At 42.8% G+C, this 72,089-nt stretch overlaps 1 protein-coding gene across 1 annotated transcript; it reads right to left on the reverse strand.

Moving 5' to 3' along the window:
• Positions 1-22,191: 22,191 nt before the first annotated feature.
• On the reverse strand, positions 22,192-47,941 carry PFN2 (profilin 2). The gene is made up of 3 exons (XM_072143045.1): positions 47,572-47,941; positions 28,273-28,465; positions 22,192-25,503 (listed from the first exon to the last, which is right to left on the reverse strand). Exons 1-3 carry the CDS (start codon positions 47,701-47,703, stop codon positions 25,406-25,408), a joined length of 423 nt encoding a protein of 140 aa, XP_071999146.1. The 5' UTR covers positions 47,704-47,941; the 3' UTR covers positions 22,192-25,405.
• Positions 47,942-72,089: the final 24,148 nt, after the last annotated feature.

Genomic DNA, 72,089 nt, shown 5'->3' on the forward strand with positions numbered 1-72,089 from the left:
TGACTCTCTCACAACATAAATAGTTTTTTAGCAGTTCTCCCTTAGTTAGAGACCTAGCTGTTGTAACTTAGCTGCAACTCACAACCCCCTCCCCTTTCCATAGACTTAGGTAGAGACCTAGCTGCTGTAACTTAGCTCCAGCTCTCAACCCCATCCCCTTTCCATAGACTTAGGTAGAGACCTAGCTGCTGTAACTTAGCTCCAGCTCTCAACCCCATCCCCTTTCCATATACTTAGGTAGAGATCTAGCTGCTGTCACTTAGCTCCAGCCCACAACCCCCTCCCCTTTCCATAGACTTAGGTAGAGACCTAACTGCTGTAACTTAGCTCCAGTCCACAACCCCCTCCTCTTTCCATAGACTTAGGTAGAGACCTAGCTGCTGTAACTTAGCTCAAGCTCACAACCCCCTCCCCTTTCCATAGACTTAGGTAGAGACCTAGCTGTTGTAACTTAGCTCAAGCTCACAACCCCCTCCCATTTCCTTAGACTTAGGTAGAGACCTAGCTGCTGTAACTTAGCTCCAGCTCACAAACCCCTCCCCTTTCCTTAGACTTTGGTAGAGACCTAGCTGTACTGTAACTAGCTTCAGCTCTCGCCTTTCCACTCCCTAGATTCCTATGTAATTCAACACCAGTTTTAGCTTCTGTTTGTCTTGTTTGCAAAAGTCATTTAGTATGTAGTATGTCAGTGTGTTTGGCTTAAAATACTTGATCTGGTGATAGATGTCCTTTATGGATTATTTGGAGCAAATTACTTTTATTTTCTTTAAACTTTGTATCCCAGCAACATGAATTTCTAAATCTAGGTAGCCCACTCTAATATCCCATAATATTGCATGTTAAGGGGTCATATATCCCTGCCTACACCTACAGTACCCAATAAAATGAAATATCCAGGAAAACGTATACCCAATCATCTATGTCATGGTAATGAGATTTGGTAATTTAGCCTCAGAAGAAGCAAAAGAGTATTTTCGTATCTATCCAAACCCATATAACGAAGACCTCAGAAAGAAGGGATTTAAAAGTGTTATCTGTAGCCCTGAGCCTACACCTCCTAAAAGTTTATGAATGGTTTATAAAAAGTACATAGAAAATAGTTATTTTCATTATTAATGATATGAAAGAATCGTTCATTTCCTTACATAAATATTCATGAGCGGGCAGGATATAATGGGCCATCCACTGATACAGTCCATAGTCACTAGGATTATATATATATATATATATATATATATATATATATATATATATATATATGAAAGTAATATCTCTCTCTTAGAGGGATATACTTACCCAGCAGGTAAGGTTAAAAGTCCACTCTAAAAAGGTAGTTAGATTGTGAACAATTCCCTCTTGTAGGGACAGGAGGAGGGAGCACAAGGCCTATGATTAATAGAGGCCATGTGTCAGTCCAGCACAATGGCTAACTTCATGTCTTGCTTGCGGTATAAATGCAGTCAGTCTGCTAGAACCAGTTTTGGAAGGCATTTTGCAGATTATTTTGGGCAGGATGTACAAATAAGTATGTATTTCACAATGTTCTTCTGATATCAAATAGACCACTATGACAAAACTCCATGGGGGATTTATATTTTTCGAAGGATTTAACAAAAAACTCTTTACAGTGAACGTTAAAGGAGAAATATTACCAAGATTAGCTGTAAATGTAATGTACATTGTTCTGTTTACTTTATATTCTGTGCAGTTTATTGGCCATAAAATACTTATAACAGTGGCCGGGCCCCATGGCAAGCTTCTGCATGGAGCCCCCTTCCCCTGAAAAATATATATACATATTTGTATAAACATGTTTATACAATTACAGCCCTATACAGTGTATGAAGAGGGGTCAGAGGTCGGGCACGCGGGCCAGCGTTCGGGAAGGTGTCCCCGGGACCTCTCCCCGATGGGCCAGGTTGTTACGTCCCTAACTTATCATTTTATCTGTGATATTTGAGTGATATAGAAAGTCATTTAAGGGGTGTTATAGATTTATGTAGAATGCAACAAGGGTCGGCTCCAGGTTGCAATAGGCCCCTGGGCAACAGAGCCTCAGTTGGCCCTTTTGCAGCAAACTAACATGGCAACATTAAAAATTCGGAAAATCATGTTCCCGAAAATCTTCCATAAATTATCATACCAAACAACCCCGTCATGATTATTTTATATACAGTCCACTGATGGATATTTTATATAAAGCCCCCCCTCACACCCAATGGATTCATTAGATACAGCCCCTCCTCACCCCCCCCCCCCATAGATTCCTTATATACAGTCTTATGTGGGCCCCCTCAGCAGCGCTGGGCCTTGGCACTTGTCTGGGAATGCCCAGTGCTGGCGCCGGAGCTACATGCAACAGAAATAGACTGTAAGCTCTTACAGGTGGGATCCACGTTTCTATTTTTTCATATAATTATATTATTATGTCTTGAGTTTTTGTATATGTACCCCATGATTTGCAATGTTTTGTGAATGTGCTACAGAAAATAAGTTGTTTTTCTTTTATAATAGTGCAATTGCAGTCCTTCCTAAACACACCGTCATATAGTGAGCGCTAGCAGGGCGATGGTGCCAGCAGTTTGTTCAGACAAGAAAGGTTTGTAGATATATGCATTAGCTTTTCAAAACTCTAACCACATGTAGCAGAACAAAATCCATGTGGCTTTTCAAATCTCCGGCATGCCCATTATCTTGCAGAAATGCTTTAGATTTCTATACCGGAAAGACTAAAATCTACAACAAATCCACATTTAACACATGGGAGAATGTGACCTGAACACCTTCTAAAGTTGAGAAGATCAAAGCAGTTTAAAATCTGATGTCTAATGTTTTCACGGTGTCAAAGAACAAGTTACATGGATGGTAACAGCAGGGCCGGCTCCAGGTCTAGGTAGGCCCCTGGGCGACAGAGCCTTGGTGGGCCCTTTTTCTGAAATCTCTTGTCCCGGCGCCACACTGCAACTCCCTCCCCACACATGAGCCACACTGTCCCGCCCCCGTAGCCACACTGTGCCCCCATAAGCCACACTGATGCCCCCATAAGCCATACTGTGACTCCCCTGTACCCACACTGTCTCCCCATAGCAAAACTGTCCCCCTGTAGCCACACTGTCCCATATAAACCACACTGTCCCCACCACCGTACCCATAGCAAAACTGTCCACCCATAAGCCACATCGTTGGCCCCTGTAGCCACATTTTCCCCTATAAGCCCCCCTCCCATAATATGCAGAGGCTTCTCTGCAGCCTCTATGAATAAAAATACAGGACAAAGGCAGCAGCCACCATCATTCAATATGTAGATTAAAATGAGCATAAATCATCTTGTGGCCAGTAAAAAAATAATAAACGCTAACTTACCTCAAGAATTCAGGTCGAAGGCTCCGTCCCGCTCTCATCGTCCAGCACAGACGCATGCGCCGTAAAGTCATCTTGTGGGTCCGGCAAGCGTCCTGCACCAGATGCCGGCAATGGAATTTTTGTGCCCTACGATCTGCCCGCGGTGCCTTCCCTGTCGCCAGAGAACGCCGTACGATCTTTCAATTACATCGGCGATGGCATCCTTGTGCAATAATTCCATTGCCAGCATCTATCACTGTGCAGGACACTTGCACAGGTGAGGAGACGGTACTTGTGCTTCAGGAATCTCCCCCAGCTACACATTCAGGAGCTACCGCTGCCGGGGAGTGAGGGGTGCAAGGCATGTGACAGATTTTTCTGATCCTGGTGGGCCCTGTGGGAGCTCTGGGGCCCCGGCGCTTGCCCCGGTAAGCCGGGTGCTGGCGCCGGCCCTGGGTAACAGGTCTGTTATCTAAAACAAAAGGATATTCCAATTAAAACAAATTCTCTCCTATAACATGAGCGAATCCGACGTTCAACCAGTTAAGGCTAGTTTTTAGGGGCATCCATTTGGCGGACTGGATGTCCAGTAATATCTCATGGTCAGGTGGGCCAAAACCAAATGCTTAACTAGAACTTTAAAGTTGGGTCTGTTCATCACCACTCTTCTATGCACTAGACAACTAAGAATTATGAGAAATGTGATTCACTAGGGCACATTGTGGTGCAGGCATTTTTGCACCTAAAAGAACGTGCAAAGTCCTACAGAAAACTGCTGCATGTCCCTTAGTAAATGTGCCCCGATGTGCAGCTTTTTTAACAGAGCGACAGATAAAGTATGGGAAATGCAGAAACTTCCAGTCCAGTGCTAGGAGATATGCTGCTGAGAAATAAATGGACCTAAAGAGCATATACTCAATCAGTTGCTTCATGCACGTCAAGGTTCATTAGACCCCCCTTTTCATCATTTTTGGGGTATCAGCATGGTGGCATGTCATAGCCGCAAACAGCCTTCTCACGCTTCTGAAGTATATAATACATTTTTTTTTTTTTATTAATGAGATTACATAATCATTAATGCTTTTTTCCCCCACAGATTCACAGGAGGAAGATTTTACATGACTTGGCGCATCATGCTCCAGTCATCATTTTTCACTTTCACAGTGCCCAGGATATACTAAGGGATGAGGATGAATTCTACATTGGGTCTTGTCTCGCATACAATTGCGCTATAGTATAAGCGACAGGTTCCTTTTAAATAAATCCAATTTTTTTCTGTTTGCTAATAACTGAGACTTGCTTCGTTGTACTCTCTCCAACTCTGCGGTATCTTTTTTATGGACTGGAGTCCAGAATTGAACCACATATTCCAGGTGAGGTTATCACTATAGAGTACATACATCTTATAATACAATACAAAATCCTGCTGGCTACAAGGGACTCTCCAAGAAAGACATATGTTGCCTGTGGATTATTATAATAATAATTCTTTATTTATATAGCGCCTACAGATTACGCTGCGCTGCATAAAGCATGACAAACTGTTCCCTGTCCCCATGCGGCTCACAATCTAAACAACCTAACAATATGTTTTTGGAATGTGGGAGGAAACCGGAGGACCCGGAAAAAACCCACGCAAACACGGAGAGAACATACAAACTCTTTGCAGATGTTGACCTGGGTGGGATTTGAACCCAGGACCCCAGCGCTGCAAGGCATAAGTGCTACCCACTCAGCCTCCATGCCACCCTAAGCCCCAGGTGCATAACCTTACATTTATCTACATTGAACCTCATTAGCAAAGCCAATGACTAAACACTGAGTTTGTCCAAGTCACCCTCCAGCCTATGAACATCCTCCATAGACTGTATTACACTACACAGCTTGGTGTCATCTGCAAAAATAGACACAGTGCTATTAATTCCTACCTCTATATCATTAATAAATATATTAAATAGTAGAGGGCCAAGCACAGAACCCTGGGGTACACCAATTAGAACTGGTGACCATTCCGAGTAGGAATTGTTGACCACAACTCTCTGGATATGATCCATCACACAGTTTTTAATCCAATTGCAAATGATTCCCTCCAAAGCACTAGTCCTTATTTTACCCACCAGGCGTCTATGAGGGACAGTGTCAAATGTCTAGTCTGTGTCTATGTGTTATTGCGACTGGTATATTTTAGTACCATAATTGCTCACCCTACCCGTAATGTAATGTGTTCATGTAACCTGGATTGTGCTGTATTGCAATGTCCTGTAACTATGTTTGTATGCAACCAAGGAACTAGCAACATGCAATAATGCACCTCTCGTATTGAAGTAATTGTATTGTTAAACCTGTCTCTAACTGTGTTACAATCGCCAGAACACTATGTACAAAATAATAAATAAAGTAGTATTGTATTGTATTGTATAGAAATAAACTTCCTTTGTAAGTACATTCCATGCAATATTAGTTTTGACCACTAGATGGCAGGGCATTGCCTTTCATTTTTATGTTCATTTTGTAGAGTTAAAGCAAAGTTACAGGTTAAAAGGGACATAAATGGCACAAATGTATTTATTGCATAACACTACAACCGAACACTCAGCCCCTGATATGTTTCATTATGTAAAACCGCATTGAGCATTAACTACTAATATATATTTGTACAACTTTGAAGATACAGGAGAAATTAAAGTGAATTAAAACATCTTCAGCTCAACATTAGTAGTTTATTCAAGTAGTGAAAATATGGCTTTATATGTACAGTGCCTTGCAAAAATATTCAGCCCCTTGAATTTTTCTACCTTTTGTCACATTTCAGGCTTCAAACCATACCATTAATCTTCGGCCTCCTCCTAGTCCCCGGCGTTCTGCGCATGCACAGGCCTTCAGCTGCGCGGCTGCGGCTCCGGGGCCGGAGCTACTGTGCATGCGCAGAAGGCCGCAGATGCCGAGGGACTCGGAATAATTAAATGGTAGGCGGAGTAACTTGGCTAAAGGGGCGTGGAGTAGCCGCAACGGTAGCCTCATGTCCGGCTACTCCACGCCCCAGTAGCCGCATAAAAAATTTTACAAATGCCTGCAATAAAGTTTTCTAAAAGATAGCCGGGACGTGAGGATTAGCCCAAAAAAGGGCTATCCTCATGTCCCATTCATCCACCTACCACCCAATCTACCTTTATAGGTAGAATCGGGGTGTTAGGTTCCCTTTAATACTCTGTAGCGCCACCTTTTGCTGCGATTACAGCTGCACGTTGCTTGGGGTATCAGGTCTCTATCAGTTTTGCACATCGAGAGACTGAGATTCTTGCCCATTCTTCCTTGGAAAACAGCTGGAGGTCAGTGAGGTTGGATGAAGTTTTTGTAAGCAGCAGTTTTCGGCTCTTTCCACAGATTCTCGATTGGATTCAGGTCTGGACTGTGACTTGGCATTTATAACACCTGGATACGTTTATTTGTGAACCTTCCATTGTAGATTTTGCTTTATGTTTGGGATCATTGTCTTGTTGGAAGATAAATCTTCCCTGTCCCTGCTGAAAAAAAGCCCAAACCATGATGCCTCTGCCGCCATGTGTGACAGTGGGGATGGTGCCCCCACCATGTGTGACAGTGGGGATGGTGTGTTCTTTTGGAATTCTGGACAAAACGTTTGATTTTGGTTTCATGTGACCAGAGCACCTTCTTCCACATGTTTGGTGTCTCCCAGGTGTCTTGTGGGAAACTTTAAACAAGACTTTTATGAATATCTATGAGAAATGGCTTTTTCTTCTTGCTACTCTTCCATAAAGGGCAGGTTTGTACAGTGTATGACTGATTGTTGTCCTATGGACAGACTCTTCCACCTCAGCTGTAGATCTCTGCAGTTCATCCAGAGGGATCATGGGCCTCTTGACTGCTCTAATCAGTCTTTTCCTTGTTTGAGATGAAAGTTTAGAGGGACGGCCGGATCTTGGTAGATTTTCAGTGGTCTGATCCTCTTTCCATTACAATATGACTCTTGCACATAGCTCCTTGGGATGTTAAAAGTTTGTGAAATTTTTTTGTATCCAAATCCGGTGTAACGTCTGTGCCTAAACGCGTCACTATCCGCAGTTTGCGGAATAGATGGCGTTTATTTGTGTGTGAACTGTGGCTTATGCTTGTGTTTGGATTAACTGAGCCACACCCTGCTCCTTGCATTTCAGTCCTGCCCAGGAAGGGTTACTAGCCTGATGGACAGTTCTCCAGGGTTGGGGGCGTGTCCGGGATCGGCCTTATATACCTGCCTATTCCCATCATACCTTGCTGGTTATTTTAGTCTTGTCTTATCTGTGTATCTAGTTCAAGTCTTACCTGTGTATCTAGTTCAAGTCTTACCTGTGTATCTAGTTCAAGTCCTACCTGTGTTTCTAGTGCTCTTGCTATCTTGTTTGGTATTCTGTGTTTTGTATCCGATTCTGTACCTTTGCAGCCATCTTGGTTTTGACCTGGTTTGTTTGTCTGCCTGATCTTGACCTGACCTGTGTATACCTGCCTGTAATCCTGTATCTGTTGTTTGTCCCTCAGTATCATTTACCTCCTCGTGTTATCCCGCTTTCCCTGTCTCAGACCTGAGTTAATATTCTGTGCACCAGTGTGAACACTGGTCTATACCTGTATTCCAGTTACCTGTTCAGTCCTGTTTCGGTTTCTGTTACCAGTGTGAACACTGGTCTATATCTGTATTCCGGTTACCTGTTCGGTCTTGTTTTGGTTTCTGTTATCTGTGTGAACACTGGTCTATACCTGTATTCCGGTTACCTGTCCGCTCCACCATCCAGCAGCTGCCAGACGAAGTAAGTTTTCCCTGTCATCTTGTAGGGTCGCTCAGGGACCGTCAGTTGGGTTCCTGATAGAGGGTTCGCCCTTATCAGGGCAGTTTATCTGCTTTAGGCAGGGCCTTAGCCCGCAGGGACGTCGCAGGGTGAGTTCGCCACCACTTACCTAGTCTGACAGCTAGCGCCAAGCCTGGTTGTGGTTGTGCCTGGTGTGTTCCTTGGTCTTCATGCTGCAGAACCCTGAGACTATCACAGAGCAGGTGGATTTATACAGAGACTTCATTACACACAGGTGGATTATATTTATCATCATCAGTAATTTGGGACAACATTGGATCATTCAGAGATCAGAGACTGAATTTCTGGAGTGAGTTTGCGGCACTGAGGGTGCGTTCACACGTTGCAGTTAAAACTGCATCGCAATCAGCTTTGAGGTGGTTTTAGGTGCAGTTTTGTCAATTGAACAGGTGAAAGATCTGAACTGAACGAGTGAATGACATTTGTGGAGCAAGTTTCTCCTTCAAAATCAAATTCACCCATTCAGTTCATGTCTTTCACCTGTTCAATTGACAAAACTGCACCTAAAACCACCTCAAAGCTGATTGCGATGCAGTTTTAACTGCAACGTGTGAACGCACCCTCAAAGTAAAGGGGCAGACTAATATTGCACACCCCATTTTTCAGTTTATTATTTTGTACAAAAGTTTAAAATATCCAATAAATTTCTTTCCACTTCACAATTGTGTCCCACCTGTTGTAGATTCTTCACCAAAAAAATTACAATTTTATATCTTTATGTTTGAAACTGGAAATGTGGCAAAAGGTAGAAAAGTTCAATGTATGTCTTGCTGGTTTCCCTAGGAAACAAACAATGGCTCATCCCCAGCTTGTTGTCAGCTATGTGAGCGACAATAAAACCTCAGGTAAAACTGTGGATTGGATTCATAAATGCAGTTTTGAGACAAGCAATGGATGGAATATGGATGGGAAATATATAGAAAGGATGTTGTTTTCTTAAAGAGAACCTGGTCACTGAAACTACCGGCCCCCCTAGCAAGAGTATGAAATGTCCTTTATAGAATTCCTTTTTTATGTGAAATCTCATCTGTTTGCCTAGAATAAAATCTCCCCCAAAGTCAGGCAAATATGACTCTTCTCACCTGATTTTTACAAGATGAGTCATTTAGTGGTTGCAGAGGTATTGTCACTTCAGAAGCCCCTATCTTGTGTTCTATAGCACCTAGAAACATGCTGCTGGTGTCATATTATTCCTGAAGGTATGGTGTGGTAGAAAGGGAATTTCCTACTCTAGATGTGGGGACAGTAGTTTAGTCGGGTAAATCTTTGTGATCCCAGTGTGCTTTATACAAGCTCAGAAATGTACTTGCCTAGCAAAAGGTGCAATAATTCTGCATAATTTTTTTTTGCAATGTCACCCACCATGAATAAAGAGGTGCTAGAGCAGGCCAAGCAAAAAAGTTGCTAAAAAAACTTGTAGTGGCTGATGCTGCCCCCTATCCTACAGATGAGGCAAGAGGCTCAATGTAAATGTAAAACCGCTACATATAAAAGTTATGACTTCTGGTGTTTGCTCTTGTTAGGGAGGTTTTTCTCTTCCCATATTTCTCTCATAGGTTTTCTATAGGACATATATACACTCACCGGCCACTTTATTAGGTACACCTGTCCAACTGCTCGTTAACACTTAATTTCTAATCAGCCAATCACATGGCGGCAACTCAGTGCATTTAGGCATGTGGACATGGTCAAGACAATCTCCTGCAGTTCAAACCGAGCATCAGTATGGGGAAGAAAGGTGATTTGAGGCCTTTGAACGTGGTATGGTTGTTGGTGCCAGAAGGGCTGGTCTGAGTATTTCAGAAACTGCTGATCTATTGGGATTTCCACACACAACCATCTCTAGGGTTTGCAGAGAATGGTCCGAAAAAGAAAAAACATCCAGTGAGCGGCAGTTCTGTGGGCGGAAATGCCTTGTTGATGCCAGAGGTCAGAGGAGAATGGGCAGACTGGTTTGAGCTGATAGAAAGGCAACAGTGACTCAAATCGCCACCCGTTACAACCAAGGTAGGCAGAAGAGCATCTCTGAATGCACAGTACGTCGAACTTTGAAGCAGATGGGCTACAGCAGCAGAAGACCACACCGGGTGCCACTCCTTTCAGCTAAGAACAGGAAACTGAGGCTACAATTTGCACAAGCTCATCGAAATTGGACAGTAGAAGATTGGAAGAACGTTGCCTGGTCTGATGAGTCTCGATTTCTGCTGCGACATTCGGATGGTAGGGTCAGAATTTGGCGTCAACAACATGAAAGCATGGATCCATCCTGCCTTGTATCAACGGTTCAGGCTGGTGGTGGTGGTGTCATGGTGTGGGGAATATTTTCTTGGCACTCTTTGGGCCCTTTGGTACCAATTGAGCATCGTTGCAACGCCACAGCCTACCTGAGTATTGTTGTTGACCATGTCCATCCCTTTATGACCACAATGTACCCAACATCTGATGGCTACTTTCAGCAGGATAATGCGCCATGTCATAAAGCTGGAATCATCTCAGACTGGTTTCTTGAACATGACAATGAGTTCACTGTACTCAAATGGCCTCCACAGTCACCAGATCTCAATCCAATAGAGCATCTTTGGGATGTGGTGGAACGGGAGATTCGCATCATGGATGTGCAGCCGACAAATCTGCGGCAACTGTGTGATGCCATCATGTCAATATGGACCAAAATCTCTGAGGAATGCTTCCAGCACCTTGTTAAATCTATGCCACGAAGAATTGAGGCAGTTCTGAAGGCAAAAGGGGGTCCAATATATATATATATATATATATATATATATATATATATATTCCTGAAACAAACGTTGAGTTTAATTTTGGAAATAATACAATGTGTATTGAAAATAATACAGAGAAATAGACACATTTTGCAGTGTAATACTTCAGCACGACAGGGGTTGCTAGGCAACCTTTTCGGCCATCCATCGTGTCATTATTTATTTACTCCCCAGACAGCATTTTGAGTCTAAAACTGGCTTAAAAGCCAACTACAACCTGCCAATGCCTATAGGGAAGAACTACTAAGTCACCCCGAAACCAACACTTTCACCCGCAGCCACCCTAACTCGCTACCTCAGTTCCCAATCCACGCCATATGCCAAGGAGAAGAAGATGGCTGCTGGTCAGCGCTCCTCCACATGTCCTCATGTTCACACACCGGCCGTGCGAGGACCCTGGAACAAAAAAACTATTGGCATCCTGCTCTCAGAACACACACAGTGCAGTTACTTGCCCCCGCTGTCGGGTTGGCTGGGAAGGGAGTCTGCAAAAGACCTGAGACTGGGACTGAGATGTATCTTCCAACAAGACAATGATCCCAAACATAAAGCAAAGTCTACAATGGAAGGTTCACAAATAAACGTATCCAGGTGGTAGAAATACCACGTCACAGTCCAGGCCTGAATCCAATCGAGAATCTGTGGAAAGAGCCGAAAACTGCTGTTCACAAACACTTCATCCAACCTCACTGACCTCCAGCTGTTTTCCAAGGAAGAATGGGCAAGAATCTCAGTCTCTCGATGTGCAAAACTGATAGAGACCTGATACCCCAAGCAACGTGCAGCTGTAATGGCAACAAAAGGTGGCGCTACAAAGTATTAACTTAAGGGGAATGGATAATATTGCATGCCCCACTTTTCAGTTTATTATTTTTTACACAAGTTTAAAATATCCAATAAATTTTGTTCTACTTCATACTTGTGTCCAACTTGTTAATTCTTCACCAAAAAATTACAATTTTATATCTTTATGGTGGAAGCCTGAAATGTGTCAAAAGGTGTAAAAATTCAAAGGGGCCGAATACTTTCGCAAGTTACATGCTATTTTGTATTTGGAATCCTGAAATAGCTTTTACTATGGTATATGGATTTAATAAAAGTGGTTTTATGAAATCAGTATATGTATGACTCCAATTTATCTTGTGTATATTGCATTGAGGTTACTATATTACAGTTAATGTACTATAAAAGGGAGTGTATTTTACCTTCCATTGGATAGTACAAAAATGTAATATAAAGAATATGTATATATAATCTCAGTTCATAATTAACAATGTGATTGTATTCATGCTCTTGTATATTCTGCACATTTGAGTCAAGAAATCCTTTAATCCAAAAATATTTAACATTTTTTTAATATGAAATGACACAGTATTTAAATGTATCAGATGGCTCCTTTAGCAGTGCAGGGCACATCTGCACATCCTCATGACTTATTTATCTGCATGAAGCTAAAGCCGTGATGCATTATTCAGTAATAGTGTTATTTTTGTGTCTTCAGAAATGCTGATGCACTGCCCAACCTCTAACCACACTTAATGCTCCATCCTTAAGTGAACATGCCTGGTGATCTCCGTGGCTCTCAAAATTTAATAGGAACCAGCTGGAGCAGACGTGATAAAATTCCAGCACTGGTTATATATCCCTATGGGAGATGTGCGGTAGAAGTGTGTTTCTAAGCAATTCTATCTCGCCATCTTATGCTCTGCAGGAATATTATTAGTCTTCACACACTATAAATTACTCTTTGGCCATAGATGCAAATTAGTTGTAAGTATGAAACACAGAGTAAGGCTACATTCACATTAACGTGCTCCCACCATACCATAGCACGGTGGGCACACGTCGGCGCCGAAGAGCGGTGGAGGGGGTGAGCGCCACTAACCCCCGCCCCTCTCCATAGAGAAACATCGGGCGTCACGGGATTTATGCCTTGGAACTTTTACGATGAATCTTAAATAAAGAATTGTGAAGTTGGAGAGTCTTGGCTGGACCGTGACCTTTTTTCGTATTTGGATATTGTTATACCTGAGCAGCAAGGTGGCCCATGTTGACCCAACCACAAGTGCCTGTAAACAAGGAAAAGATAGGACATGTCTGCAATGGACTGGTCTGCGCCAAAAATGCGGCTCAAGTTCGCTAGTTCGCAAGTTTCTACTATTATATGTGAATTCTTTGTTCAGGTTTCAATGTTTTGCAAAGTCTGAGATGTTGATGAGCCTAAAGGGCTCTGATGGGCATTACCAAAGCCCCTCTGTGCTGTAGTTTCAGAGGTTACTCTGTGCATGAACATGTTTCCCTCTTCCTTTGCCTGCTGTAATATAACAGCAGTAGATGAAGTTTCAGCACACAGTGGGAGGGGGAAGTGCTCGTGCATAGTGCAACAGCCTGTGCAGGCTCTGGTAACTCCCCTTAGAGCCCTTTAGGCTCATTAGCATAATTTTAAAAGTTCATATTAGAAGGAAGGAGGACATGCCTGGATCTATGGGTAAGTGTCCCTAGTGTATCATGATTGATGGTGTCATAGTATCATAGTTTGCAGCCAGATCTTGTTGCATTGAGCACAGTGGATTTTTGTGGCAGATAACCTTTTAAAAAACATCAGAAAAGTGAGTGTGCGAGCTTGGTGGCAAGTGTGCATTGATCCGAAGTGTGTGCAGTGTCCGAAGTGGGACTTAGGAATAAGGGAAGGAGTACTTTTTTGGATCCAGCAACAAATAGATAAAGGCATTTACATTTCCTGATATTCATTTGTGTGGGTTTTATTGCAGCAAAGTAGATCTGAAAGTATTTTACTTGCATAATCTGTATATTGTGTGGGGGTATAGTGCTGGTTAAGTCTGAGGCATTTACCTTGCTTATCTAGACAGGATAGCTCAGGTGCTGCCTAATTAATAGTGGGGTGTGGCTATCTAATTAGCAGCCTTTATATACTTCTGTGGTCAGTTTGTTTAGTGGTTTGCAGCCAGATCTTGTTGCAGTGAGCACAGCGGATTTTTGTGGCAGATAACCTTTTAACCGGTTAAGGACCGGGCCCTTTCCTGTTTTTTCATTTCCATTTTTCACTCCCCACCTTCAAGAATCTATAACTTTGTAATGAAGGGGTTAAAACGAAATAGCCTCGGGTCTTCGGGAGGTAAATAAGTGGCTCAAAAGTTGGTGTAGGAAGGAGGGCGTTGGGTTCATGGAGAACTGGGCTGACTTTTCTGTTGGCTACAGGCTCTACAGTAGGGATGGACTGCACCTCCATGGGGAGGGTTCAGCTGTTTTGGGGGAAAAAATTACCCAGATATTGACTGGGGGGCAGAAACATGCAGGTCCTTCAAAGGTAGCAGGTTCTTGTCAACAACAAAAGACAATTACCTGTTGCAACGAGTCCTGGAGCAAACAAGAGGGGGGGCACTGCTGGACCTTATCCTAACCAACAGACCTGATAGAGTATCAAAACTACAGGTTGGGGGGAACCTGGGGAATAGTGATCATAATATCATTGATTTCGTATTACGCTTTACTAAGAGCGTTAGTGGAGGGGCAACGAACACTCTAAACTTCAAGGGGCTAATTTTAAGCAACTATGGGAAGACCTTCAAGACATAGACTGGGACAATGTTCTAAAAGACAAAAGCCCCCTTCTCATAAAACGGGACCACTTCTCATATATTCTAAAAAAGTCCTGTGAGAAACACATACCATATGGGAAAAAGCATAAGAGGAACAAGAAAAACCCTATGTGGCTAACTAGTCTTGTAAGGAAAGCAATAAGCGAGAAAGATAAGGCGTTTAAGGTGCTAAAACGTAAAGGTAGTAATGAGGCATTACAGGATTATAGAGAGAAAAATAAATCCTGTAAAAAGCAGATAAAGGCTGCAAAAATAGAGACTGAGAGAAATATTGCCAGGGAGAGCAAAAATAATCCCAAATTATTTTTCAAGTATATTAATGATAAGAAACTAAAAACGGAGAGTGTGGGCCCCCTTATTAATAACATGGGGGTCATGGTGGAAGGAGATGAGGAAAGGGCCAACCTACTGAATGTCGCCTTCTCAACTGTCTTTACCCAGGAAAATCCCCTGGTGGAAAACACAATGAGGAATAATGTAAATTCTCCTTGGAGTGTCAACAATTAAACACAGGAAGAGGTACGGCGGCGCCTCGCAACCACTAAGATAGATAAATCACCGGGGCCAAATGGCATACACCCCCGGGTTCTGCATGAACTATGTACCGTGATAGACAAACCGTTATTTTTAATATTTGAAGATTCACTGAGGACTGGTTTTGTTCCACAGGACTGGCGCATAGCAAATGTGGTACCAATATACAAAAAGACTAAAGCCCCCCCAAAAATGGGTTCTCTTCTCATATATTCTAAAAAAAGTCCTGTGAGAAACACATACCATATGGGAAAAAGCATAAGAGGAACAAGAAAAAGCCAATGTGGCTAACTAGTCTTGTAAGGAAAGCAATAAGCGAGAAAGATAAGGCGTTTAAGGTGCTAAAACGTGAAGGTAGCAATGAGGCATTAAAGGATTATATAGAGAGAAAAAAACCCTGTAAAAAGCAGATAAAGGCCGCAAAAATAGAGACTAAGAGAAATATTGCCAGGGAGACCAAAAATAATCCCAAATTATTTTTCAAGTATATTAATGATAAGAAACTAAAAACGGAGAGTGTGGACCCCCTTATTAATAACATGGGGGTCATGGTGGAAGGAGATGAGGAAAGGGCCAATCTACTGAATGTCGCCTTCTCAACTGTCTTTACCCAGGAAAATCCCCTGGTGGAAAACACAATGAGGAATAATGTAAATTCTCCTTGGAGTGTCAACAATTAAACACAGGAAGAGGTACGGCGGCGCCTCGCAACCACTAAGATAGATAAATCACCGGGGCCAAATGGCATACACCCCTGGGTTCTGCATGAACTATGTACCGTGATAGACAAACCGTTATTTTTAATATTTGAAGATTCACCGATGACTGGTTATGTTCCACAGGACTGGCGCGTAGCAAATGTGGTACCAATATACAAAAAAGGATCAAAAAGCGATCCTGGAAACTACAGACCTGTGACTCTAACTTCTGTGGTGGGGAAAATATTTGAGGGGTTTGTTAGAGATGCTATCATGGAGTATCTCACTGTGCATAACCTTATAACCCAGAGTCAGCATGGGTTTATGAGAGATCGGTCCTGTCAGACTAATCTGATTGGTTTCTATGAGGAGGTAATTCAAGACTGGATCTGGGGGACGTTGTGGATGTTGTATATCTGGACTTTTCAAAGGCATTTGACACCGTGCCGCATAAAAGGTTGGTATGTAAAATGAGACTGCCGGGACTAAGGGAAAATCTGTGTATTTGGGTAAGTAAATGGCTTAGTGATAGAAAACAGAGGGTGGTCATTAATGGCACATTCTCAGATTGGGTTGACGTTACCAGTGGAGTAGCACAGGGGTCAGTATTGGGGCCACTTCTTTTTAATATTTTTATTAATGACCTTGTAGTGGGTTTACACAGTTAAGTTTCAATATTTGCAGATGATACTAAGCTGTGTAAAGTAATAAATACTGAGGTCGATAGTTTAGCATTACAGAGGGATTTGTGGAAGCTTTAGGAGTAGGCAGAGAAATGGTTGATGAGGTTTAATGTAGATAAATGTAAAGTTATGCACTTGTGCCGTGGAAACAAAAAGTATAATTATGTTCTAAACAGTCAATTACTTGGTAAAACTGGAGCTGATTTGGGGGATTGGTAGATGGTAAACTTAATTTTAGTGACCAGAGCCAGGCGGCTGCTGCTAAAGCAAATAAAATTATGGGATGTATCAAGAAAGGAATAGATTCTCATGATAAAGACATAGTTTTCCCCTATACAAATCACTGGTCAGACCACACATGGACTATTGTGTACAGTTTTGGGCACCAGTGTATAAAAAGGATATAGTAGAACTGGAACGGGTGCAGAGAAGAGCAAACAGGATTATTAGGGAAATGGGGGGATTTGAATACAATGACAGATTACTAAATTTGGGATTATTCAGTTTAGAAAAAAGACGACTGAGGGGAGACCTCATTACAATGTACAAATACCTGAACGGACAGTACAAGGATCTCTCCAAAGATCTTTTTTTACCTAGGCCTGTGACCAGGACAAGGGGGCATCCTCTACGCCTAGAGGAGAGGCGATTTTACCATCACCATAGACAAAGGTTCTTTACTGTAAGAGCAGTGAGACTATGGAACTCTCTGCCGCAGGAGGTTGTTATAGCGGACTCTATGTACATGTTCAAGAGAGGCCTGGATGCCTTTCTGGAGAGCAAAAATATCACGGGGTTGGACTTGATGGACTTGCGTCTTTTTCCGGCCTTATATACTATGATGGGTAAGTGTCCCTAGTGTATCATGCTTGATGGTAGATTTCTTTGAACCAACTGAGGATTTTAAAAAGGTAATTGCAAAAATATTTGTGCAACTGTAAATTGAAATTAGCCCGCAGCATTATTTAATGCCCAGAAAACTTAGTTAGTAATTGGGTAGGGCTCAGGAACCATTCTGCCTGATCATCATGACTATTTACAGCTAGGCCCCCACATCAATTAGATACTGAAATTATGATCTGCTATAAGCTGGTGCATACGCCATCTATAATTTACAGTCTTCCATTGACCTTAGACATGGGGCAGAATAAAATGTTAGTCTCAGAATTTGGTTTGTTTAAAATATGGTTGAGACTAGGGAAAAACCAGCATACATAAGCTGATTAGTTTTCCCCCATGATTTGTTACATGCGGTGCACCCTTTGTAGTGAAAGAGTTACAGACAGTGTCATCCTATTCATTTTGGATGCACCTGATACTGCAGACTTGGAAAAAAAATGTGCCAATTTCAGCTGAGCAACTAAATTTCCCTCCCCCTGGGGCAGATATTAATGGGAGTTTTAAGTCTATAATCTATATCTAAACCCAGTTCCTTCTGCACAATTGACAGTCAGAACATGCAGACTTTTAGCCTTCACCACGCTACCTCTTCCAGTGTTGTCCCTGTTTTAATATTGATGACAACTGGTCTCCTTGGGACATGAACAACCGATCCATCAAGAGAACTGCATTTAGTGTAGCAATAAAACTGACTGCAATGTTCTGTCACTATTCTCTGTTTCTTTTGTAGACGCTGAATTTAAAGACAAATAGTTTTTTTTAATAAAAAAGGAAAAAAAGAGGATAACCCATGGGAAACTATTTATAGATTCTCAAGGCCACTCCCATCACTACTATTCCTATCCTACTTGTTTTATGTAATATCTAGTCATGGTTTTGCTGTGGTAGATATTATAGCACAGGGAATGGACCATAGGGTGCTATAAGGGTACAATGGCGCAAAGTCCGTTATGGTGGTACAGAAGCTGTTGTAAGAGCAGTGGTTGTTATCTCCCCAAAAACTAGACATTTTGTGGATGATTTCCTTAGGGTTTCTCAGGGCAAAAACGATAGGAGCGTTGTCACTTCTCCGTGGCCTGAGTGTCATCATTGTGTGCCGAGAACAATACAAAACAACCTGCTCTATCTATTGCGGCACTGGCAGTCGGCTCACACACACTAATATATTGACAAAAAAAGGTCCAGCTCACCAGTATTTCAGGGAAGTTACTGATGCAGTATGTTCTGTAGATCCCTCTTCGGACCTGAGTAAGCAGTACAGCAAAATATCAGATTGATCCAGAACCAAAATGCTCCAGTTGATTAAAATGTTTTATCTTTATTGAGAAATTCTGATTGTTCCATAAAACAATCCAGTACAGGGTACAAGTAGCATCATATCACCTATGCGTTTCAAGCACAAACGCGCCCTTCATCATGGGTCGGCCAAGCTGAGCTGGTGCACTAGTACAGTGATGGCTAACCTATGGCACTGGTGCCAGAGGTGGCACTCGGAGCCCTTTCTGTGGGCACTCAGGCCATCACCAGAGAGGACTCCAGGGATCTTCCTGCAGTCCCAGACAGCCCAGGACTTGCTGTGCACAGAGCTATTTTAAAGTGACAGCTGGACCTGGGACTATTTTCTGCTTTATTGGTGTCCTCAGGTGCTGGTATCAGTGAAAACTGTGACAGAGAAGGGAGTATAAATCACAAATTAAATTTCTGTGTTGGCACTTTGCGATAAATAAGCGGGTCTTTGTTGTAGTTTGGGCACTCGGTCTCTAAAAGGTTCGCCATCACTGCACTAGTATGTGAAAGCTGGGTTCCTGCAGTAACAGCCGGGATCATGACTATTGCGATTCTGTCTGTTTAACCCTATAGATGCTGTGATTGTGGTGACAATGACATCTATAGGGCATTACCGGGCATGGAGATGCTGATCATTCCTAAGGAAGCCCTGAGGTCTAATGAAGGCTGCCGGCAGTAACTGGCTGTTAGTTTGTGCTTTCAGCACAATGGAGTACATTTACTTACCCGGTCCCGCAGAGTTCACAAAAGTGCATTGTCCGATGATAATGCACTATGCTGTGATTCACAAAGATCGTGCGCCCGATATCCTGCATGTGTCGCTTCCCCGCTCAGGTCCGACAGAGTTCACCTTCTTCTTGTCATTGTCTTGCGACACAATCTGGAAGTTAAATCCCGCGCTTCGCCTGACAGCACGCCCCTGGATTCTGTTGCATGAAAGCCAGCGCAGCTGTGCCAAAAGCTAATGACGTGCTACACAATTCCAGCACAAACTCCTGTTAAATACCAGCCAAGGCTGCGCAAATCCCAAAAACCGTTAACAGTCCAACGAAAGTGCGATCTGCAACCCTTAGTGATGTGTTATTGTTAGCCTATGCAGAATGCAGTACATTAGTATTGCAATATTGCAATGTATTACACTGAACAAGTGATCAAATGATCACTTTTTCATGTCCCACCCTAGGACAAAATAAAACAGTCCAAAAATGTTTAAGAAACAAAAAGTGCAAATAAAAAAAAATTATTAAAAAAGGATAAAAGTCCCCTGATGCCCCATCCTACATAAAAATCGAATACAACATAGAAATCTGAAACTCATCTAAAACATCTAAACTCATCTAAACAATGTAGAACTTCGAAAGCATTTGTAGAAATTTTTGCCAAATTTCCAAAAGATATCATGCAAGTTTTTCTACTACTTTGAAGTACATAGTGTGACGTGAAAACAATCTCAAAATACCCTTGTTAAAGTGTTACAAAGTCTTATAACGACAGGGGAGATTTTACTCATGAATAGCTTCTCCTGTCTGCAGGATGTAGTGTGCCATCTGCCCCTCTCCCTCCATTACACGATGAGCTCACACACACACTCACAGACACTTCCTGCCAGCAAGCAGCCTGCAGACAAGCTATAGATAAAGATTTTTATGGCAGAGAAAGGAGGTAGTAGGGCTGACTGTGTTTGTTATAGCTGAAATGCAGCGGTGCTGACTGGGTGTGCTATAGTTGAGTTAACAGAATGTCACTGTGTGTTATATCCATATCTCTCTCTCTCTTTCTGTGTGTCAGATAGTAGTAGAATGTTAAGAAACGAAATGAAACTGTATATAACTCTGTACCCTGATAATCTAAGCACATTGTCTGCACACAGCATCTCATAGCACGGAGGAATCATAACGTGTCTGCTTAGAGAGTCCCCACCCACACTCTGGATTCTTACACTGACCATCACTGGCTAGTTTAATAGACAATCTTGTGCAAGGTAACTTCATATGGATTTGTTTTACTGTAGATTGTCATATAGATGTGTTATTTGCTTTTATTGATTACTGTGTATATTATATTATGATTATGTATGTATAACTCTTACTACTTATTTTTTTTTCCAGTTTATAAAGGAAGCTGTATCAAAATCATCTTGTGACCTTCCAGCATTCTTTATGTCTATGACAGATAATGGTGATCTAATGCCTTATTGTAACAAAGAACAATACACTCTGCCCCCGCAGTGCTGTCCTCTGTCACTGAAGTATGTGTTCTACTGACTGTTCAAAAGATGCAATCATACTAATAAAAAATATTGTACTGGTATAAAAGGAATGTACGTTTTTCATACTGTTCCATCTTTGTTGAAGATCCGGAATCTCTTTGTTCAAAAGCTCCGTTTCTCTTCCATCAGCTATCCTTGTCTATGGTGACCGACGTCTTTGTGGCACTTGGGGGTCTTGCAGTTTAGTATAACATCAGCAGGTAAGCAGCTATTGGCAGCACCATCTTTCAAATTTCAGATCCAATGAAAGGATAAAACAGCCTTTATTGCAAATTAGTGAGGCAACCAAAAACAGGTAACAGGTATCTGGATAGAATGACCCTGTCACAAATACAAAAACGTGTAGTGCTTGTAACGCGTTGCATCCAGATACCTGCTTCTGGATGTCACTAAGTTGCAATAAAGGCCGTTTTATCCGTCATTGAGCTGCATTTAAATTTTGAAAAGTGTTCCTGATATACCTTGTAGTAGAGATCTGTGCACATGATCGGAGGAGCCACGTGGGTGATGGGGTGCGCTAATGGTTTGTACATTTGGGAGTAGCATCTCTCATTTTCTAGTCTTGGAGGTTGCCCTTGGAATACAAGAATCAGTTTTCCTATAAGATAAATCTCTATTACCAGTTTTGTTACTGTGGAAGACACAGATCCTTTGCTCTATAAGGCCTGTTCCACACTTGCGAGTGTGATGCGATGAACTCGCATCACACTCGCAATGCATGCTGCCCGGATCGCGTGGCCCGAACGCTGCACACCGGGACTGAACCTTTCTCTTTTGCTTCAGAAAGGTGCACACCACACAGAAATGTCACTTGTCTTGGAATAAATCACACCCTCCTTTTACACCAACTATCCGGGGTGCTGCTTCATTTTTGTTGGATATGTATGCAAGTTGTGCACCTGGACTTTGAAGCCTTGTTTTGCAGGCCCCCACATTGGGGCCTATTCACATTGGGCTGCAATAATATTTTTTTTTTCCATTTTCTTAGATAAATACCTCCTGTACATCCTTGATCACACAGGGGTAATATTCCAGCTCAACTGCTGAGTCTTACATTATAGGTTATAGTTCAGTACACTGGCACATTACCCACCTACTATATACCATCCTACTTAATCAGAGTATAGCTTAGCAACGTAACAATGTACTGTGGAAGTTACATTGCTAAGCTATACAGTGATTTACAAAAATATAAATAAAAAGCTGACAACAGTTTGGTTGGAATAAATTTAATTTCATCTGTCTGTAAACAAGGTGTTTTAATAGTTTATGGCATTTGTTTAAATGCATATTAAATCAGATGAGTTAGACTGTATCCCAGATGTAACAAAAGTGCAGGGAAAGATATGGACAAATTAATGTTTACAGGTTCTTTTTTTTTAATCTTTTACATGATACACAAGACAAAACGGAAGCGAAATACTAAAATGTTTGCAGAAGTGCCATTCCAGAGGAAGAAGGACCTTGTGTCAGTTAAAAACCCATCTCACGACTTTAGTTTTGTCATATGGCACAGAATACATATGAAGCGATCACAGATACAGCCAGGTTCATTCTAAAGAATGCCATCTACTCTTCTTTAGTACAAAGAATTCGTATTTTCCATTTATTAAAAATTCGGCAGTGAGTAGCGAGTTTAACTGACAACCAGGTTATACACATATATCGGAGAGTACAAGGAAAATGAACTGATTCTGCAGCAAAGTTTCCCCAATTGTTAATTCGCTGTTACAGTTTATCAGCAGCACTATTGCAAACTACCAACCCTTGTAAAAACTATGAAGAGAATCAAGCAGCAATGTTCTTAGGAGAGCCAGCCCATGAGAAGTTGCTCAAGTGCGTCCCTGCAGCTTGCATCCCTCCTCCAATGGGCCAGTCGTGGAGAGGAGGTGGCCATAATGTGGCCTGGACCAATGTTTAGAGTAAGGAACTATTGTGTCACTGTCTCGAGGTTACCATTTCCTGGTAAATGTAATACTGAGTATTGAGTATTACAATAAATGCTCCTTAACATTTGTGACTGGTTTTTTTTGAGAAGCATCAAAGAAAACACATCGGGTGATTATTGTTGCTGTACCTGAGGGATAGCGCAGAGATCTGTGGTACAGGGGATGTCATTGGGACTAAAATCTGATTAAATCCTAACAAGATTCCTAGGAGAAAGAGAGTACAAGTCCTGTTTATAGCTCCTGCATACAATGGGGCAGGCACCATACCCTTATTGGGATAGATTAGAAGAGAAAAAAGGTGCAGAACATGGGTTTGCTCTTTTTACCCCTCAGCCTGTGCAAAAAAAAAAAAGTTTTGCACATGTGGAGGCTATGAAAGATCACTGATCATACCAGCACAAATCGGTGCCAGGGGCGGCAAGCAAAATGCCAGTCTAGACAGATTTCCATGTACTGATAGGGGAGAGATGGCAATCACATTAGTGCGTCTGACAATAAGGACTCTTACTCTCTCTCCTAGGAGTCCGGTCAAGATCTAGGTCTCCCCTTCACAGATGCTCTTCCCCTTCCAACTTAATCGCCTGACAGGTTCCCTTTAAGCCTTATTAAGTGCTTGGGAAATATGAAGCTGCAATTGGTCCTATGAACAAAAATATACCACAACATTGTACATTATTATAAAAGGGACTTAATAAAGAATAAATCTAAAAATAAGCTAGCTGATCAAGAGCCTGTGTCAACGGCTCCTTCAAAAATGAAGGATTTCATATTTATATATATAATAGTGTTATGTGAATGCGGTCAAATAGTGTTCTGAGTTTTTTCTGAAGAATGCAAAACATTATTGTAGGGATTGAAATACACAGCAGGATCTTTGACCAAGCAAACTCCACTAAAAATCTGGTGTGGCAGCCAGGAGAGGCAACACTGTCATTGTAAGCTAATGTCACAACAGAACTAAACAGGAGTATAGAGATTTCTAGGAGGGGAAGAAGGGAGACCAGATCATAAATTAGTGAACATTGCGATAAGGGCCATTGCTTACAATACAGATCCACAAAAGAGAAATAAGTAATAAATATACCCCCAAATCTCATACAGCTTATAGGATTATATGCAAGTCCCTCTTACAGCGAGGCTTCTGTAACAAGTCTCATGTTTACTCCCATGTCCTTCAAAAACCTTTACTGTGCTGGGTGTAAGATTTTAAAGTGGAGCTTATAGTTAAAAGGAAAGTTATCCTCATCACGACAGCAATGGAGGAAGAAATGTAGTAAATGGCTTTAAAACATAAAATATAGTTTTGGCATATACTAGTGTGACGTAAAAAGGTGTAACGGAGTTATTGCACCAAAATCACATCCCTCCAAGCAGAGGTCCGCGTCAGACTGGTAACAGCAGCGCCCTGATCTGCACTCTTAATATAGAAGGTATCAATCAGAGACACCAAAGAGAATGTGGACCTAGAATTTAGGGTTCTGCGTATTATTTCCACCTGGGTTTGAGCAAAGGAAGACTAAGCTGAGCTGTGTATGCTCAAACCACTCAATAGCAATCATAGACATGCATCAGTTATAGTGTTTTCTCTCTGCACGGCCCTTTAGCCCAGTACACATTTGCTTTTGGCCCATGCCTGCTTGCAGTCCTGCAGACTTAAGACGCTAGGCCTCTACAAATACTAAGCCTAGACTTCTTGCAAGTCGACACAAAGCGTGTGCCAAAATAACTCATGCTTGTAGCAGAGCAGCACAAAATGGGAGAAACGTCTGTATTTAAACCCCGGGTTTGCCAATACCAACCTCTATACCAAAAAGGTTTACAAGTGTCAAGTACTTTTTCTAAAGAGAAACAAACTTTTTTTTTTAAGCTGAGGTACAACTGGTGGCAAAGTTTACATTCAGTACTTAAGTTGTCTTGAACCGGGACTTGTGTCCTCAGTTTACTACACAAACCTTAAATACAAGGTGTCAGACTCTATGTATACTAAGACAATCGGATGACTAGTTCGTAAACACACTTAAAGCCACATATTTCACATTATGGGACAACAATTAAAATTGTGGGTGGGTGTCTGAGTATGAACAAGGAGGATAACAAATGGCTAAATGTAAGACGAATTGGATCCATCACCCACAGCTGGAATGATGGCGAGACAAAGCGATGGCTGGCAGGAGATGCTGCTCAGTGCTAAAGCCTTTGGGAAGGGTGAAAGCCGTTAACAGAACATCCGGTTGGGTTGTCCCATTGTGGACAAAATTTGCCATGATAAACTAAAATTGCTTAAAAAGACAAACTAAAAAAACAAAAAACAAAAATAAACTTTCCCCACTTAAATAGGGATACAAAGGAGACACAGGTTCATCCCCCATCACCCCTTATTGCTAATAAAATTTCCAGATGACAGGATGCTTTGTTCAGACAGGAAAGTTTAGTAGCAATTTTATCCCCCCCCCCCTAGAATATAAGTTGGCCTAACATCTAGAATCCCATATCTCTCAAGTATTTTGCCATTGCAAACGCCTTTTTATTCAAGCCGCCTCCGTGGACTCCTTCCTTCCCCATTGCAAAGACCAAAACTGCAAGAGAAAAGAGAAAACCGGTTACAAACACCTACAAAAATGTACTGGCATTTATTACTAAACACTACAATGATGGGCCCATAGGAAAGCCAGATAAGTGCAGGACAAACAGTGGGTTTCTCTGGGCCGTGCACCCTCATGTCAAGATGCAGGACAAGTAGGTGGTTCAGAAACTTGCAAACAGGTGCATTTTAATTGTTTTTTTTTACATTTGCCAGGTCTCTTCCTTAACTATCCTTTTAGTAGTTTCATAGGATGTGGTGGTAATCGAACATCAAAATCAAGCCTGATAAACAAGGGACACTCATAGATCCCAGCACCATGACCGTGGTAAGCGTCTTATATATTTCTTATCCATCGCCTCCTTTCTAAAATCAACTTTTAAAACGATGCTAATTATATTACCAGAGCGCCTCTGTGCTGTAGCTGCACATGCCATTACACCGTCACCCCCACCCTATGTCTGCTGTAATAATAATATTCATTTTAAAATTTGACTTTAGAAGGAAGTAGGCCATGAATAAACTAATATAAGAAGATTCAGGCCCTGTGGCTTTGGTAATCTATGAGTAAGTGTCCCTGGTTTATTATGCTGGATTGTGATGCTAGATTGTCTTTTAGTTCAGCCTTTTCACAGTTAAAGGGACTGGAAATCTAGGATATAAAATAACCGGGAATGGTGCAGGTAACCAGGAGGGGGTGGTGCAGGTAACCAGGGGTTTCATTTTGATATTCTTATACGTCTGCGCTGATTATATTTAGATTGTGTTTAACAGATAAAATCTCCATTTTACTTTATTTTCTGAAATCTCTATTACTAAATTAATATTTAACAGCCACGGCACCCCTGTCAGCGGGGGATATATAGCTGATGGTGAGATTACTTCCGAGGAAGCCTAAACCTTAGTCTGGGCAAGTAAGGGGACAATTAAAATAATAGCAGTAGGGGGGCACTAATCCAAAGTGGGAGCAAATCAAGGGTGCTAAATTTAAAAGATAGCGGGACACTTAAGTTCCAAGATGGCAGAGAGTGTACTCACCTTATGAAGCAGGTGTTAACTAAATTTTGGTAGGTGGGGGCCCCTTAAGGAATTTTGCCCATGGTCCAATGGACTAGTTACACCACCGATTGCTAGGTTTTTTTTTCAAGGAAACCAAAGAAATTATTGCTCTGAAATTAACATATATACTCTAGTATAAGCCTAGTTTTTCAGCACAAAAAAAAAATGTGCCGAAAACCCAAACTCTGCTTACTCGAGTAAAAAAAAATATATAGGTTTTAGTGGTAAAATTAGGGGGCTCGGCTTATACTTGGGTATATATACGGTAAGTGGACAATAAGATTACATCCAGCCTTTCACAAATGGACATGTTGTTGTAATAAAATGACTGACAATAATCTGAATAGGGTTTGCTGAAGGGACTGGATCCTACTACACGAATATGCGTTCATGTTGAATGTGGACACCGCTTCAGGACAGGTTTATTAGAAGACAGATCAGAGTATATGTGCATTGGTGTGGGATAACACATTCTGACCAGTAGGAGGCAATAGCTTTAGGCATCTGCTCTTTTTGGCAGTCAGAAACCAGGGAATTTTTTTGGTCTCTCATCATTCCTGGGGTCATTACTGGTATTTTCTCACCAAATGTGTGAGCACACCTTATTTATCCAAAATAGTACAAGTTGTACTTTTCTTTGGAATTTTTTGGCATACATCGTTTAAACATTAATCTTACTAATTGTATTTCTTTTTTAATACAAATTCCTCTGAAAAGAGCAACTGAGGCCACATCTACATGGCACAAGTGTCAGTGACAGCGGGAAGTTTCTGAGAGAAGGCAGACATCCATCTTGATTACACTTTTGAGCAAGATGCAGTAAAGATTTGGCATATTTTGATCCATCAGGCGCCATGCACATAAATGTTTTTCCCTGTGTGGCAGCCGCTGTTTCATCAGCTAATGCACATCCCCTTGTATTTAAATGGGCTTCTACACAAGGCCTTCGAGCAGGGCTATACCTGCCCCTGTTTATGGCACACGTGCTCTTTTATTGTTATTGGGGCCCCGAGTAGACCTCACACACCAATGACGCAAGAGCTTCAAAAACTGACCCAGCACAGGCCTCAAGCACTAGTGCAGTGATGGTGAAACTTCTAGAGGCAGAGTGCCCAAACTACAGCCTAAAACCACTTATTACAAAGTACAGACACAGTAATTTAATCAGCAATGTATTTCTCTGTGCTATACCACATCTTTCAATTGTATTGGCGTCTTGAGGACACTAATACAGTTGAAAGAAGGAGGAGAATGAAGGAGGATGCCTTTTGTCACTCAACCTGTCTGGGAAAATCTTTGCTATGGTTTAGGCCTGGGTGCCCACAGGGATGGCTGTGAGTGCCACCTCTGGAACACAAGCCATAGGTTTTCCACCACTGCACTAGGGCGTTTACCGTCACATGTTGGGTGTATTTTTTTCTGCGGCTAGCACACATCTTACAGCCAAAGTCTCCTTACCCCAAACAAATCTCGCGGCTGGATTCAAGTGGCTGATCCAGCACCGATAATCATACTTTGTCTTGAGCAGCTAAATGGTACAGGCGCATCATGAACCATTCTCTCCTCCAGAGGAACACTGCACATGCACTGAGAAAACATTGTCTAGCAGTGCACTCAAAACACTATGCCAAGACCAAAGGGATCATTTGGCCCATAAAATTGCCACATATACACATAAAAAAGTGGATGAAGCAAAACGTCTCACCTCTGACAGCTCTGCCTACAGCAATGTTGTATGTTGGTTCTCCACCTTGACTTTTTGTCCTGATGTCCATTGTGTAATCATTTTCAACATACAGGCTGTCTCTGATCACCGAGCATTTCTTTCCTCCCACAGTTAGCCCATTTGTGAAGAATCCTTCTCTGTCTTTTCCTATCAGAACATCTATTTCTGCAGGCTGGATTTTCGAGGAGATAAAAGAAAACAAATTGCAATCCATTATTAAATGTTCTACAAGTGATGTTTTACAGTCACCAATCCACACAAATTCAGCAATGATGAAAATATGCAGTGTATTTCACACACCCACGGCTTGACATAGGGCTAAAATAGCTGGAATCAAGTATGAAACTTTAGTGCAAAACCCCTTTATGTTATAGTTTAAAGTAAAGTATTGAATTATCTTGGTGGACCCTAAATTGATTATCCTGAGTACAGGATCCCGACTAAGGCAAGAGGCACATGATTGAAAAACACACTGTTACATGTCACATACCGAGTGCAGTGGGGAAACACAAATAAAATAAGACATTACAGAGTACAAACATATGAAACAATAGGTGAGAGGGCCCCGTTGTATACAGACGGTCCCCTACTTAAGAACACCTGACTTACATACGACCTCTAGTTACAAACGGACCTCTGGATGTTGGTAATTTACTGTACTTTAGTCTTAGGCTACAATAAACACCTATAACAGTTATCACAGGTGTCTGCAATGAAGTTTTATTGTTAATCCTGGTTCTAATGACAATCCAACATTTTTAAAATCCAATTGTCACAGAGTCCAAAAAAAATTTGGCTGGGGGTTACAATGATAAAGTATACGGTTCCGACTTACAGACAAATTCTAATTCTTGTATGTAACCCGGGGACTGCCTGTACTTGCAAATCAGGAATCGGTTCTTGGGATCAGTGGGGGTGCCAGCAATCAGCAATTTACCAGTTGGAAAAATGATACATTTTCCATTTTACTCCAGGCCGCCTAAATTAAATTATCATATATACCCAAACATAAGGAGAGTTTAAGCACAAAAAATGTGCTGAAAACCCCCAACTCAGCTCATACTCGAGTCAAGGAAAAATAAAAGTGTACTCACCCTCCGACGCCCCTCTTCTATACATCGATGCTCCGTGTCCCTGCATAGTCCGTCGCATTGATGGATAGAAGAGTACCTGCACAGTTGTTCAGCGGCGAAATCAGGAGTCTCCTTGCATCATTTAGTGCAATGATGCAGGGAATCCTATACCCGGAAGTGTGGTCAGTCCGTAGAACAGGACCATGCAAGGTGCGTTTTTCATGTAATGACCCCAGCAAGTGAGAAAATGCCCTTAAGGAAGTAAAACTGAGGCACACAAAGTGATCTTTTCCCTTTGACCCACCTCAGTCAGCGACTGGTGAAATATATTTATGGAGTGTGCTGAATTTAAAGGACATCGCCACCATTGGCTCTTTTAGCTTTTTGAATTGTGCAATTGAGAATATAGAGCTCTGAGCTATATAGGTGTTAATGGAGCCCTGAGGCTCATTTGCATAATAAAAAACTTTTCCTAAAAGCAGGGACATAGGAAGCTTAAAGAGAACCCATCATGCAAAATAACCCCCTAAGCTAAATATATTTTCATAAACTGCCATTAGAAGGCAGTCTCTATCCCTTCATTGCTAAAGCTGTATGCAAATGACCTGTGAGATGTCCAATGAGTCATTAGCATATTTAAGCTGTCCAGCTTATTCATGAGTGGGAGGTACCACCACACCCCCAGTGCTTGACTGACAGCCTTTACAATGATAGGAGGTATAATGGCTCCTCCATGTGCTTCCAGGTGCTGGAGGCCACGCCCCCTGCAGCCTATGTGTATGAGATACTCCTATACACATAACTGGCAGCCTGTATAATGGTGTGAGGTATAATGGTGTAATGGCTCCTCCATGTGCTTCCTGGTGCTGGCGCCCCCTGAAGCCTGTGTGTATAGGGAAGATACAACAGCTCCAGGCAGCCATGCTATAGCAGAACATGTCAGGTACTTGTGTAGCTGATGTCTGTGTATTAGGAGGACAGAGCATGTCAGCAGATAAAGCACAGACACTATACATTGCACACAGACATGAGCAGGGTGAGGAGAGGGGAGGAGTAACAGTGGGTGACATCATAGCCTCTAACCATGTGACCAGACTCATTTACATAATAAAGAATAGATAATTTTATAATGATTAATGTATGAAATGACTAGATAAAGGCTGGGATGGATCCTTGTGAGCTGCTCCAACAGGTAGTAGTGACAGAAATATATTGGGGTGCGTTGGCTTACATACATTCGTATACCTTGGTAGTGCCTGTCCTACACAATTTCAGTGACAGAGACCTGATGACAGGTGTCCTTTAAAGAGTGGATCCTACCGGGGGGAGGGGGGCACACACCGGCACGTAAGTGTGATTGGTTTACAATCCGTGATCCTGTTGGTAGATGCCCTTTAAAATGACACATACTGATAGGACACTCTTCCAGGATCTGGTCTTATTTTAGATTTATATGCCCTGAATAATTAAAAAAGAAGGCGTTCAAGATTATACAGATGAGACTGAGGGGCTCCAGGTGCCAAAGGTGTTAATGGAGCCTGGTGCTCCTCAGGCTTATTTGCATAATTTGGATCCAGCCAGTGGCGCCACACACCAGTATGTCAGTGTGCTTGGTTTACAATCCTTGACCCTGGTGGAAGATGTCATTTAAGGAGAAAAAAAACTGCAAGTGGCATCTACAGACAGCATCTAAAGTAAGGCAATGGGGGGAGCAGAGATCTTCAAAGCCACAACTTTTCCTCCAATTCATGGCCTTTTCAATTTCACAACAAAAACAGACACAAGATATCCATAAACCAATACGGCAATAGTCTGCAAAGCATCACCATGACAAAGAACAGGACAGAAATCCTAAACACAAGTGAACTTTAAACCTTTACTTGGCAGAGGAAAAACGCACGGCACATTTCGGATTCAATCACAGACTTCTTTAATCATTGTCGAGCAGCAGACTAACACTCATCTGGGGATTGCAATGTCATGTCTATTGCCGGAAGGTTTATTTCAGGACTCTCCCCCCACATAGCCGCAGCAGCCTACAGACGATTTCCAAGCTCCATAATCCTATTGAAAAATGTTCACTTGTTCCAAAAGTCCAAACACAAAAAACAAAAGTGTGAAAATAATCTGATTCACCAGTTGAAAGGTTACTGCACAACTTGTGGTATACAAGTGGGACAATGCACTTATAACCCAGAGCCCTGAAGGACAGATATACCATATATACTCAAGTATGAGGGTGGTTCAACAAGTACCCGTGTTAGAAATGAAGACACCATTTTTTAAAAAACAAAATATTTTTTTTCAACATAGTCCCTTTTTAGCAAGATAGAAAGATTCTCCTAACGTTCCTGCCATTTTTTTTTAACCCCTCCAAAAAAATAGGATTTGTCGAACTCTCCAAAATAAGCCTCTGTCTCGGCAAGGACTTCCTTGTTTGAGCTACATTTTTTTTCCCCGTGAGCCATCTTGTCATGTTAGGGAGCAAGAAAAAGTTGCAGGGAGCCGGATCGGGTGAATACAGGGGGTGCAGCAGCAATTCATGCAGTTTGGCAGCAACAACTGAATGTGCTGGTGCGTTATGCTGAAACAGCACCTTTTTCGCCAATTACGGACTTGTCTCCTTCAATTTTTTGTCGAAGCGGTCCAATAACTCACTGTAGTATGGTCCAGTGACCGGCCGATGGTACCGCCTTTGCCTTCTTTGGAGCAGATTCACCGGGAGAAATTCATTGCTTTGATTGTTGCTTAGTTTCTGGTGTGTAATGATGAATCCAGCTTTCATCAAAGGTGACAAGCAAAAACTCCTTCGAATCTCGCTTAAATTGCTCCAAACACTGCTTCGAAGCTAACAGCCGCATCAGCTTGTTGTCCACTGTGAGCAATTGCGCCACCCATTGGGCTGACAATTTTTTAATTGCCAACTTAACATGTAAAATATTAATTGCAGTTCTGGTCGACGAACCTGGATGTTCGCCCACGTTTAAATTCATTGAAGCAATATCTAACTGTGGTCATAGATGGCAAAGTGTCCCCATAAACAGCTGCATTGCAGATCATGTCAGACTGATCAGGGTGCCATCAGGGTTTGCTAAGTGAAAAACTGGCATTTTTCAACAGAGTTCAATCAGTTTTCAGTCATGGTTTGCTCAATGACGCGTGTTTTCAATGCATTTTCAAAGGACCCAGGACTGAGCTCTATCTTTTCTATGGCAATTGATGCGTGAAAAATGCATTGGACTTTGCATGCATCTCAGAGTGCAATGCGTTTCTGATGCATCTCCATAGACTTGTATGCTGCGGTTTTCACAATTGTGACTTGCAAAAGTAGAGCATGCTGAGATTTAAACGCGTGTTTAAAAAAATGCGCGTGTGTGCGTGAAAAAGAATGCAAGTCTTGAACTTTTCTACCTGTTGCCACATTTCAGGCTTCAAAACATATAAAATTGTAAATTTTTTTTCTAAGGAATCAACAAATGGCACACAATTGTGAAGGTTATTGGATATTTATTGCAGATTTTAAACTTTTGTAAAAAATAAAAAACTGAAAAGTGGGGTGTATAATATAATTTGGACCTTTTACGTTCAGTGAAGATCTCCGAATGATCCAATTTTGTCCCAAATGACTGATGATGATAAATATAATCCACCTGTGTGTTATGAAGTCGCTGTATAAATCCACCTGCTCTGTGATAGTCTCAGGGTTCTGCATCATGAAGACCCAGGAACACACCAGGCAGGTCCAAGATAATGTTGTGGAGAAGTTTAAAGATGGATTTGGATAGAAAACTTTATTTTATGATTTTACATACTTTAAACATCCCAAGGAGCCCTGTGCAAGACATCATATTGTAATGGAAAGAGGATCAGACCACTGCAAATCTACTAAGACCCGGACGTCCCTCTAAACTTTTATCTCAAACAAGGAAAAGACTGATAACTCTGGATGAGCTGCAGATCTACAGCTGAGGTGGGAGAGTGTGTCCATAGGACAACAATCAGTCATACACTGTACAAACCTGCCCTTTATGAAAGAGTAGCAAGAAGAATAGGTATCCATAAAAAGTCTTTTTTAAAGTTTCCCACAAGACACCAAACATGTGGAAGAAGGTGCTCTGGTCAGATGAAATCAAACCTTTTGACCACATTGTTAAACTATATGTTTGGCGTAAAAGCAACACAGCTCATCACCATGAACACAACCATCCCCACTGTCACACATGGCGGCGGAAACATCATGGTTTGGGCTTTTCAGCAAGGATAGGGAAGATGGTAAAAATTGATGGGATGATGGATGGAGCCAAATACAGGACCATTCAGGAAGAAAACCTGTGGGAGTCTGCAAAAAACCCAAGACCGGGACAAGATTTATCTTCCAACAAGACAATGATCCCAAACATAAAGCAAAATCTACAATGGAAGGTTCATAAAATAAACGTATCCAGGTGTTATAAATGCCAAGTCACAGTCCAGACCTGAATCAAATCGAGAATCTGTGGAAAGAGCTGAAAACTGCTGCTTACAAACACTTCATCCAATCTCACTGACCTCCAGCTGTTTTCCAAGGAAGATTGGGCAAGAATCTCAGTCTCCTGATGTGCAAAAGTGATAGAGACCGGATACCCAAAGTGACGTGCAGCTGTAATGGCAACAAAAGGTGGCGCTACAGAGTATTAACTTGAAGCCAAATAGCATTGCATGACCCACTTTTCAGTTTATTTACAAAAGTTTAAAATATCCAATAAATTTCATTCCACTTGATTCTCCAAACAAAAATGTTTATAGTTTCATGTTTGAAGCCTGAAATGTGGCAAAAGGTAGAAAAGTTCAAGGGTGCCAAATACTTTCACAAGGCACTGTACTACTTACCTCTGGCTCTCCCTGCTTCATATGTAATCTGCCCCACTATACAGCCAGACAGCCCGACCCCCCCCCCCCCCCACACACACAAAAAAGTATACACAAGTATATATGGTACACTCAGAATATACTTATTTTTGTGGCAGATTTGTTGTATGGCATTTTCCATGGCCGCCATCCAAGTTATACAAACTATGAAACAGACCATACAAAAAGAAATCATAATATATATATTAATATTCAAAAATATTGGCCAAATAGACAACATTTGGAAACCACCAAGACTATTGGTCATGACCCCTCTGCAAGTTGCCAATGTGTTACAGATTCAACACAGGACAGAGGGGAAGTTTTCCACTTCCAGATCTCAATATTTTTTGCTACAAAACTAGAAAATACTTTATTACTTATAATAAATTTAAAAGGAACCTGTCAGATTTTAACCCCCAACTCAAATGAAAGGATGCTACCACAGTTTTGATAATGTTTTCCCAATTTGTCTTTATCTTAAAAATGAGTGACATATTAGTACGTCACTTGTCGGCTGCAGGTTTATGTAGAGGGGTCACAGGCTGAGCCCTCTCCATACAAGGGGGTGTTTAATGCATATTGCAACAAACACCTGCAATCAGTTTTAAATTTAAAAGATAAAAACAACTTTGTAAAACATTTGAAAACTGTGGCAGGATGCTGAGATTAGGTTTAGAGTTTTGATTGGCCCCTTTTAAATTTATTTAGAGGGGTATTCTGGGAATATGAACATTGGAGACAAAAACCCATGATGCTATAAATAAATGAATATAACAAAACTCAACGTCATTAGTCACAGAATGGAGCTTAAATAGTTTTTAATAATTTTATGATTCACAAATTTTTTTTTGTTATCACCAAGATGGCTGCTACTTAAAACTACAAGTCCCATGATCCTTTAGTTGTCAGTAACTGCTCCTCCCTCTTGTGCTCTGCCCCCAGTGAAGATGTAACAGACTGTGCTGCTCTGTCACCATAGTGCAGGGATGGCAGTTACACATCATTACATCACCACAACACTGGCCATACTGGATGCACTGCAACCAACCGACTACAGCCAAACATAGTGGTGATCACATGACCTGCACAGGCAGGTACAGGACATGTGATGTGGACATGTGACCAGCGACCATCTTCTGTCCTGTGTCTTCTCCGCGCGGAGGAAATCAACGCACTGAATCAAGGGCCAGTAGCATTTTAATTCTCCTTTACATTGTATGTTCACAACATTTTCTGCTAAGGGGAGCAAAATTTTAAATAACTAATTACATATTAACTTATATTTTAAGGACCCATTTGTACATGAATTATGCCGATTCCTGGAATGCCCTTTTACATCTTTTTGCTATGAAATGTCACACCAAAGTTCTTCTTTTGTACGATGCTGTCAGGCAACCCAACCTCCTGCAGTCAATCTGCTTTGCCCACTCCATTCATCTCGCTCAGTCTAGGGCGGGAAATTCAGATGCATGGAGTGGGCCGAGCAGCCTAACTGCAGGGGGCGGGGTTATGTGCCTGCAGGAGGCGGGATTATCTGACTGCTTCCTACAAAAGAACAATGATTTTTCATTCATGCTGCAACCGCCAAAATATGCCAAAAACCCCTCTAGGGGACGTACATATTACAGAAGAAGGTACTGTTTGAGGCTAGAAATCATCCTTCCGATAGAAGATCAGCTTGCCCAAGCCAACAAAAGGAGGCTAGAGAAACCACCGGACAGGGCGAAATGGCTGTTGCCTTGCTAGACCCCCTGATCCTACCTCTACCCTGTTTTGGCCATTATGTCAGATTTCTTTTATTCTGCTACGAAATAAAGAAGAAACTTTTAATGGTGAGTGCCGCAGTCTTTTCTTACTTATGCACGTTAGGTGAACTTTCTTAAGGTGGTGATCAGACAAATACTTGGCATTACCACCCCAGGGACGTAAATCATCTTTCCCAAAGAAGATCAGCTTGACAGGGGTAGGTGTTAGTGGAAGGGGTTTTGCACTGTAACTCAGGCCCATATGCCTGTAACGACATGAACTTGCCGTCCTGTGAAGCACAAGCGCGGATCACTAGAGCGCTATGGCCTCTTTGCGTTTTGACATATGATTACGACCCGCCATCCTGCACATTAGTGCTATTGCCAATACTAAGAGGGAAATTAAACATCAACATCTCAGCAACAGAATGCACATTAGCAGTAGTAAACTTCTAGTTGGAATATGCTGATAATTAGGGAGGACCAGCAGGAGGAGGCGTGAACTTTACTCTGTAAATTAGTAGGATTACAGATATACCCAGAGGTCGCACTAACATTTTTCCAGAAGGGTAAAAATACTCCTCTCACCATTTTTGAGGAGTATTTTTACCCGAGGAGGAGTATGAAAATTTCGGTAGCACACTGCGCACACACTACACTCGCACACTGCGCACACTACACTCGCACACTGCGCACACTACACTCGCACACTGCGCACACTACACTCGCACACTGCGCACACACCACACTGCGCACACACCACACACAACACAGCACACACTACTCACACATACAGAACACAGCACACACTACTCACACATACAGAACACAGCACACACTACTCACACATACAGAACACAGCACACACTACTCACACATACAGAACACAGCACACACTACTCACACATACAGAACACAGCACACACTACTCACACATACAGAACACAGCACACACTACACACACATACAGAACACAGCACACACTACACACACATACAGAACACAGCACACACTACACACACATACAGAACACAGCACACACTACACACACATACAGAACACAGCACACACTACACACACATACAGAACACAGCACACACTACACACACATACAGAACACAGCACACACTACACACACATACAGAACACAGCACACACTACACACACATACAGAACACAGCACACACTACACAGCACACACTACACTCACACATACAGAACACAGCACACACTACACTCACACATACAGAACACAGCACACACTACACTCACACATACAGAACACAGCACACACTACACACACACACACAGAACACAGCACACACTACACACACACATACAGAACACAGCACACACTACACACACACACACAGAACACAGCACACACTACACACACACATACAGAACACAGCACACACTACACACACACATACAGAACACAGCACACACTACACACACACATACAGAACACAGCACACACTACACTCACACATACAGAACACAGCACACACTACACTCACACATACAGAACACAGCACACACTACACTCACACATACAGAACACAGCACACACTACACACACACACACAGAACACAGCACACACTACACACACACACACAGAACACAGCACACACTACACACACACACACAGAACACAGCACACACTACACACACACATACAGAACACAGCACACACTACACACACACATACAGAACACAGCACACACTACACTCACACATACAGAACACAGCACACACTACACTCACACATACAGAACACAGCACACACTACACTCACACATACAGAACACAGCACACACTACACTCACACATACAGAACACAGCACACACTACACTCACACACAGAACATTACACCTACAATTACACACTCACCCGTCCGGATCTGCGGGCAGGTAGAGATGGAGCAGGACAGGGAGCAGCAGCCCCGCTGTCGACAGGTATCGCGGGGCCTGCGCTCTCTCTCCGGAGCGCTGATGACACAGATCACTGTGTCAAGTGTCGCGCTGAGCGGTCCGGCGCGCGCTGTGATCGCGCGACATTTACCTCTTTTGCAGCGCGCGCCGAGCCGCTCAGCCTGCGCGCTGCAAGGAATAATTGCCAAGCGTAACTTTACGCATGGCAATTATTTTGGGGGGTAATGGCGCCTCATCACGCGTCTATGACGCGTGGTGAGGCGTTAATGCGACCTCTGGATATACCCAATCTATATTGCTTTTGTTATGTTTTACTACTTTTACAAAATAAAAGAAATCGTGTGTCTGTGTTCTGGGCCTTTTTTTACCCCCTGTTGAGGGTTGCCATTTGCACACATTTCAGACAAATGGATACAGCAATACAAAGTGTGGATTTTCTAGCCCAGCATAGATACAATGCAATACTCACACACACAAAAAAATCCTTAAAAGTACATCTACCATCAGAATCAGGTATTGAAAACCAAGCACAATGCCATGTTGGTGTGTGTCTCATGTGGCAACATCTGCTCCTCTTTTTATCTTATGTCTGCGTTCAGCAGCCAGACCCAGTTCTACTACCAGCCGAACAGCCAATCCGCCAAATGAACACCCCTAGCTACAAGCCATGGACATAATCTTAATCTGGACATGAGTGAAGTTGGAGTTCCCAGCTATAGCCTCTGTACACTAATAAACAATAACAACCTGGATGATCTGGGAGTAGTAGTTCTCTTCATAATAAAAAGTAAATAAATCTTTTGTCTATAGTGCCATCATATGCCACAGCAATTTACAGATCATGGGGTACATAGACAAATAAAATGAGATAACAAGCAATAACATAGTCAGATGAAACTATAGGCAGTACCTGGGTTACATACATGATAGGTTCTGTAGGTTTGTTCTGAAGTTGAATTTGTGTGCAAGTTTCTGTGACAATTGGATTTTTAAAATGTTGTGTTGTCATCAGAACCAGGATTAACAATAAAGATTCATTGCAGACACTTAATAATTGTATAGCTGTTTATTGTAGTCTATGGCTAAAGTACAGTGAATTACCAATTACCAGAGGTCCGTTTGTAACTAGGGGTCGTCTGTAAGTCGGGTGTTCTTAAGTAGAGGACTGCCTGTATAGGAATGGTCTCCCTGCTCACAAGAGCTTTAATACCTCCTCCACAAGCTTCACTTTAACATGCCATCAAATAACCTGGGCATGCCGGTTGTAACCCCACCAGGGAATGCTAGAATTTTTGGTCCACTTAGACAAAATAAAGAGACTGCTACAATGTGTAACAGTCTGAGCAAACTGAGACTTGTAGCCTTCTACACCTGTTCTAACCAAGTAACAATATCAAATTCCAAATTCTGGTGTCGAAACAGTGGGATTTATTGACCACATTCAGATAATTTTTCTGCTTAGATCCATAGAACTTCAAACAACAAATGACATTTTACTTTGCACTTTGATGACCTCTTTAAAAAAAAGCTTACATTTTTCATGGAATACCCCTTTAATAATTTAATATCTAGCTGGAGAAAACTGTCAAAGTGTTTCGTAGACCAATTACTGTTATAAATTTTAGTTTTCTTTCACTGCTTTAGGACATGATCCTATAACCAGTTGTCCCTCTATGCAGATCATACAATATATGAGAATGTGGCACGTGGTTAAAGTGCTGACTCATCTGTCTGGCGTTCTCCAATGTATCTCTGGAGAGAATGATCTTTCAATTCCTTACAGTCCAAAGCAGCTGCTCCTTCACGTAACCTAATAAAGACAAGTCACAAAATCAGCTGCTGTAATATTATGTCTACCATAAAGCATCGCCAAGTGACACCAGAAGCAGCTGGATAATCCCAGTACAAAGTACAACGGAAGCCACAAACAAAAAAATTATATAAAATATGTTGTATTCACAACTGTGGTGGGACATCTGTTCTACAGATAATAGACAGGACTCCACCATGGAAAACTGAAGGGATTCAGTAAGATGCATTTATTGAGAAAGTTCTGTTGAATTGATGCAAACTTTCACCAAGAAAAGATTTTACAATATACTGGTTCCCCGGTTAACCTTGGACTGATTAGCAATTAGAATATTTCCTGGATGCCATATGATACCTATAAATATGAGGAAATAAGCATGGCCAATATGGGCATGTGCAATGGAGAATAATGACAAGAGGGACATCTGCTGATCCCCGAATCCACCATGACCTTAACATGCTGTTGTGTGGCTGCACAATGCTATTAACGCTTTCTCTTCATTACTGGTCAGAAAACCAGGCATAAAACAACCAGTCAGAAAATCACCTTCAAGAAAATAAAGACATCACAGTCAGTTCCTGGAAAATGTGCCCAGATTCTCACCAACATTGAAAATCACAACACATCAAATTGCATAGATCCCTCATGAGACATGAAGACTGGGAAATAATGGTGCGGCTGGCGGCTCTAAAAATACCTACATATACACAAATATTAGACTATATAGTCAGCAATGTAGTGTAATGGAGGAGGACTTCTCATGGCCATTGTGGGCTAGTGCAAGGTCAGATAGTCACAGCTAGAGATAATATCCTGCACAGCCCAAGACTTGGAGTAGAAAGCGGAGGCCTCACAAATAACTGCAGAGTCATTTCAGGCCTGCCGAATCTGTCATCACCAGCATCGCAAATGTGTCTGCATGCGTGGGTCTCATCTGTGAGGGAGGAGCTGCACTAACACATTGTGACGCACGTGTCAAGCCATAATGAAATCTATTTAAAATTGAAAGTGGTTACAATTCAAAGGAAGCAAAAGCAGCAAGCAACACATCTGTCATTAGTAATGGTATACGCCACCACAATGCACCACACAATGCTCAAACATACATTTACCTCACAGCCCGCGTATATATACAGGGAGAGGAAACCCCACATCTACCTCACAGCCCGCGTATATATACAGGGAGAGGAAACCCCACATCTACCTCACAGCCCGCGTATATATACACAGGGAGAGGAAACCCCACATCTACCTCACAGCCCGCGTATATATACGGGGAGAGGAAACCCCACATCTACCTCACAGCCTGCATATATACAGGGAGAGGAAACCCCACATCTACCTCACAGCCTGCGTGTATATACAGGGAGAGGAAACCCCACATCTACCTCACAGCCTGCGTGTATATACAGGGAGAGGAAACCCCACATCTACCTCACAGCCTGCGTGTATATACAGGGAGAAGAAACCCCACATCTACCTCACAGCCCGCGTATATATATACAGGGAGAGGAAACCCCACATCTACCTCACAGCCCACGTATATATATACAGGGAGAGGAAACCCCACATCTACCTCACAGCCCGCGTATATATATACAGGGAGAGGAAACCCCACATCTACCTCACAGCCCGCGTATATATATACAGGGAGAGGAAACCCCACATCTACCTCACAGCCCGCGTATATATACACAGGGAGAGGAAACCCCACATCTACCTCACAGCCCGCATATATATACAGGGAGAGGAAACCCCACATCTACCTCACAGCCCGCGTATATATACAGGGAGAGGAAACCCCACATCTACCTCACAGCCCGCATATATATACAGGGAGAGGAAACCCCACATCTACCTCACAGCCCGCGTATATATACGGGGAGAGGAAACCCCACATCTACCTCACAGCCTGCGTGTATATACAGGGAGAGGAAACCCCACATCTACCTCACAGCCCGCGTATATATACAGGGAGAGGAAACCCCACATCTACCTCACAGCCCGCGTATATATACGGGGAGAGGAAACCCCACATCTACCTCACAGCCTGCATATATACGGGGAGAGGAAACCCCACATCTACCTCACAGCCTGCATATATACAGGGAGAGGAAACCCCACATCTACCTCACAGCCCGCGTATATATACACAGGGAGAGGAAACCCCACATCTACCTCACAGCCTGCGTGTATATACAGGGAGAGGAAACCCCACATCTACCTCACAGCCTGCATATATACGGGGAGAGGAAACCCCACATCTACCTCACAGCCCGCGTATATATACGGGGAGAGGAAACCCCACATCTACCTCACAGCCTGCATATATACAGGGAGAGGAAACCCCACATCTACCTCACAGCCCGCGTATATATACGGGGAGAGGAAACCCCACATCTACCTCACAGCCCGCGTATATATACAGGGAGAGGAAACCCCACATCTACCTCACAGCCCGCGTATATATACACAGGGAGAGGAAACCCCACATCTACCTCACAGCCCGCGTATATATACGGGGAGAGGAAACCCCACATCTACCTCACAGCCCGCGTATATATACGGGGAGAGGAAACCCCACATCTACCTCACAGCCTGCATATATACAGGGAGAGGAAACCCCACATCTACCTCACAGCCTGCGTGTATATACAGGGAGAGGAAACCCCACATCTACCTCACAGCCTGCGTGTATATACAGGGAGAGGAAACCCCACATCTACCTCACAGCCTGCGTGTATATACAGGGAGAAGAAACCCCACATCTACCTCACAGCCCGCGTATATATATACAGGGAGAGGAAACCCCACATCTACCTCACAGCCCACGTATATATATACAGGGAGAGGAAACCCCACATCTACCTCACAGCCCGCGTATATATATACAGGGAGAGGAAACCCCACATCTACCTCACAGCCCGCGTATATATATACAGGGAGAGGAAACCCCACATCTACCTCACAGCCCGCGTATATATACACAGGGAGAGGAAACCCCACATCTACCTCACAGCCCGCATATATATACAGGGAGAGGAAACCCCACATCTACCTCACAGCCCGCGTATATATACAGGGAGAGGAAACCCCACATCTACCTCACAGCCCGCATATATATACAGGGAGAGGAAACCCCACATCTACCTCACAGCCCGCGTATATATACGGGGAGAGGAAACCCCACATCTACCTCACAGCCCGCGTATATATACGGGGAGAGGAAACCCCACATCTACCTCACAGCCTGCGTGTATATACAGGGAGAGGAAACCCCACATCTACCTCACAGCCCGCGTATATATACAGGGAGAGGAAACCCCACATCTACCTCACAGCCCGCGTATATATACGGGGAGAGGAAACCCCACATCTACCTCACAGCCTGCATATATACGGGGAGAGGAAACCCCACATCTACCTCACAGCCTGCATATATACAGGGAGAGGAAACCCCACATCTACCTCACAGCCCGCGTATATATACACAGGGAGAGGAAACCCCACATCTACCTCACAGCCTGCGTGTATATACAGGGAGAGGAAACCCCACATCTACCTCACAGCCTGCATATATACGGGGAGAGGAAACCCCACATCTACCTCACAGCCCGCGTATATATACGGGGAGAGGAAACCCCACATCTACCTCACAGCCTGCATATATACAGGGAGAGGAAACCCCACATCTACCTCACAGCCCGCGTATATATACGGGGAGAGGAAACCCCACATCTACCTCACAGCCCGCGTATATATACAGGGAGAGGAAACCCCACATCTACCTCACAGCCTGCGCATATATACGGGGAGAGGAAACCCCACATCTACCTCACAGCCTGCGTATATATACAGGGAGAGGAAACCCCACATCTACCTCACAGCCCGCGTATATATACGGGGAGAGGAAACCCCACATCTACCTCACAGCCTGCGTATATATACAGGGAGAGGAAACCCCACATCTACCTCACAGCCCGCGTATATATACACAGGGAGAGGAAACCCCACATCTACCTCACAGCCCGCGTATATATACACAGGGAGAGGAAACCCCACATCTACCTCACAGCCCGTGTACATACAGGGAGAGGAAACCCAACATCCCTAAAGGAGGAGGATGAACATAAACTATTACAGATTAATATAGAACTAATAAAAATAACACTTATCTGATGACTCCACAATTTGTGACACACCAGAAACTGAAAGCATATATTGGGGGTATTTAGATACCACCATGTAATGTGTTGCTTTGCCAGGAAGAAAAGACTCAGCACACTTCCCATATTTCCCTCCAGGTTATCCAGCATTGCATCTCCGTCGGAGCCTGTGGTCTTTAATAAAAGTTTGGAGGCATATAACCCTTATCTTGATGGTGGTTGCAAATTAGCAGGTTTTTTTTTTCTCACTGAACCTATTTTGACTCACGGACACACAGATTGTCTTTTTCTACCTGGCATCTGATTTTTCACTGGTGCCATTCAAATGTATGGGTCAGTAAGACATCAGTGGGAACAAAAGAACAGGAATTTCCTTTCACGCGATTTAGCTTCCCCCAATACTCCTAAATTGTGTTACGATTCGGGAGGCACAACACCACTTAATCACAGAGGAAAGTGGTAGTCTACCACTTGGCCTCTTGAGCCAATAAGCGGGTGATTGGCGATATCAATGTCACCGCTGAGCTGCTGATTGGCTATAACAGGCATATGCCTTCCAACTCATAATGGAGACCAGGAACCCAGGTGAGGTCCAGCTCTGGACTCCAGGAAGAGAAATTAGGAAAGTTTTATCATGTTGTTTTTTGTGTGCCATGGATGGGGGCACTTTGAAGAATATATCTTGACAACCCAGATTTTTCCAGAAAAATTATGAAGTCCCTCCAATTGCTGGCAACTCAGGGGCTCAAAAAAATTAAAACTGTGGCAGTACCAAGTACCAAACTTGTGGCACCTTCATAATGCAGAGGTGCCAAAAATTATGCCCACACTAGTCTGATATCAATGACCTACGCAAAGAAATAAATTAAACAACTGGATGTGAGCCAGCTCCAGGACATCCACTAAGGCAGTCATGTTTGTCTCTAGTGACCTTCAGTACATTACAACCTAAAGTCAAGCACAATTAAGAGTGTTATTTGGGCCTAGTCACAGAGCGGATTATAAACAACATCATTACGAATGCAAACCCTTTCTTCATTGCGTGTTTGATGATCTGATCTGCCTGCCTCATAGGAATCTATAATGTATACTGTCAGACTTGGATTCAGGATGGAATTTGTGGGGTCAATACAATTTGTATATCATGACCCTCTATATCAGTGATGGCCAACCTTTTGGAGATAGAGTGCCCAAAGTACAACTAAAATCCACTTATATGTCGCAAAGTGCCAACGTAACAATTTAAGCAATAACTTATTGATCCCTGCTGTATCACAGGTTTCAATCGTATTGGCGTCATGAGTTCACCAATACAATACAAAAATGGAGAAATGTGGATTGTAGCTTCCCTCATATAGCGGAGAAAATGCCAGCTCACCTTCGTTTGAGCGACCGGACCCGGCACGGGCCAACCCTCTGCTGGGGTATAAGAGAAACTGTCTTTCCATTGTTTGTTAGCCATGATTAAGGACAGACAAACTGTCTGAAACGCGTAGGCGACCACCGTCTTTCTGAGTGGATTTGTCATTGCTATTTATGCCTAAATAAAGAAATTCTTTGGACCGAGAATCCTGGCTGGACCGTCAATTGTTTGCTACAATTGTAGCTTCCCTCCAGGGTCCCCTGAAGAGAAAGAATCAGAGTTTCCAGAGCAGGAACTCTGTGCTGGGGTGAAGGCCTGAGTGCCCACAGAAAGGGCTCTGAGTGCCACCTCTGGCACCCGTGCCATAGGTTCGCCACCCCTGCTCTATATCATCATTCAAAGCATCAGAGGACAAGCTCATGACATGTTACCCTTAGAGAACATTTCCTAGGAGATTTGTCAAAGCTTAGTAATGTGAACTGGGCCTTATCAGTACTATACCAAGCACCATCTAGAGATGGTTTCCCTTGGCATGAACAGGTATATGACAGGTAATGTTAGGAGCTTGAGTCAAAATTACTTGTCCCCTTTGAGATGGATTTTTGATCCTGCATTTGTCCTATTTCTGTGGCATCTATAATAAAACATTGACTAGTAAGCAATATTGCATCATTTAGACTAAGGCCTCATGCACACATTTCCTACTCTCGAACAGGTGGACCATTGTTTGCAGCCTGTGTGTTTTTAGAACAGCCCCATTATACTGTTGTGTGCATGAGACCCAACAAACAAACACCAAAGAATTTTTCTCAACATAAATGCATACAAGTAATGGAGGAATCTGTTGTGTGGACTTGTGCAGAGGATGACAGCTGGGCAATGGAGGTACCAGACAGGGAAGATAAGCACCCAGTGAGTGACAGGCACCGGTGGCATTACTTCTATGAATGATTTCTCAGTGTATCAGCTGCCAGGCTCCTGTGAATGTCAGGCCCTGCAGAGGCCTCATGTATTTAAATAGGGACGGTCACCAATTAGACAGACGGTCTGATAACCAGGATCCACCATGTGCCATGCAGGCCAATGTACCCCTGTCCCTGAACTACTGACCACTGCTTCTGAAGTACTTGTACCCCTTAAAAAAAATATATAGCCACTATACTCCCTTAAATGATACTTACAGCTCCCATCCCAACATTTACCAGGGCCCCTGGTGGTCACCACTACTTCATCCCGTCTGGTCACACTAAAAATGTCCTCGTAGCCAATCACTGGTCACAGAGATGCCCTGGATGTGCCAATGATTGGCTGACTGGGTGCCAGGAAAGGAGCAGTTGGGGAAATGGTGTCTCCTTTAAATTTTTAACCCAGTGTGAGCAGGTTAACAAATAAGGTTTCTAATATAAAAAAAAATAAAAAAAATCTGTAAAAAAAAAAAAAAAGCACCATTTTTAGCAAAACAGGATTGCTAAAGTTTCTACGCTAACACAAGTAAAAAATAATTCACACATTTGTAGTCGGGATACCCCAATATGGCCACTCACACTTCTTGTAGGGGCTCTTGCCCACACTGGCTGCTTGTATATGCCCTAGGTGACATGGGCCATTTAATATTTACAGAATCCCAGCACTAGGGTAGAGGAATCAAGTATGACCCTAGATCTCCCACATACTTACCATGCAGGAGTCTGGGAAAGCTGGGACATACAGAATCTAAGAGTAAGGTAGCTATGGCACTCCACAGCTGTGCATTACACAGGGGAACAATAGGCTCCTATGTATCAGTAATCCATACACTGAGTATATAGGTGATCACACAAGTCTTATGGCCATCAGGCGATCACGGACTGTGCGGCCTCCTTACATGAATAAGAAGCAGCAGCCCGGCTTATTGCGATTCTGCCATAGAAAGCCGCTGTGTGCACTACGTCTGATAAGTACCGCATCGTCCAGGCCCCTTGGGCAGGAGAAAAATCAATGGGAGCACGCCATCTTGCAGAAGAACATGGTGTCAGCAGCGGCGGGGGCGGGATTCACCAAAGCCGATTACGTCAAATACGTAAATCTCATGATGACAGTCACTTAGGTCTACGCAAAAGACCCTTAGTGAGCAAAATCTGCGCCAGGCCCTGTCCGTCCGGCACTGGGGCACACAATGGGCACCGGGTCCTGCCTGGCAGCCCTGCTGTATCACTAGTACTGGCCGCAGGGTGATGACGGGAAGGTGAGGGGGATGCGGCGCTAATGTGCGGCAGGTGCATCCTGCACATCCATCATGCCGCCCGCTGCTCTTACCGTCAGTGTCTGGAAGAAGCCTGCTGCGGTCGTCGCCCACACGTACTTGGCGTCCACGTACCCGACAATGGCGGCCTCCTGGCAGCTGCCATCGGCCATCAACATATCCACGTAATCCTGCCAGCCGGACATCTTCAGTGGGGGGAGACACCGACAGGGGCGACCGAAAGCTACCGGTGTTACTGAGAGTGGGGAGCCCGGGGCAGGGATGAGGGTAGCCGGTAGTGGGGATGAAGCGGCTCCGTCACGGCCGAGGATAATCTGAGCTCCTATAGCCGGGAGAAGCCAAGGAAATAGGGCAGCGCCCGGGTGTAGCCCCCCTCCCCTGTAATGCCGCTACAGATCCCTCCGCCAACAGCGGAAGGACACTGGCACACCTCCACACATCTACAGCACAGGAGCCTGGAGGAGGGCGAATCACTGCACACACAGAGAGGGACCGTTATAAAATAGCCCCAGCATATCCATCACACACACACACAGAGGGACCATTATAAAATAGCCCCGGCATATCCATCACACACACAGAGAGAGGGACCGTTATAAAATAGCCCCGGCATATCCATCACACACAGAGGGACCTATAAAATAGCCCCAGCATATCCATCACACACAGAGAGAGGGACCGTTATAAAATAGCCCCAGCATATCCATCACACACAGAGAGAGGGACCGTTATAAAATAGCCCCAGCATATCCATCACACACACAGAGGGACCGTTATAAAATAGCCCCAGCATATCCATCACACACAGAGAGAGGGACCATTATAAAATAGCCCCAGCATATCCATCACACACAGAGGGACCTATAATATAGCCCCAGCATATCCATCACACACACAGAGGGGCCGTTATAAAATAGCCCCAGCATATCCATCACACACAGAGAGAGGGACCTACCACCACAAATCTACCTATAAAGGTAGATTGGGTGGTAGGTGGATCAATGGGACGTGAGGATAGCCCTTTTATGGGCTAATCCTCACGTCCCCACACTTTTTTGATAACTTTTATTACACATATATTCAAATTTACTTATGCGGCTACTGGGGCGTGGAGTAGCCGCATCTGAGGTTACACGAGGCGGCTACTCCACGCCCCGGTAGCCTCTTTTCCCCTCCTACTCACCCATCTTCGGCGCGCAGCTCCGTGTAGCTGCGCGCCCTCGTCCGGCGATCCTGCCGTCTGTGCATGCGCAGAAGAGCAGGCCCGCGCCTGCGCGGTCACTGCTCCGAAACAGGCGCGGGCCTGCTCTTCTGCGCATGCGCAGACGGCAGGATCGCCGGACGATGGCGCGCAGCTCCGCGTAGCTGCGCGCCGAAGATGGGTGAGTAGGAGGGGTAAAGTGGCTACTGGGGCGTGGAGTAGCCGCCTCGTGTAACCTCAGAAGTGGCTACTCCACGCCCCAGTAGCCGCATAAGTAAATTTGAATATATGTGTGATAAAAGTTATCAAAAAAGTGTGGGGACGTGAGGATTAGCCCTTAAAAGGGCTATCCTCACATCCCATTGATCCACCTACCACCCAATCTACCTTTATAGGTAGATTTGTGGTGGTAGGTGCCCTTTAAAGATAAATGACCCCCATTGTGTGAATGCAGCCTAAGACCATGTTCAAAAGATTCATTTGAATTGCGTTTTAAAATGGATTTCCAGCGCATGTGAACACATATGTTTAGCGCTAAATGCGTGTGTTTAGTAAGTAGCAACAGGGGTTTTTCCATGTAAAAAAAAAAACACACACACTTTGCGCTTGAGATGCCTTTTAAAATACAACGCAATTGCATTGTGCGAATATAGACATAAGGCAGGAGCTCTAAATAAACTTTGTCTTTGGGTTCGTCTGCTCCCCCTAATATAGTGGCTCCTTATCTGCTCCTCAATGTGTTGCCCCTCATCTCCTCATATTGTGACGCGTCATCTACCCCTCATATTCTGGCCTCTCATCTCCTCCTCATCTCTCCCTCATATTGTGGCTCTATCATCTACTCCTCATCTTGTGGCCCCCAATCATCTCTCCCTCATATTGTGCCCTACCCTACCATACACCTTTTCAAAAGAGTTGAGGATGTAAGATCTATCACATCACATCCCTCAAACCACTAAAGCCTACACTCCAGTCAGTCAAAGCTGATGCATTGAATTATACCTTCTACAGGGTCTAAAGGGAGGAGTGGACTGGGAGGTAGTAAATATTGCCCATTTAACTCCACATTAAGGCACTTTAGTTGGGATACATAATCATACCCGTAACATTATCCCCATCAACCATGATTAACTAAACACAACTATAAGAAATGATGACACAAGACTTTGTTGGGCATAAAAGGTCACAGCTATTTATTGCTGATAAACTCAGTTATTATTTTAATATTTTCAAAATCCACCGCAATATTTGTTCATTTCTTTGGAAATCATAGCTGCCCGATGTGGTTTGCTCATCCGGACTCCCGAACCAGCACTCCAACTTCTGGGCAAAATCCACATCAATTCTCTTTTCCACCAACTGTGACTTGAGATGATCACCGAAAAACCAAAAACACAAAAAACAAGTAACAGCAAGGAGGGAGGGACAGCTTGAAGTGCATGCCCAGTGCCTGCCCTATAAAGGCTCAGCTATGGGAGGGATTGAGCCAGGGCCGGATCATTGGGGGGGGGGGGGGGAGGCACATGGGGTGCGAGCCCCAGGGCCCCCACCACTTTGCCCTTAATGGGGCCTCCACCAAATGTGGGCGATTCGAACGGTCTCATGACCGCCCAATTCGCCCACTGTGCATTTGGGTCCGGGCTGACCGCCGTAACTACCGCACATGGGGCATGCCGCATACTAATGCTTAATGCTATGGCAGAGCCAGGGAACAATAAGTCCGTGGAAACCAAGATCTTGGTACACCTCCGAAGATAACCGCGATGGAAGAAAACGAGGACGGTGCAGTTTTATAAAATAAACTGTATATAACTGTATATAGTTATCATTGGTGGGGTTTATAGTTAGTTATTATAGGGGAACTGTATATAGTTAGTTATTATAGGGGGGGTGCATATAGTTATTATAAGGGGTATATAGTTATAATAGGGAACTGTATATAGTTAGTTATTATAGGAGGTGTTTATAGTTATGGGGTCTGTATATAGTTGTTATAGGGGGACTTTATATAGTTAATGCTGGGGGTGCATATAGTGATTACTAGGGAGCTGTATATAGTTGTTAGGGGTTGTACACAGTGATTGCTGGGGGAGCTGTACACAGTGATTGCTGGGGGAGCTGTACACAGTGATTGCTGGGGGAGCTGTACACAGGGATTGCTGGGGGAGCTGTACACAGTGATTGCTGGGGGAGCTGTACACAGTGATTGCTGGGGGAGCTGTACACAGTGATTGCTGGGGGAGCTGTATACAGTGATTGCTGGGGGGGCTGTATACAGTGATTACTGTGGGGCTGTATACAGCGATTACTGGGAGCTGTATATAGTTATAGGGAGCTGTATATCGTCATTGCTGGGGGTCTTTCTATAGCGATTTCTGTTCCCAGTCTGGACTACATTTAATGGGGCCCCCACCAGATTTTGCGCCCAGGGGCCACCACCAACCTTAATCCGGCCCTGGATTGAGCAGCAGCAGGGAGGAGAAAGGGTGCAAGTTCCACCCCTATTTAAAGTGCAAACGCCAGGAAACCCCCAGGCTGTGGGCACCCTCCTTATACAGTTGGGGACCCCCTTCATGACTCTAGGTGCTAGTGCTAGGAATACAATAAAAGTGAGCCCTTCAGGCTCTGCACCTTTTTATTCAATGAATTAGCTTTGATGACTTTAATAAGCAAAGTCATCAAGCCATTCACAGTAAATAAAATAGCTCTGTGCAGTAGAGGAAAGTCAAGTTTCAGTGCACATACATCAAGTGCTCCATGTAGTAATACTATTAGATCATAGACGCAGTACATTTAGGCTATGCGCAGTTTCTTCTGTGTGTACACATTGCCATAGGACTCCAAGAAAAAGGTTAGTTAGGACCGGCACTCCATACGGCTTAAAATCTTTAGGCTTTATTTAGATCCATTAAAATTGCAGCTCACATGGCATTAACCATTAGACCTACGCGTTTTGAACGTAGAAATAAAGTTCTTAGTCATGGTCTAAGCGGTTTCACACAAACACTAGCTTAAAAAGACACGTAGGTCTAATGGTTAATGCCATGTGAGCTGCAATTTTAATGGATCTAAATAAAGCCTAAAGATTTTAAGCCGTATGGAGTGCCGGTCCTAACTCCCCTTTTTCTTGGAATACTATATGGTTTCCCTTCAGCCCTTTCTTGAGGATTCGAGCACCGGACTACACAGACCATTTTTTCTTCTGCGACTGAACGGGTCCACGTGAGTGAGCGACTTGCTTAAAGTTTGTCTGTATATTGCCATAGGACACCTTTGGAATTTTGCTCATAGTGTATTGTATTAGAAAGGGTTAAAACATGCCCAGGTACTCAGCATTTGTGTATGTGTGCCCCTACCATACCTGCCCTAATGCGTCACGTCTGTCTAGTGCAGCTTAACAGTCACAAAGTTCATGGTATATGGGCAATTGTATCTGAACCAACACTAGACATACGGCCCGGCTTGTAATGCAGGGGTTAAGGGGCTGCAGCTACTTCTGCTGTGTACCGGGATTCCCATCTTTTCCACTGTGGTGGAAGCGGAGCAGGCAGTATTTCCAGTCCTGGGATGCTGCAGGGCTCCTTTGTTTCACTATTCTTATTTAGGGAGTGGGTGGTGGTTATGATTTATATCCATTCTGCCAGTGGAGGGGGGAGGAGAAAGGAAGGAGAAGGCACTGAGAGAGGGGGATGCTAGAGAGAAAAGGACTCCAAGGAGAGGGAGCAATGCAGAAGAAGAGGAGGAGTGTGGATGCTGGGAGGAAGGTGACTCCTGCATAGTAGCAGAGGGGCGGCCTCTCACAAGTGCACGGATGACACAGGATGGAGGATGGAGCGGCTTCACCCTGTTGTCATGGTAACACAAGTTCTGCTGGAGGAGCAGACCAGTCCATGTCCGGTCCGTCACGTTTCCAGCACCTGGACATCCTGTTTTTTTCGTCTCCTTCGTCCCTTACATGTACAAAATCTTTTGGCAAATACTTTTATTTTACTTAAATATACCCCTGGCATCTTTGGAAACCTCCTCTGCAATTTACATCAAAACATAGTTTACTTATTTACATCACCAAATCACTGTAGATCAATCGCTGACACGTTGGGGCACATCTACTTAGGATCCACGGACCGCATTTCTGTCGGGTTTCTCAACTATTTCTGCTGCATTTAGCAGGGGTTTTTGGCGCACACGATCAGGTTTTGGCGCAATTTTGGTGCCGACTTTCATGCGGAACCAATCGGGCGGCATGGCCGTCGGACAACCCAACTGATTTGGACTAAGCGCGGGATTTAAAATTCAAATTGTGTCGCTAGACATTCACTCACATACACCGGGAAGAAGAAGGTGAACTCCGGCGGACCTCAGCGGGGAAGCGACACATGGAGGATTTTGGGCGCTCGATCTAAGTAAATTGCGCTGGACTCCATCCTCGTCGGACAACACACCTCGGGGATCGCGAAAGACCAGGTAAGTAAATGTGCCCCATTGTGTCCCCCCCAAGCTTTATCCTACACTCCAACATTCTGTTTTTTATTAACCGGTTCGCGACCGCCCGCCGTGTATTCACGGCGGCGGTCGCGTTCCGACGCATGGAGAGGGCTCGCGGGCCGAGCCCTCTCCATAGCCGGTAAGTCTCTGCTGCATATTGCAGCAAAGGCTTACCGGTAACACCCGCGATCGGTGCCGGCACCGATCGCGGGTGTTTTCTTGCAGAACGCCGCCGGCAAAGCTGCCGGGGGCTTCAAACAGGTGGCGGCGCATGGGCGCCGCCATCTTTCCGAGGATCGCCGCTCCCCGTGACGCCATCGCGGAGCGGTGATCCGTTGCCATGGTAGCTTCGGGTCTCACGAAGACCCGAAGCTACTTCGGGTTAACCCATTCATTACAATGTGCTATCAGCACATTGTAATGTATGAGGAGTAAAATACCCATATACTGCCATACTGTAGTATGGCAGTATATGGTAGGATCGATCAGACAACCTAGGGTTAAAGTACCTTATGGAGTCTGAAAAATAGTAAAAATTAAGTTAAAAAAAAAAAATTATAATAAAAAAACCTAAAAATTCAAATCACCCCCCTTTCCCTAGAACTGATATAAATATAAATAAACAGTAAAAATCATAAACACATTAGGTATCGCCGCGTCCGAAAATGCCTGATCTATCAAAATATAATAACGGTTTTTCACTGCGTTTATCCCCGTAATGGAAAATAGCGCCCAAAGTCAAAACTGGCACTCTTTTGCCATTTAAAAAAAAAAATTAAAATTCTATAAAAAGTGATCAAAAGGTCGTACAGTCCCAAAAATAATATCATTGAAAACATCATCAAAAGTCGCAAAAGATGACACCACCCTCAACTCCATACACCAAAGTATGAAAAAGTTATAAGCACAAGAAGACGGCAAAATAAAAAAAAAAATTTTGTTCATGAGGTTTTAATTTTTGTAAATGTATGAAAACATTATAAAACCTATACAAATTTGGTATCCCTGTAATCATACTGACCCAAAGAATAAATTAGATGCGTCATTTGTGGCGTGAAGTGAAAGCCGTAATATCAAAGCCCACAAGAATACGACACAAATGCGGTTTTTCACCATTTTCACTGCATTTGGAATTTTTTTCCCGCTTCCCAGTACATAGCATGGAATATTTAATACCATCACTATGAAGTGCAATTTGTTACGCAGAAAACAAGCCGTCACACAGCTCTTTACGTGTAAAAATAAAAAAGTTATAGATTTTTGAAGGTGGGGAGTGAAAAATGGAAATGAAAAAACGGGAAAGGGCCCGGTCCTTAACCGGTTAATGCAGCTTTGGAAGCCAAATCAAGAACATGGGAAATGTAAAAGGACGGACGGTTTTCCTCCTTGAACTCGCTCTTTGTTTTGGATTTAAAAGCAGCATCTAAAGACCTGAGCGTGTAAAGATTTTCACAAACTTAATTCAAAATTGAAACTCAAATCAAAAGCTGCACGGAGGAGCTTGTTACGATTTCATATATGTTTACACCTAAACGCTGTACGCAATGAAAAATAACTTCTCCTCGTTACCGATGTCAATTGTTTCAATGTAAATGCATATGTAATTAGGCAAAGCTCCTCCCCACAGCCTTTGAATTGTGTGAAACCCCAATTAAAAACACTACATATAAACATTGCCTAAAGGGTTTTTCCAATATTAGGATGAGAACACAGCCTGTGGTCAGTGGACATTCTAGGTATTGCAAACATGCCACATGACTATTTGATGCAATGTCATAGGACTGTAGACACTTTTGAAATTTTTAAAACCTGCAATACCACTTTAACATAAGAGGTTGGAATCACCATGTACAAGAAGCTGCCAAATCACCAGTGGCTAGCCTTTGATTTACAGTAGCAGCATAGTTGATGGGACTTAAAAGAGGAACTTTTACCACTTCCCTTAAAGGACATCTACCACCAGGATCAGAGAATGCACACCAACATGTGGTGTGTGTCCCCTCTGGCAGGATCTGCTCTTCTTTAGGTTCTTATGTCCCATTTAAAAAAAAAAAAAAAAACTATTTTAAAATTATGTAGATGAACCTGAGGGGCTCAGGGCTCCATAGGTTTTAATGGAGCTTGGAGCCCCCTAGGCTCATTTGCATAATTTGAAAGTCTTTTAAGCTTAAAAACAAGGGCATATGAAGCTTAAAGAAAAGTGAAACATGCCAGGGGCACACACCTGCATGTATATGTGCTTGGTTTATAATACTTGATCCTGGTGGTAGATGTCCTTTAACGTTAAAGGGAACCTGTCATCAGAAATTGACCTAATAAACCACTACCACTACCATTTTATCAAGCAGCTGACCACATACCAGATCATGTTTATTTCATGAACCAGTGTGGTGGCATCATCCAGAAAATCAGTTTTTAAGGGAGATGTAAACTGGTTGTACAAAGGCAAGGAGGTGGAGATTTTAACACTGAAGTCAAGCTCTCTCTTCCTCAGAAACAACCCATTCACTGTAATTGATGGCCCTGCATCCAGAAACATTACTAACCAGATCTGCTGAAATCTGAGGCACAATAAAAAAAAATCACAGAGGAGGAGGCGTTCAGAGCTCCCCACCTTGATTTCAGTTTTAATCTCTTTGCATCCCTGACTTTATACAACCAATTTATATATCACTTCAAAGTTTATTTTCTGGATGATGCCACCACACTGGGCCATGAAAGAAAAACTAGTTACGCTACCTGACAATATACTAGTACTGGTTTATTATTAGGCCAATTTCTGTTGACAGGTTCCCTTTAAAGGAAAACTACCATCAAAATCAAAGTATGATTAACCAGGGACACTTCCTTATAGATCCACAAAATCAACATTTAAAATAATGCTAATGAACCAAAAAGGCTTCCAGAGCTCCTAAATGCTGCAGCTTTACAAGCTTTTACACTGTACAGGAGCACTTCCTTCCTTTGTGCTGAGTGTTGAAACTTGTGGTGCTGCCATGAAATTACAGCAGACAGAGGGATGGGGGAGTGGGACATAGGCTTGTGCACAATGCAACAGCCTGTGAAGCTACAGCACGAAGGGGTTCTACCAATGCCACCAAAGCCCTTCTGACTCATTAGCATATTTAAATAGCTCATTAGCAGATTTTAAAAGTTGATTTTAGAAGGATGCCATGGATAACAAATATAAGAAGATTACCACAGTGAACCATGGTTTCACACACTTAATCAGTGAAGTGGCACTTCTTTAAGGATGCAACTAGTTAAAGGAAATCTAACTTCAAAAATCAAGAGACAGATGGGATGTTATGGGCGAAAAAAAACAGCCTAGGACCACCCATCTGACAGTACAGAGTCTAATTAGCATATCTGCTCAAAATAAAGGGAACACTCAAATAACACATCCTAGATTTGAATGAATTAAATATTCTAATTGAATACTTTGTTCTGTACAAATATGAATGTGCTGACAAAAAAAAAAAAAAAATCATCAATGGAAATCAAATTTATTAAGCAATGCAGGCCTGGATTTGGAGTCACCCACAAAATTTAAGTGGAAAAACACACTACAGGCTGATCCAAGTTTGAGGTCTTAAAAACATTTTTCTTTGGAGGGTCACACAGCCCCCCATGTGTTTGCCAGAGGTAGCCTGACTCCCATTAGGTACCAAGATGAGATCCTCAGACCCCTTGTGAGACCATATGCTGGTGCGGCTGGCCCTGGGTTCCTCCTAATGCAGGATGATGGTAGACCTCATGTGGCTGGTGTGCGTCAGCAGTTCCCGCAAGATGAAGGCATCCACCAATGTCACATTGCACCACAGACTGTCCAGGAGTTGGCGGATGCTACAGTCCAGGTCCGGTAGGAGATCCCTCATAAGACCATCCGCAGCCTCATCACGAGCATGCCCAGGCATTATAGGGAGGTCATACAGGCACGTGGAGGCCACACACAATACTGAGCCTAATTTTGACTTGTTTTACGGACATTTAATCAAAGTTGGTTCAGCCTGTAGTGGGTGACTCCAAATCCAGGCCTCCATTGGTTAATAAATTAGATTTCTCATTGATGATTTTTTTTGTGATTTTGTTGTCAGCACATTCAACTTTATATAGAACAAACTTTTCAATGATAATATTTCATTCATTCAGTTCTAGAATGTGTCATTAGAGTGTTTCCTTTATTGTTTAAGCAATGCACAAATGATTTCTCAGGAGTGGGGACTAGAGACAAAATTCTAACTATAGTGCGATTCCTATTCAAAAGTGGAAAGATTTGGTGTGAGATGGTGGTGAAAGGTTCTCGTAAAACAAATCCCATCCAGGTAATGGTTACATTTAAATGCAGCATACAAATGTAAAGAGTCCCCTGACGAAGCCCGGGCGATACGCGTGGGGCGTCTGTTCCTCCCCGGACCGGACCTATTTTAAAGGTAATGTAGGCTTCATTTTTTGGATGTATTGTATTTTCATTGGATCTTGAGATTATTTGATATGCATATGTTTGCAAGGATTTTCCTCATGTTGATTACATATTCCAATGTGTACATGCATTATTTTAGACTATTCTGATTATTTTCAATTTATCTATATTACATCAGCTTTGGCATTTTTTTGCCGTGTATTTATTGCCGTACCCTGGGGAGGTTATGTGATGTACACCCATTTTGGGTTTTTAATTATGTTTTAATGTGAATAGCAATAAAGTTTATTGTTTGTAAATACGCATCTCTTTTCTTTTCTATATTGATATTAATTTCTAGATGTGTGACAACTACAGCATTTTGTATTGTTACCCCACAACCTAAAAAAAGTCTAAAGTGTAAAGAGTCTGTAAGGAAACTTATGTTTGCGCTTTCATTTCCTTTTGTATGAAGCATAAAATAAATCTGTGTCCCTTTTCAACTTCATCCATAAAATCCTGCTATATTTTTTTTTAAAGGGAACCTGTCACCAGGGACCCAATTTTCACTAAAGACAGGTTGCAGAAGCTCATTAAAGCTGCATTGCAAATCTCCCTTTCTGCTTTCTCTAATCATTTGCATAACAATATAATTGTGTGTTATAACTTACCTGGCTTCCTGACAGAATCCTCTGTGTAGTCCCAGGGGTTGGAAGAAGAAAGAAAGATGGAAGGGAAGGAAGAAAGAAGGGAAAGGAAGGAAGAAAGAAGTCGTCCCAGGTGACAGGTTCCCTTTAATCCTAAATTCATCCAAGAGTTTTGTCCCTCTTAAAGTCCCCATAAAATCACAAGGTATGTCTACACTGTAAAATGAGCTTCCCTCTAACTAAGCAAAGACTCGCTGTTAAATCATTTTTACTTTTTATTGCTCTCCTATAGAGAAGCAAAGATAACTATAGAATAATCCTTATGGCAAGCTGTGTAGTTAGTGTTGGGGCTTTCAGGGAAAATGTAATTGGCTCTCCAGAGTTTGTAATAATCAGAAAACTGTCAGCAGGGATCCATCTATTATTACAGGCAGCAGATTTAGCCATATAGCTAACAATAATGATGGTTACACAGCTGGGAAACAGATAAATGCATAGTTGAACATGAATGTTAACATTTTTCTGTCATTGCTGCAGAGCATAGATTTTATTTGGTGTCCTCCCAAAAGTGATTCATATGACTCCCTGTATACAGGGATCATTCATGGTAGTTCACATTAAGTAGTAATGGTTTTTTCCCCCACTTATCTGCATGGGCACATGTCAGGAACCTGGCTGCTCGCTGACTGGATCGGACTTATGTTCCGATAGGGTCTTACTGGACCGTGCTCTGACAGCATTCTGGCAAGGTCCCATAGCTGCCACCACTTGTCATATATAGCCTGACAAGACACCCAAGATATATTATGCACTAATATTAGATTACAGTAACAAATTAAGCAATTGATCAATATAGGTAACATGTACTCAAAGTTATGGGATCGTTAGAACACAAGAAGACTCCTATTAAATGGACATTTAAAATCAAAAGGACAGTGTGTACAATTATAAATGGTAATTATACAAAAAAAAGTGACTCATTAAAAAGACATAAAACATACAATGCAAAAAATAACAGTTTGGTAAAATAAAAAGGGATAAAGAAAACAGAACTTGATACATTATGTGATGAATTAAGTCTGGTGCCTGGGGAAGAAGAAATATCTGATCAAACTGTCCACCGGGGACCCCCAAAGAATGACCATTTTTTAGATGGAGACTTTTATCTAAATAGATTCTAAGATTCTCTGACCACCCCCATGCTTGTGATGACACCAGGAGGCCTGGTATAGGATAATTGTCTTATCACTAGAAGGTATAAACCAAACTTGTACGCCTCAATATGTCTTGGCTGATACCCTGCCCTGTGGGCATCCTATAAGCTTGGTTTTAACTCCAGCCTTTTTCTCATAATGCCCCACATGCATACATACTATGCATGAGGAGTTTAGTGGTAATAGTTTAGGGGTTATGTAATTGGTTCCTGTTGTAGTGAGCCACCTCTTTGTCATTGACATGGCTACTGTAGAAGCCTGCCTGTAATTATTAGGCACACTGGTGAAGCTGAAATATGGATTATACCACATTTTCCTTTGATCTATAAACCCAGATAGAGGCTTATACCTGTGACCTGTGTAGATGAGGTTGGAGGAAGGGGGAAAAAGGGTGGTGAGGGGGAGCTCCGCTTTGGACATTTTATGAGGGGAAGGGGAGGGTCTCTGCTGCAGGTCATTTCATCAGTGAGGTGGGGCTGCTGGACATTTTATTAAAAAGTATCAGCTACTTTTCTCACACTAGGCTTGTGCTCCAGTAAATATATTTTTTCCCAGTTTTTTTGTGGTAAAATTAGGTGCCTCTTTGCTTATAGTCAGGAATATATGGTATGTATTTTTTTCCTCATAGTGAAAAGAGCAAAGACAAGGGGGTATAATAGGTGTGTGAGGTATTAAAGTGTCCACTTTTCTGTAGTGTATTATTATAAAGACAGACAACAGAAAATGCAGCACTATCAGGAGGGGGCCACAGAAAAGGGAACAAAAGCTGCAGGAAAGGGGGCATTTCAGACTGAGGGCTGCTGGAAATGGCACATTATGCCAGAGAGTATGTGTGACTGGCTTCACTATCCGTGGGTACCCCAAATGAATATTACCACTAAGCACAGTATATAACTAACCGTAGGTGGCATTTGGTGGAGTCAGGTGGGAGAAATGACTGTCGGCTGAACAAATGGCCTATAACTATCTTATGTTGATCGGGGGCTTTAAATGGAACATCAGTTCCAATTATAAAGTAATAAAACAAATCAAGTCCAGAATATCAAGAATAAATCAAGAATAAATCTAAATAAATCTATATGAAATGTACTGAATGGTTGCCAAGCCTAATGTTGAAGAGGAAGGAGTTGCCATATGGAGAGAGAGAAAAAAAAAAAAAAAAAAAAAAAGAGAGGGCACAAGAATAATGAGTACACTTGTTCGGTACAGCAACAAATTGATTTTGTTCACTGTACTTGAACACAGTCCTCCTGGTACAGGCATATGTTGAGGTCAGAATAATTAGACCCTTAAAAATAGGATGTCACTCCCACCTTCCAGCATGCAAAGTAGTGTTTATAGCTGCTGACTGCCTTCTCTCAAAGTCTCACAGCACATTTTAAAAACTAATAGAAAACCTTGCTGAGCATATACAGCATTAGTTATCTTTATCATAACATCTTATGGTGCTTCAGACTAAGAGAATCTTCATTGGTCATAGTGTTCATTGTAGATGGGATGCAAAGTAATCCTACTACTGCAAAATAAATCATGTACTTTAGCAAATATCTGTTCCTTTGTTATTCTGCTTCACAATTTAAAGCAAACCTGTCAGCAGGAATATCATTTTTAGCTGGTGACAGGTTCCAGTTGCCTCTTAGGCAATTTTATAATCAGCATATGTTAGCTCTGATTTCAGTATAAGTTGAATTCACATTACCTGGCTCCCTGACAGCAGCGTGTGGAGAGTTTCCGGAGAGGAGCAGCTGCAGCCTGTGTGTGCCCATCTCCTCTCATCCACACTCATGCAGCTCCCTCCCCACCTCCTGAATTGAGCAGGCAGCAGAGGGAGAGGGATGGTGTGGAGCAGAAGAATACATGAGGAGACTGAGGCACAGTAACACAGGCTGCATCCGCATCCTGCCCTGGGACTCACCACATGCTGCTGGTGCGAGCCAGCTAATGCCTGTGTGAGAATGCTGACAAAGGCATTTTTAAAATTAGCGTAGCAGAGAATTGGAACCTATACACCTGCTAAAAATTACATTCCTGTTGACTAGGAAGTCTTCTACGGGACACACTATTTAGTTCTCATGATGAGAAAGGCTGCTGGTACACATTTATAATGAAGAAGTTGATTTGTAGACTTCCTCACTATACATTTATGTTCAGTGGGAGGTTTGCCCCAGAAGAGTCTGGGCCCCAGATGAAGCTGAAAGGGCGAAACCTATGTCGGGCATGAGGTCCTCTGGCATTTTTTAACCATTGTGATATGCACGCTTTTAATATTGTTTGTGAGTATGCTGGAATAAAATAGTTTTTACTCTTATCCTTGGTGATCTGCACCATCTGTCCACATTCTTCCTGATACAGGACCGGTGCTGTGATCGCGTGCACAACAGTGGAGCGTGGTCTCCCACAGGATCCAGTATAGAGAAGTGAACATCGTGACAGGAGGAATTACTGAGGAAATTTCTTCAATCTCTGATCTATAAGGAACTGGGTGAGACCGTTCTGTGGAACTCTCAATTTTAACATTTTATTGTGGAGTTAGAGCACTAACATTGTTTTTTTATGTGTGTTTTTCTGGCTAATTTGAGAGTTTTGCCAAGTTAGTAGCTCCTCCAGTATTTGCCTCCCTTTTTCGGAATACTGCAACACAAATTTTTTTTTCTAGAAGACCTCTAGCGCCTCCCTGTCCAGGTGGCTACCTTTCCAATCCCACTCCAGTGTACATGGGGAAATACATTTGGCTGATACTCAGATCCACTTTAATCCTTGCCCGTTCAGGCAGAATCTACAGCTGCTAATTACCTCAGACTTACTGAACTACCCCTTAGGCGAGTTGCGCAGGGTCACCTGCTGGGGAGAGACAGATAGAGGGCCCTATACGCAACTACCCCCTGCCTATACATTGGCAGGGGTGTTGTACTACCACCTGTGTCCAAGGTGCTGAACAACCTGAAACCTGACCTAGTCCAATAGGGAGGTGGAGTGGACTGCCCCAGTACCAGCCCACGAATCCATTCCATACAAATCCGTCCCAGGACAGTTTTAAACAACTGCTCCAACAAATAACTTGTTTGAGCCATACTTTCCAGATTTACACAGTGTTTGCAGCTGGACAAACATCCTCCACATTGAGGCCTTGCATAATAAGAAAGCCCAGAGGAAACACATTGCCCATGCACAGCGTAACCCCTACAGTGTAGCTTCTAGCTGCCCATGCGACACTGTACTGAGGAGGGAACATTGTAATGGCAGCTGGAACCACTGCCTGGTATGGCAAGAGTTAACATATCTATTGTCTAGAACCAATGATACGCTGTGTTGTAAGCTGATTGGAGAGTGCTGTCACCTCACTAGGGGAGTACAAAAACCCCTTGTGGGCGGGAGCACATGGTCAGACCCAGAAAGGTCCTTGATCTGTCAAACTCAGAGTCAGTCTAAGCAGAAGCAGAGGAGAGTGCAGCACCTGCCTGTGCTGCAGAGGCAAGTGTCACATTGCCAGTAAGCAGAAGTGTCTCAGGCCAGCTGCCTGACACCTTGGGGCAGTCAGGATACTAAACCCCAGAGCAGAGGTCCATTGTCCAGACTCTGCTCCATCTACCAGCCCAGCCTGAAGCTACTACCTGGCTGTGAGCAACCCTTTCTGCAGACCAGCCATCTCCTACCAGCTTTCCAGCCTGCTGAACCTGCTGCTACTGTTTGGCCGTTGCCTGCTGTTGAAGTTCAAATAGCGAACTGAGTTAATTTGCACAACGTGCCTCCGTGTGACCCCTGGGTCAGGCTACGTCACCATGTACACCTCAGGAGTTGCCCATGGGAGAAACCTCTTTCATCAACCTCTCCCTCTACTTTTCTTGCGCACACCACCCGCTGGAGAACTGCCAGGCAGTAGCCCTGTCCTCCGGTCCCAATACCAAGCACCGTGACCATAGTATGCCCAAGGCTGCACTAGCCAGCCACTCCAGTATTCTGGACCCCGGCTGTATACAGCCACCGAAGAAAGGCTAGGCCCTAGTGTGAGATGTTGCACATCTTGTTACAACTGACATAATAGTACAAAGCCACACGGACTCACAGTGCTTTTAACCAACCTCAACCAGCATTCTTATTTCTTACAAAAAACTTCATAAGTACCTTAATATTTTTATGTTCCTCCGGAATAAAAAGCTGCATTAATAAAAATGATAACAATTGAGTTGCAGCAGTGTTTTATGGAGCTGCACATCATGTGACCCTCTTTATTAATGGCTTTACTACATTAGTGGTTTTAGAAAACGCAGCTGCAGGCTTCATTAGGAATGTAAATCCATTTGTCCCATAAGAGAACAGCACAGGCAATAAAGCAACCGCTATACTAGGAAGCATTTCAATGCTCAGGCAAAAGAAAACATTTTAGAGCATTTTTGTTATCTGCCAATTGACTGAACCGCTTTGTCCTTTATATTTTGTGCCAAATATTTGGTTAGATTGTTTTATGAAGCCTTGAATATCATCTATGAAAGGTGAAGGCTACAAAGCAACAGCCACCAGTGTTTTCCCCACCTTTCTCATCTGTATAGAAAAGTTAACAGAAAAGCTTCTCCCAATTAACACCTCTCCAGTAGCTCTTAACATTCGATGATGATTCCGTGACTTTTTTTTTTTTTTTAATAATGAATCTGGTAGACAAAAAAAAAAAAAAAAAAATTCTGTATACACTCAAGTACAAGTCAGCCCGAGTATAATCTGATGCCCCTAATTTTGTCACAAAAAACTGTAGTACAAGCCTAGGGTTGGAAATGCATTGGTCACAGTCTCCGCAAGTAATGAAATCAGAAGCGACCTCCCCATTAATAAAATGCCCTGCAGCCAGTCCCCACCCCACATTGATGAAACGCCCTGCAGCCAACCCCCCCATTGATGAAACGCCCTGCAGCCAACCCCCCCCATTGATGAAATGCCCTGCAGCTAGTCCCCACCCCACATTGATGAAATGCCCTGCAGCCAGCCCCCACCCCACATTGATGAAATGCCCTGCAGCCAGCCCCCACCCCACATTGATGAAATGCCCTGCAGCCAGCCCCCACCCCACATTGATGAAATGCCCTTCAGCCAGTCCCCCATTGATGAAATGCCCTTCAGCCAGTCCCCCCCCCCCCCCCCCCCCCCCACACACACACACACATTGATGAAATGCCCTGCAGACCCTGGGTGTATAAAAAAAATAAATAAAATAAACTACTATACTCACCTTCCGGCTCTCCCCGCAGCTCCTCTTGCTTCAGCTCATCATCTGTAACAAAGTGGGCAGAGACGCGTCCATGGACCACACATATGATGTGGTGTTGTCGCTGCTCCAGTGGCGGCGGGAAGAGAGCATGGACGCATGTCTGCTTTGTTACAGATGAAGTGCTGATGGAAGAGGAGCCACAGGAAGGCGAGTATGGAAGTATATAATCCAAGGTGTTGTTTTTCAGAATATTTTTTGGATCTATGAGTAAGATCTATGGATCTATGAGTAAGGGACCTCACTCCTGTTGTTCCATACAAATGTTGTGCTCTGTCATGTTATATTATATTTGTATTTGTTTCCTATGATTTGTAAAGCGCTACGTAATATGATGGCGCTATATAAATAAAGATTATTATTATTATAAGTGTCCCGAATTTTATTATGGTTAATTTTAGATTTTCTTTAAGGGCTTAACATTATCAAAACTGTTAAAAGAGGTTTTCCCATCTTAACTATTTATGGCATATCTATGTCATACATAATTTAGATGGGAATACCCCTTTAAAGTACATAATTAAATTCCTCTAATCCTACTATATTTAGGAATAGCATTACCAGTTTAGATCTATTGTGATGCTCTATTACAATGGTGCTATAATAGATACAAATAGAGAGAACAATCATAGCAAAATGTATCACCCTTCAGCAATGTATTCCTGGGGGTGGTTTTTAAATGTTTGCAGCTATGACTACAAATGAACTACCAAAAAGAATAAAGATGTTCTTACAGTGCATTTTGCTAAGGTTTTAAAGAGTGACCACAATGGTAGTGTACTGTATTTCTGCACTGGACACACCACAATCTGCCATTCTTTGTGTACAAACTGCAAATTATGTCTCCCTATGTTATGCAAGTTATAAAAATACATAGAGAAGAAGGAAAACAGCTACGGCTGTTTACTGGCATGTTACAGGAAAAGAAAATATGGATACAGAGAGTTTTTACAGTTCCTTAGGTCCTACAGAGAATTTACAAAGAAAGACCCATTTATAGACTCCCTCCAATGGTCATGTTGACTGTCTCTTGAATTACATCAAAATATATTCTGCACAATCTCACAGCAGCCAGGGGTCCGATTGCAAAATATTGGAAAAAGACGAACCCTCCTGCCAGAGGGTCCCTCCTGTCAAGAGTGAGAGTGGTCCGAAGTATAGAATCTATGACTGCATCAACGAATGACAGAGTAGACCTTTTCTCCAAGGTCTGGGCCCCATGGGATTCTTACTGGGAGGGGGCGATGGGCCATGGGGGTGACTGAACCTGGTGCGGACACAGCTTATAGAACGATCTCCACATTTCTCCTTCTATTTCCCTTATGTATTTTTGTCTGGTGTCTCCCCAATACTTGCAAGTTTGTTATATAGCTTTTTAACTCCAAGTAAGCTCCTTTTCCAATTTTGATATAATTAAGTCTAAGTACTGACTATTCTTTACGGTGAAACTGCGAATGGCTCATTAAATCAGTTGAAGCACTTAAGTTAAGGACGCAGGGTTTTTTCGCTCCTTTCTCGCTCTCCACCTTCAAAAATCCATAACTTTTCCATTTTTACGTGTACAGACCTGTGTGAGGGCTTATTTTGTGCGTAACAAATTTTACTTTCCCGTAATATTATTTATTTTTTTACGAATTTCACTCTTCGCTCAGAATAACATGCCTACTTTATTCTTTGGTTCGGTGCGATTGCGGTGATACCAAATTTATATAGGTTTTATTGTGTTTTAATACATTTTCAAAAATTAAACGAATGTGTACAAAATAGAAAAAAAAATTTTTGTCATCTTCTGAAACTAATAACTTTTTCATACTTTGGCGCACGGAGCTGTGGGAGGTGTAATTTTTTGCAAAATGAGCCGACGTTTTCATTGGTACCATTTTGAGGTCTGTGCGACATTTTGATCATTTTTTATGTTATGTAAAAAGGTGTAAAAGTCGCATTTCAGACATTTGGGCGCCATTTCCCGTCTCTGAGGTCACTGCCGGCCGTAACCGTTTTTATATTTTGATAGATGGGGCATTTTGGGACGCGGCGATACCTAATGTGTCTGTGATTTTTACTGTTTATTATGTTTTATATCAGTTCTAGCGAAAGGGGGGGGGATTTGAATTTTTAATATTTTATTAATTTTTTTTTCTTTTTTTTTTCTCTAATTCTTAGACCATCTAGGGTACATTAACCCTAGATGGTCAGATCGCTCCTACCATATACTGCAATACTTCTGTATTGCAATATATGGCATTTTTGCAGCTCATTCACTGGCTCATTGTAACGAATCTGCAGATGCCAGATAGCCTCGGGTCAAACGAAGATCCGAGGCTACCATAGCAACCGATCGTCATCGGGGGCGCGGCGATCGTAATAAAGATAGCGGCGCCGGCGACTTTTCAAGCACCGACCGCGGTTATTAGCGGTGGGGGTTTGCTGCAATATGCAACAACCCCCACCTTTGTATGAAGAGGACTCAGCCCATGAGCCCTCTTCATACACTCACTGTACCTCTGCGTTAAGGGGTTAATAGATGCAATGTCCAAAGCTGATGTCTGTGATTACTGACCTAAGGCTGATCTTTTAGGCCTTCTGTTGGCCGCTGTTGGCCTTTTTCTGACATTGTAAACACTAATCCGATGATCTATGTGGAAATTGTATAAAACCTTTTATTCTTAATAAAAAGACAGTTAAATTAATATATATATATATATATTCTGCAAAGATCATGCGTCCGCCAGAGTTCACCTTCTTCTTCCTGGTGCATGTGAGTGCTGATCTTGCACTCCGTCGGGTGTCCGGCGGCCAAGCCCTCCGATTTCTGTTGCGTGCAAGCCGGTGCCGATGCGCCAGAATCCGATCAAGTGCACCAAAATCCTAGGGGAATTCGGCACAAAACGGTAATATTCGGGAAACCCGTTGAAAATGTGGCGTACGGACCCTTAGTAAATGAGCCCCAATATGAGGGGCTGTGATGTTCTCGAAATTAGACCCCTCCCAGGTGAAAATATTCTAACCTGCATGGTGGAAGGCGAGATGTGCAAGACAATCTTCAGTAACCATCATGTCCAAATATCTTGTCATAACCTCATGCTAAGCAATGCACCAAGAACGACAACCTTTGTGATCAGCTTTACATCTGTGTGGTGGTATAGCTTGATGACATCCTGATCTACTCAACTCAATTGTAGTCTCAGATAAAGCATATTTTTACATGACATCAGAGGTTGTGGAACAAATGCCATGCCGACTTGATGTGAGAAACATTTTTCTACAGTCTTTGCACAAATAATCTTTTACCAGAACTCCAAGAAGAAGTCACCCATTTTTGACTTAATCATCATAGTCTTGGGGCCATGCAGTGATTCTTCATCCTAGCCAGACTGAAAAAGCAGTGAACCTTTAGAACTGGGCGCCACTCTAGTGAGAACTTTCTCCTGTAATTATATTGCTTTGTTTCAATATTTATAAGCAAATTTCTCCTTAAAGTTGATTCATCTGAATGGAAGCATTTTGACACAGGGATCCACAGTTAACTTGCATTTGTCCATCTAAGGCCTTTACTCTGGCAGAGTTTAGCAACTCCATTAGGAACCCCTACCAAGTGGTTACTTGAGGCAAGTAGACACTCATGAGGGAGCAAGTCATCCCATTGTTATTTACATTAACCACAAAAGCCTTAAACATTTCCAAAACCACACAATATCTGAGCATATGCCAAGCCAGATTGTTGATGTTCTTTTTTCTTTTGTTCTTAACTTCCCGCCTGCAGACAAAAATATCTAAGCTGATATAACTCCAAATATTATTGATCCGGTGTGTATTGTGATGTTAGTGCACATAAAGGACATTCCTCCATTGTTGGCCAACCTTGTATCTGAAAAACTAGAAATCTCCCAATTCTTCTGGTGAACTACTTCCCTAAAGATTTGTTACTTACCTACCTTTTCTTTTTGTGCTTGGCACAAATCTTTTTGGCATATTTTCAGCTGGCCTCTTGCTAAACGTATGGGTTTTTAGATGTCAACTTGGAATTTTCTTTGGTTTATAACAACAACTACCAAGAATATGTAGGTGGCCCAGGAGATCAGGCACATAATACAATTGAATAAAAAAAGATGGTCAGCATAGCTGTTTGCCAAACTTCTTTCAGAATCCTCTTCTTACAAAAACAACATCTTTTAGGCCTCATGGACAAAAACTTATTTATTGTGTATGTGCTAGCCATTGTTTTGCAGCTAGCGCATGGCCCCATTAATTTCTATGAAAAACCTGATCTCATGCCCACGGCCATTTTTTGTACCAAACTTTAAGTGAACGATGAGATCATACTGTAAATTATAGAGCAGGTCCTATTCTGCCCATAATTGCGGCACAGTCCCTCCAATAGAAGTAAATGAAATGCAAAAAACAACAATAGTTGCATATGTGGGATACATTGTTGTGCACCGAGTGCAGTCCATTATTGCGTTGCATTTCCGAGGAGGGGAGCACATAGGAAGTCTTCCTGTCAGGGATTTGCAGCATTCCTGATTTGACAGGACGTCCCTAGTTGTTTACCAGGGCAGAGGGTGCAAGGACCAGGCCTGGGCAGAAATTGGAACGAAGTTGGTGCTAGGTGCCCGGCGGACTACCAGCACCTAGCTCATCGGTGCAACTGAGGTAAACGTCCACTTTCATGAGTTTTGATGAATAATGCGACCTAAAATATCCATCTTTATGATACCATGAAGATGGCAATGCATGCACTGCTGACTTTATTGGTTTATTGGGCTATTGAATGGATACACAAAGCCTAAATGTAAAGGGAACCTGTCACCAGTGTGTTATTTTTATCAGGGTAGAGGTTGCTATAGACAGGTACTGTATGTGCCAAATATGTTTTTACTGAAAATAGCTATATTTTTATGTAAAGAACTGTGTGAGGGCTTGTTTCCTGTGTAACAAATTGTAATTCATAGTGTCGGTATTTTATATTCCATGTCGTGTTCTAGGAAGCAGGAAACAAATTACAAATGCAGTGAATTTGGTGAAAAAAAAATGCATTTGCGCCATTTTTGTAGGCTTGAATTTTACTGTGCACCCCAAAGACAGGTCTTCTTTATTCTTTGGGTCGGTATGATCACAGGGATAACAAATATATATAGTTTTTGTGATGTTTTCATACATTTACAAAAATTAAAAGCTCTTGTACAAAACAAAAAAAATCTTCATTTTGCATCTTTTGGCACTAGTAACTTTTTCTTATAATTCTATGTAAGGAGTTGTTTGTGGTGTCAATTTTTCTGAAATGAGATGATGTTTTCAATACTACTATTTTGAGGACTGCGTGGCTTTTTAATCACTTTTTTATACATTGCAAAAAATAGCATTTTCAACTTTAGGCGCCATGTTCCATTACAGGGTTAAATGCCCGGAATAAATGTGATTATATTTTGTTAGATTGGACATTTGGAGGCGGCTGTACCAAACATGTTGATTTTTACTGTTTATATATTTTGAATTTTTAGTTTTGATTTATTAATTTTTGACAATTTTTCAGAGCCCCTAGGCTACTTTAAGCCTAGGCTGGTCGATTGATCCTACTATATAATGCCTTACTACAGTATGACAGTATATGGGGATTTTACTGATCATGCATTACAATGTGCCATGTATAGATATGTCACACATATCTATGGAGCTGACGGAGATCGCCGAATGCAGAACGGTCATGCTCCATTAATCTGACGGAGCGTCGAGGGGTCCGAAGGATGTATGTATGACCCCATCAGACCTCTCGTTTTCGTGATCTGCACTGAGACCCCCACTGATCAACAAGTTAGGCCCTATAATGTGGATAGGGCCTAACTTTTATTTGTGGGAAAACCCCTTTAAGTGTATATGACTGATTGACAGAGACCCCACATAAGGAACACAAGGAAGGATGGATGGTGATGCGGTGGAAGGAAGAGCAACTGGATATGATGAAACCCACTGATCTGTACCAGAACACAACCTCAAGACCCACTAACAAGGACACATGACCATCTGCAAGTATTCTGTATTTATTCCAACCATGACAATAAACTTTTATATAGATCATCCTGATTTCTTCTAATAAATTAAGTGAAATTAATCCTATGACTCTCCGCCACTAACTAAGCATGGCAGCTCCTACCTCAACAGGTGTTGTCTAATGACTGGCACCACATAACACATGGTACTACAGTTCTCCCACAACTCCTCAGCCCGGTAGCATGACTTGAATCTTCTTTGGGGTGTAGTCTGTAGGGAGTCTTTACCTGGCAATTATGCAGCTCTTTCAGCTGGCTGCTAATTACTGGCCATTACCTGGTCTGTACTCCACTTTCTGCAAGGAAGCACTAAGCGTTACTTGGGTGTGCAACTCTCCCATTTCAATGGCATTCCTGCTCCTCAACCATTACCAAAGTAAGACCCTGCCCCTCCAGACATGCAGAATAAAAAAAATCTCCTCCTATAAAGTATGTAACTCCCCCCTTCAAAATACAATTTCATTTAGTTAATATCACTCCTCTCTTCTAAGAACCAGTTATCTCAGTTATTTGATCAGGTTTTGTTTTTTTTTGCATCATGTATTGTAAGCGAAAACCAGTTGCAGTTATACAACAGTCAGAACAAAAGCAAATCCTTCCAATACAGTATACCTTTTCTCAGTATGGTCTCCACTCCTGGCTCAGCTTAAGGCTACGTTCAGACGACCATTGGGGGATGTATATACGTCCCTCATAGGCCGGCAAAGGGCGCACAGCACGTGTGGCACCGTACCATTCCGTACCCGGGAAAAGATAGGACATGACACGCTTACCCCATCCTCCTCCCCCGTACACACGTTTGTCTGAATGTAGCCTGACTGATTTGTAAACTGACTCTTACCTGTACAAATGCATGGACTGCATACTGCTACAGCTTATGGAATTGTGAGCAGAATCCTATACAAATTGGATTGATTTGCCTCTTCCTGTGACTTAATACATAACTCTGCCCCCTTCTACGACATCACACCTAACAGGTGACAAAGTTACCAGCATCTGATTGTGAACAGAAAACAAACCTCCCAGCTGTTCATACACCTCTGAGGGCGCGTTCACACGATGCGTTGCGTCACGGTTTTTTGATGCGTTTTTGATGCATTCCAAAGGCTTCAGCCTTGATTACATGCCAATGTTACAGTGCATTTCCACTGTATCTGCTAAAACGCAATGTAACCTTGGCATGTGATCAAGGCTGAAGCTTTTGGAATGCGTCAAAAACACATTAAAGTGACGCAACCCATCGTGTGAATGCGTACTCGGGGCGTGTTCACATGTTGCGTTTTGGTTGCATTTTCATTGCAAACATTTTCAATGTTAACAA

Source organism: Engystomops pustulosus, chromosome 3 (genome assembly GCF_040894005.1).
Source record: "Engystomops pustulosus chromosome 3, aEngPut4.maternal, whole genome shotgun sequence".
Taxonomy (NCBI): Eukaryota; Metazoa; Chordata; class Amphibia; order Anura; family Leptodactylidae; genus Engystomops; species Engystomops pustulosus.

Coding starts and splice junctions, on each gene's coding strand:
- PFN2 (XM_072143045.1), bottom strand. CDS start 47,703: ATGTCCGGCTGGCAGGATTACGTGGATATGTTGATGGCCGATGGCAGC. Junction 28,466..47,571: donor GCTTCTTCCAGACACTGACG/GTAAGAGCAGCG, acceptor TCGAAAATCCAG/CCTGCAGAAATAGATGTTCT. Junction 25,504..28,272: donor TGTAGGCAGAGCTGTCAGAG/GTGAGACGTTTT, acceptor TTTCTCTTGCAG/TTTTGGTCTTTGCAATGGGG.